Source organism: Schistocerca piceifrons, chromosome 5 (genome assembly GCF_021461385.2).
Source record: "Schistocerca piceifrons isolate TAMUIC-IGC-003096 chromosome 5, iqSchPice1.1, whole genome shotgun sequence".
NCBI classification, from domain to species: domain Eukaryota; kingdom Metazoa; phylum Arthropoda; class Insecta; order Orthoptera; family Acrididae; genus Schistocerca; species Schistocerca piceifrons.
In genome coordinates this window covers 291,442,285-291,514,373 of record NC_060142.1, presented here as the reverse complement: position 1 = coordinate 291,514,373, position 72,089 = coordinate 291,442,285, and the positions used below count along the sequence as shown (strand labels likewise).

The following is a 72,089-nucleotide window of genomic DNA, read 5'->3' as shown; positions in this document are numbered from 1 at the left end:
TTTGCATAGAGTTGTCAGTGCTAACAGACAAGCAACACTGCGTGAGATAACTGTAGAAATCAATGTAGGACGCACGGCGGACGTATTCGTTAGGACAGTCGGCGAAATTTGGCGTGAAAGAGCTGCGGCAGCAGACGTGCTAATAGCACGTGGCCTACAGCGCTTCTCTCGGGCTCGTGATCACATCGGTCGGACCTTAGTCGACTGGAAAATAGTGGTTTGATCAGATGAGTCCCGATTTCCGTTTTCAGGGGCTGATGGCAGGCTTAAAGCGTGGTATAGACCCCACGAAGCCGTAGATCCAAGACACTCTGCAAGCTGGTCATGGCTCCGTAATAGTTTGGGTTGTGTGATCCCCTGGTACAATTGTACCGATCATTGACTGAAAAATGATTATGTTCGGCTACTTAGACACCATTAGCAGCCATTCATAGTCTTCATGTTCCCAAGAAACGATGGAATTTTAATGGATGACAATGCGCCATATTACTGCGTGATAATAGTTCGCGATTGGTTTGAAGAATATTCTGGACAGTTGGAGCGGAATGAGTTGGCCACCCAGATCGCTCTCGAAGTGAACTCTGTTAAACATTTTTGGGACATAATCGAGAGGTCAGTTCGTGCACAAAATCCTGTATTGACAACACTTCCGCAATTATGGACTGCTATAGAGGTTACATAGCTCAATATTTCTGCAAGGGACTATCAAAGACTTGTTGCTTCCATGCCACGTCTATTTGCGGCACTACGGCGGGCAAAAGGAGATCAGACACGGTAGTAGGAAGTACATCTACATCTACATGATTACTCTGCAATTCACATTTAAGTGCTCGGCAGAGGGTTCATCGAACCACAATCATACTGTCTACCATTCCACTCCCGAACAGCGCGCGGGAAAAACGAACACCTACACCTTTCTGTTCGAGCTCTGATTTCTCTTATCTATGTAGGCTGGGCTCAACAAAATATTTTCGCATTCGGAAGAGAAAGTTGGTGACTGAAATTTCGTAAATAGATCTCGCCGCGACGAAAAACGTCTTTGCTTTAATGACTTCCATCCCAACTCGCGTATCATATCTGCCACACTCTCTCCCCTATTACGTGATAATACAAAACGAGCTGCCCTTTTTTGCACCCTTTCGATGTCCTCCGTCAATCCCACCTGGTAAGGATCCCACACCGCGCAGCAATATTCTAACAGAGGACGAACGAGTGTAGTGTAAGCTGTCTCTTTAGTGGACTTGTTGCATCTTCTAAGTGTCCTGCCAATGAAACGCAACCTTTGGCTCGCCTTCCCCACAATATTATCTATGTGGTCTTTCCAACTGAAGTTGTTCGTAATTTTAACACCCAGGTACTTAGTTGAATTGACAGCCTTGAGAATTGTACTATTTATCGAGTAATCGAGTTCCAATGGATTTCTTTTGGAGCTCATGTGGATCACCTCACACTTTTCGTTATTTAGCGTCAACTGCCAGCTGCCACACCATACAGCAGTCTTTTCTAAATCGCTTTGCAACTGATACTGGTCTTCGGATGACCTTACTAGACGGTAAATTACAGCATCATCTGCAAACAACCTAAGAGAACTGCTCAGATTGTCACCCAGGTCATTTATATAGATCAGGAACAGCAGAGGTCCCAGGACGCTTCCCTGGGGAACACCTGATATCACTTCAGTTTTACTCGATGATTTGCCGTCTATTACTACGAACTGCGACCTTCCTGACAGGAAATCACGAATTCAGTCGCACAACTGAGACGATACCCCATAGGCCAGCAGCTTGATTAGAAGTCGCTTGTGAGGAACGGTGTCAAAAGCTTTCCGAAAATCTAAAAATACGGAATTAACTTGAGATCCCCTGTCGATAGCGGCCATTACTTCGTGCGAATAAAGAGCTAGCTGCGTTGCACAAGAACGATGTTTTCTGAAACCATGCTGCTTTGCCTGACCGTGAGCGGCGTTGGCAGCGCGCATCAAAAAAATGGTTCAAATGGCTCTGAGCACTATGGGACTTAACAGCTGTGGTCATCAGTCCCCTAGAACTTAGAACTACTTAAACCTAACTACCTAAGGACATCACACACACCCATGCCCGAGGCAGGATTCGAACCTGCGACCGTAGCAATCGCGCGGTTCCGGACTGCGCGCCTAGAACCGCGAGACCACCGCGGCCGGCCAGCGCTTATCGATATATCCCCTCTCGTAGTATGTTTGCTTGACTGCTATTACTTCCCGGTCTTTGTCTGTCGTAGGGAGTTCGGATCGAGGGTTCGGGTTGCGAGTTCGTGTGACTTTTGCCCCGTCAGTGTAGGTGGTTAATGAAAAAGTGTGCAATAAATCATATATCTCACACCAGGCTCGGATTTTAGTTACCATGCATCATATTTCGCTTCAGATCCGTACACTAATCTTTAATCGCATAACAAGCACTTATTATGAACTCGAGCCAGACGTGTTTTCACAGATGCCACTAACGGAATTCAGTATGGCTATAGAGTACGGTTAGGTGGGGGAAACGACAGGCAGACAACTCGGCTTATCTGAGGCGGCTATCGCGGGCTGTTACCTCGGAGGGCGTTACGCAGGAGAAAGCGGGCAGCCACTGCGACGCCAGAAGACACGCCAACGCCGCAACATGAGGACCACGACATCGCTACTCACCGCCTTCTGCGTGGCCGTGCTGCTGGCCGCGGTACGCGCCGCTGTCAACATCGAGATCGTGACCGAGTCCCCGCGTAAGCAACCACGCTCTTATTCGTGCCGTCCTTACAGCTAAACGACGCTGTGTTCGCCTCCGTAGCTGATTGCCTTGAAGGGGACCTAGGTTCGCTTCTCCTCCAGGTCGGTTCTCCTCTCGGCGACGGGGTGTTGTGTTGTCCTTAACATTATTTCATCATCTTTGACGTACAAACCTCCAAAATATCAGACCAGCTGTGTGGCTTGATTGAAGAGTATTGATCAAACAGAACACAGCAAGTTGTTATCAGTGGAGAGACGTCTACAGACGGTAAAGTAGCCTCTGGCGTGCCACAGGGGAGTGTTATGGGACCATTGCTTTTCACAATATATGTATATAAATGACCTAGTGGATAGTGTCGGAAGTTCCATGCTGCTTTTCGCGGATGATGTTGTAGTATACAGAGAAGTTGCAGCATTAGAAAATTGCAGCGAAATGCATGAAGATCTGCAGCGAATAGGCACTTGGTGCAGGAAGTGGCAACTGACCCTTAACATAGACAAATGTAATGTATTGCGAATACATAGAAGGATTCTTTATTGTATGATTATATGATAGCGGAACAAGCACTGGTAGAAGTTACTTCTGTAAAATAACTGGGAGTATGCGTACGGAATGATTTGAAGTGGAATGATCATATAAAATTAATTGTTGGTAAGGCGGGTGCCAGGTTAAGATTTATTGGGAGAGTCCTTAGAAAATGTAGTCCATCAACAAAGGAGGTGGCTTACAAAACACTCGTTCGACCTATACTTGAATATTACTCATCAGTGTGGGATCCGTACCAGGTCGGGTTGACAGAGGAGATAGAGAAATCCTAAAAGAGCTGTGCGTTTCGTCACAGGGTTATTTGGAAGCGCGATAGCATTACGGAGATGTTTAGCAAACTCAAGTGCAGACTCTGCAAGAGAGGCGCTCTGCATCGCGGTGTAGCTTGCTTCCCAGGTTTCGAGAGGGTGCGTTTCTGGATGAGGTATCGAATATATTGCTTCCCCCTATTTATACCTCCCGAGGAGATCACGAATGTAAAATTAGAGAGATTGGAGCGCGCACGGAGGCTTTCCGGCAGTCGTTCTTCCCGCGAACCATACGCGACTGGAACAGGAAAGGGAGGTAATGACAGTGGCACGTAAAGTGCCCTCCGCCACACACCGTCGGGTGGCTTGTGGAGTATAAATGTAGATGTAGAAAATGACCTCAAATAAATACATGTGTGAGCCGTGCGTGGCTCGTGTTCCCGCCATCATGTATTTTACACCCTGGTTTTTACGTACTTCCACCTCACTACGTTAATTAAATTACTACTGTCACTGAGTTGCTGCTTTGCCTGACCGTGAGCGGCGTTAGCAACGCGTATCGATATATCCCCTCTCGCAGTATCTTTGATTGACTGCTATTACTTCCCGGTCGTTGCCTGTCGTAGGGAGTTGGGATCGCGAGTTCGTGTTGCGAGTTCGGGTCTGCCAGTCAGTTGGAACGCGTCTGGAGCGCAGTCCGGACCTGCCAGTTGGTGAGTTGCAATGCGGCACTAGTGCAGTCGGGTTGGACCAGCAGTGAGGTCTGCGTCGACACGGTTCGCCCGACCATTGCCACCACGGATCACTTGACCCGGGCTACGGTCTTGGTGGATCGTCGGTCGGTCGTCCTACTGGACGACGCGTTTTGGCTCGCCGATCGTTCATGAGTCGGCTGTGGGTGTGTGCATTCTGGCGTTAGGAACTTGCTTATTAATAATAGTGATGCTGTAACTGTTGGTGGGTAATATTTACTAACAAAATGCAACCTAACGCTAGATTGCGTACTTACGGCTGTCCTGTGTCGCCGTTTTTTTAGTATGACTTTAAAAGAAAGAGATCACCGATGCGTCGGTTCTCGATTGTTTTCAGGAGACGTACGGATTGCTTACGCGAATAATTGACCTTTCGAGCCGGATTGCCTTCACGCAATCAGAATCTTCGATGAAAATACCTAAGCGACCTATTTGAATACAAAAATGGAAATGAAAGCAAATTCTTGGAATTTCGAAAGAGAAAGATTAACAGATCGGAAGTTGAACACATTAGTGGTCTGCCAAATACAATCGAGACACCGCGGTAAAGAGCGAACCTGTAACAAAGCTCATATACAATTTGAACATCATTTTTGGTTAGTGAAGGAAAAGAACAAGAAGAAAATTACTGCATCGTAAATATTACTATATTTTGAACAAATTGGCTTTAAACTTCCACACATTGACAAATACACAATAAATGCATGACTTAGATCTTATATTTCTTTTGTAAATGGCGCCGTCCAATAATCGCTGCTTTGTCTGTCCGTTCCTTCTTAAAATTAAATGTCCTTGCGTGTGCGTAAGTACATTGTATCCACACCCGAGTCTGTCGTCGTTTCACATAGTTTTTACACAAAATAAAAATACAACTTGTAGCAATGCTGTGTAGTACGTCTTAACATGTCGTACGTCTTAAAATGTCGGCGACCAAATGTACAAGGCATAATGAAGTCTCTAGAATATTTCTTAACAAGAGATAGATTGTTCTTTGTTCTGTTTCGCAGCTTCTTGCTATCAAGCGCTGCGGCAATGATTTTAAATATCTGCGCCCAGCGGGTCATAGTTTATATTTAGAGTATTTACACGCTGGACGCGCGTCTTGGTATAGGCGCACATTATAAAAATATTTCGTCTCTTTACTATCGCGCTGTGATGCTTAGCATTTTTACGAACTACAGCACCTTGGCCGTCCTTTTCTTATCACAAATATCTCATATGCAAAGTAGCTGAAATCCAATAATATTGCATTGCTTCCCGCGTGAGGTGTGATGACTCCGCAAGGATCATCGCGACTCAATCGTAATCGTAATATTATTGCTTTCGTGAATCAAATTAGTATTACTTGCTAAAATTCTTTACAATAGATTTCATATATGACATTAGACAAAGGGGTTGACATAAAGTATAACAGGTAAATATATTCGTACGTCTGAAATTGATGCTAGCTTGTTCATAGGGTAATTGGATGACAATTGAGCTGTACTTTTACTAATGCATTATATAAGATAACAAAAGTTCATTTCTCGATAAGAGACAAGAATTATTTGACTTCGCAGGAAGTCTGGGTGCAGTGTGCACACTTGGAAAAATATATTACAAAGAATCGTCATTGTTGTTTTACAATGACATATTACAGGAACATTTTTTTTTATTTTTTTACCGTGGATTCGATGAAAATTTCTTGTAGTAAACACGTAGCACTTTACCGATATGTAGCTTTCATAACCTGCAAAAAACAGTTTCACTACACTTGGGTAGGTATGACTTGCACTGGGAGTGGTAGAACTTCGTGTATAAATGGTAGCACTGCACTTGAGTGAGGGAAATTGATTGCACCTTCACAGTGGAGGAAAGGTAGGGCATCACTTTCACTGTGGAGGTTGAAGTGGTTGTCTGGATGTGATGGTGCGTTGGAAATGGGTCTGCGATCAGGAACTGGAAGACTGGTTCTGCAACGTGTTGAGACGTTTGGTGGCGGTCTCTGTTTCACATGGCACATGTTCGAGCTCCCATTCATGTTTTCGCACATGACAAATACAGAGAAAATCTGTACTAGAATGTGCTTACTTACTAATAACTTAGTCTAAAAGAAAAGTGGATTAAGTAAGGATAACAATTGTTTATATACATAAGGTCTCATTCTCTTAGGAGTGCTTAGTTCTCGCTAGTTATTTATTTTTCTGGTTTTATTTAGATCGACACGTTTTCGTCATTACTTGGACTGGTCTATAATTTCGGTAGCAATTGTTAAAGCCGAGTTTAAGACTTTTCAGATTAGTGTCTTAGTGATTTTATAAGGTACATAAGTGCTTAACTCATGGTTTTATCAATTTGATATTGAAAGTATTTCAAACATATTTGGCGCCCGCCCTCGTTGTGCAAAGGGATTTGGATTGTTGAGCGCACAGCGTACTCTGTGTTACGTCCGTTTGTCGTAGTCACGTGATAGTAACTTGACGGCTTCACCACGCTAGCAGCAGTGTTCTGCGACAGGCAGAGCGTTTGGTGTATATTAGCCGTTTCGTGAGTTTTTACAGTTTTTCATCGACTCGGAATTACGGAAGCAGCCACACGTGGCGACTCCCCCAGCTGTGTCGAAGAATGTGTTCGTGGAAAGGCGTACAGTACCGGTTGCGGTAAGTACAACACTTATTCACTAGCACAATTCGGCTTTCTACAACGTGGTTTCGTGGTACAAGTACTTTTAACATTACTTCACACGCGGAATTTCACACTTGTCCGCCGGCCGCGGTGGTCTCGCGGTTCTAGGCGCGCAGTCCGGAACCGCGCGACTGCTACGGTCGCAGATTCCAATCCTGCCTCGGGCATGGATGTGTGTGGTGTCCTTAGGTTAGTTAGGTTTAAGTAGTTCTAAGTTCTAGGGGACTGATGACCACAGCTGTTCAGTCCCATAGTGCTCAGAGCCATCACATGTGTCCATAAAGTTATCACCCCTTAGTTCACACGTTATGATTATTTCGTGTCCACATGTATTTGGTCGTCATGTTAAAGTTCACACGTACCACTTTTATACGTGTCCGTTTATTGCTTGTCGATAGTCGGTTTACACTCAGCACCATATACGTGCCCATAAATTGATGACTGCATTATTACTACAAAGTACAGTTAACATTCGGTATACATATTATGTCTAAAAATTATTTACAAAGAAAAATTAGTAGAAACGTGTCTCTTATTCATAGTTTGTGCTTCCAAGGCACTTCAGGTTTACACCTACTTCGAAATCTTGTTATTCTTTTCTTTTTACAGTAATTACTCTTTTCTCAAGTTCAGATCTTTCATTTTCTCTCTGTTAATAATGCCGTTAATTTGGAGACATAGTGAATGTGGCTTCGTTTACGTGATGAACAGTTCAAGTTTCTATTCGGGAAATTATGAAGCTTGGTGTTCCCTATCGTACAGCTGCACACGTCCCTCTAGAGACTTGCGGTACACGGTTGTTAGAAGGGGGGCAAGTTCTTTCGCGTACTCTGTGTAGAATCGAATTGGTATCCCGTCAGGTCCAGTGGACTTTCCTCTATTGAGTGATTTCAGTAGCTTTTCTATTCCTTGGACACTTATTTCGATGTCAGCCATTTTTTTGTTCGTGCGAGGATTTAGAGAAGGAACTGCAGTGCGGTCTTCCTCTGTGAAACAGCTTTGGGAAAAGGTGTTTAGTATTTCAGCTTTACGCGTGTCATCCTCTGTTTCAATGCCATTATCATCCCAGTGTGTCTGGATATGCTGTTTCGAGCCACTTACTGATTTAACGTAAGACCAGAACTTCCTAGGATTTTCTGTAAAGTCGGTACATAGAATTTTACTTTCGAATTCACTGAAAGCTTCACGCATAGCCCTCCTTACGCTAACTTTGACATCGTTTAGCTTCTGTTTGTCTGAGAGGTTTTGGCTGCGTTTAAAATTGCAGTGGAGATCTCTTCGCTTTCGCAGTAGTTTCATAACTTTGTTGTTCAACGACGGTGGGTTTTTCCCGTCCCTCACAGTTTTAATCGTCACGTACCTGTCTGAAGTGCATTTTATGATTGCCTTGAACTTTTTCCATAATCACTCAACATTGTCAGTGTCAGACCAGAAATTTACGTTTTGATCTGTTAGGTAGTCTGAAATCTGCCTCCTGTTACTATTGCTAAACAGATAAACCTTCCTCCCTTTTTTTATATTCCTACTTACTTCCATATTCAGGGATGCTGCAACGGCCTTATGATCACTGATTCCTTGTTCTGCGCTTACAGCGTCGGAAAGTTCGGGTCTGCTTGTTATCAGTAGGTCCAAGATGTTATCTCCACGAGTCCGTTCTCTGTTTAATTGCTCGAGGTAATTTTCGGATAGTGCACTCAGTATAATGTCACTCGATGCTCTGTCCCTACCACCCATCCTAAATCTCTGAGTGTCCCAATCTATATCTGGTCAATTGATATCTCCACCGAAGACTATAACATGCCGAGGAAATTTATATGAAATGTATTCCAGAATTTCTCTCAGTTGTTCTGCCACTAATGCTGCTGAGTCGGGAGGTCGGTAAAAGGAGCCAATTATTAACTTAGCTCGGTTGTTGAGTATAACCTCCACCCATAATAATTTACAGGAACTATCCACTTCTATTTCACTACAGGATAAACTACTACTAATAGCGACAAACACGCCACCACCGGTAGCATGCAGTATATCCTTTCTAAACACCGTCTGTGCCTTTGTAAAAATTTCGGAAGAATTTATCTCTGGCTTCAGCCAGCTCTCCGTACCTGTAACGATTTCAGCTTCGGTGCTTTCTATCAGCGCTTGAAGTTCCGGTATATTACCAACGAAGCTTCGACAGTTTACAATTACAATGCCGACTGCTGCTAGGTACCCGCATGTCCTGACTTTGCCCTGCACCCTTTAAGGCTGTTGCCCTTTTTGTACTTGCCCGAGGCCATCTAACCTAAAAAACCGCCCAGTCCACGCCACACAACCCCGCTACCCGTGTAGCCGCCTGCTGTGTGTAGTGGACTCCTATCCAGCGGAAACCGAAACTCCACCACCCCATGGCGCAAGTCGAGGAATCTGCAGCCCACACGGTAGCAGAACCGTCTCAGCAACTGATTCAGACCCTCCACTCGGCTCTGCACCAAAGGTCCACTGACAGTCCTGTCGGCGATGCTGCAGATGGTGAGCTCTCCAACTAGTGAGACTGGCAGACTTCACCAAATCAGATAGCCGCTGGAATCCAGAGAGGATTTCCTCTGATCCATAGCGATACACATCATTGGTGCCGACATGAGCGACCACCTGCAGATGGGCGCACCCTGTACCCTTCATGGCATCCGGAAGGACCCTTTCCAGATCTGGAATGACTCCCCCCAGTATGCACACAGAGTGCACGTTGGTTTTCTTCCCCTCCCTTGCAGCCATATCCCTAAGGGGCCCCATTACGTGCCTGACATTGGAGCTCCCAACTACCAGTAAGCCCACCCTCTGCGACCACCCGGATCTTGCAGACTGAGGGGCAACCTCTAAAACAGGTCAAGCAGCCATGTCTGGCCGAAGATCAGTATCAGCCAGAGACAGAGCCTGAAACTGGTTCGTCAGACAAACTGGAGAGGCCTTCTGTTCAGCCCTCCAGAATGTCTTTCGTCCCCTGCCACACCTCGAGACGACCTCCCACTCTACAATGGGTGAGGCGTCAGCCTCAATGTGGGCAGTATCCCGGGCAGCCATAGCCGTAGTCCGATCGGTGGATGTGTGGGACGAGCTGGCCGTCCGGGAGAAACCCCCGTCCGGAGCCACACAGTGATGCCCTTTGTCAACAGCCTCAATCTGTGTGACCAAAGCCAACACTACCTGAAGCTTGGAGCGAAGGGATGCCAACTCAGCCTGCATCCGAACACAGCAGTCGCAGTCCCTATCCATGCTAAATACTGTTGTGCAAAGAACGTCTGAACTAATCTACAGAGAGCACAAACAATTCGACACAAAATTTAAACGGTTATTAAAATACAAGACTGCCTAGTAAATGCAGTAATGCTGCTACTTGCGCACTGCTGACACACTGCTCGGCGGCAGAAGGCTAATTGTTCTGTCAGTAACGTACAAAGACTATTTGAAAGAAATAAACAAATGACATACGACTATGCGACTTCACACGTCACAGATATTAAAATGCAAATCTGCCCCTGCTAATTACGAAACTACACAATGATTTGACGGATTTAAGTAAACAAGTGCGCTAAGAACACTCAAACAAATTTTCAGCTTGACTACCACACTTACATGAACGTTAAATAAGCCGCTTACTGCTACTTGCGCACTGCTGACACACTGCTCGGAGGCAGAAGGCTAACTAATTAATAATCAAGCATGTAATCAGTCTGTAAAATTCAGTTCTCTACTGGGTAGGGTAGGGAGGTAAGGCTATTGATTAGAGGAAAACACAATAGACTTTTACGGAGTGAAGAGATTTGAAAACACAATGTTCATCACATATGAAATGATGAGCCTAACATAAATTGTGCATTATCACCCTAGTTTTTCATGACAAGTAGTTAGCGTAATGAATATATACGGTTGTATCAGTATCGTCTGATCCAGCTCTCCAAGCATTTCTCTATGCATATCTAAAATTACTTACACGATGCATTAGCAGTGAACAGAGCCCGATAGCTATCTTCTGTTCTGAGATAAAAGAAAGAAACAGTCGTCGTATTTCGTGGACCTAAAATAGATGCTTCTGGTACTAAATTAGTTTACCTATAAATGATCTTTGTAAGTATTTCAGCCGCACTGTGCCGTAAAATTCTTATGAACACATACGGTTTTCTCCGTACTGTAATAAAAATAATTGAGTTGCGCACTTCTTTCCGGCTACCTGGTTCGTTAATGATTTACTTGATTCTTATACGCTAAGCTGCTGCCTTTGTCTGCTGCTTTTCACAGGTGGTCTCATAAAAATTGTTGTCAAACACTCCAAACATAACATTTACCTCATAAGAGTAAGTGACCTTAATCAAATTTTATTTACGAGCAATCTTTCTGGTCCGAATGATCATTTTAATTAATTTCATTCAAGAGGAGAGAACTTTGCAATACTTAAAACTAGTGGTAGTAGGTGACACTTAGCACGTCCCTTCCTTCCTTTTTCTTTTTATTTTTAACTATGGGACTTAACAGCTGAGGTCATCAGTCCCCTAGAACTTGGAACTACTTAAACCTAACCAACCGAAGGACATCACACACATCCATGCCCGAGGCAGGATTCGAACCTGCGACCGTAGCGGTCACGCGGTTCCAGACTGTAGCGCCTAGAACCGCTCGGCCACACCGGCCGGCAGCACGTCCCTACTATGTTATTTATTTGTCAGCTCTTTGGCTGTGGCCATTCATGGCTCAATTAACTTAAAACTAACTTACATCTAAGGCAAATCTTGCTCTCGTACAATAAATGTATTTTATTTCAGATGCTCACATAAATTACTTCTCTTGTGGAGGCAGGTCGACATGCTGTTAATCCTGTGCATTATTCTTATGTATGCGTATACTTCACACGTAGTTTTACACCTTATAATTATATACCTATATATTTATTTTTAGCAGCTTAACTTAGCAGATATCTTCAATGGCTGATTCGGTATTTGTTTAAATCTGCGTGATGAAACAATCCTTTTATTCGTCCAGCTACAAGGCCAGCTAATAGATAGCAACCAATGTGCGGTTTTTTTAGTATAATAAATAGTCCTTCATACAAGTGCTGCCTCTTGCGATTCTTATGATGAATCAAAGATGGTTTGAAGTGGGTCTTTAATAGCACTTGTTCATTTATACGATATGATAAGACTTTGCTAGTGTGTTTGTCATGCGCCCTTTTTCTTAGGTTGGCATGAGTGGTTAAAGATATGAGAGCTTGTCTTATCTCGTCGTCTAAGGCTACTTCAGGGTGTTGTAATTTTGTTCCGCAGCTTCCCCGTGAAGGCATAAAGAAACTGCTAATGGTTTTCCGACTTGGGTGGAGTTGAAATGTCAGTTATTTCTACTTGATTAGTATTTTGCGTCATACTAGGCTGAAAACTTGCGTTTGTATCCTATTCGAACTGTGCACCACTTGTTTGCGTGTCATTTTACATTGCGTTTGATGCTTTGTTCGCCTGTGTGTAAAAAATGATCGGGTTTCCTTGACTATTATGACTGGCGGTGTTAAAAAAAAGCATGCGGCGGATTGTCCTGATTATTGTTCCTGAAATGTTGGTTGAGTTGGTGAGAAAATGTCGCATTTTGAAGCTGTAAAGAATTCATTTGATGTGAGGGAGTGAAGTGACTTGGCTGATAGGACTGTTGTGGCCCGTTATAATTGTTCCACTTCTTTCCCTTGTGACGATTTCCATTATATTTGCTGTTGTCCGGATACTGGTAATTACCGTTTTGATTTATTGGTGAGTTACCATATTGTCGCTGTGTTTTGATAAATTGGGTTGTATATATTCTGGTTTGGATATTTACTATATGGTTTTCCACTGCGGCGGTTGAAATTATTATGATTGTTGTAAGGCTGAGCGTTTGGTTGTCCCGTGTTTTGTTGGTACGACATTCCGTTGACACAGTCTGCTACGTGCTGTTGCGAAGCGGGCGCTCCGTTATTGTAATTATTTCGCGCACTCGCACGCACATTCTCATAGATCATATCCAAATGGTCAAGAACGGAAAGAAAGGCTTCCTGGTCCTCTTCACTCATATTAACTAATGTTTCCCTTATTGATACAAGAAGTTTTGACTTTAAGATCATGATGACATCTTTGGTTGAAATGGACGTGTCCCAATACTGAATTTTACGTAGATATTTTTCGAAATAACGCCTCAAACCTCCTCCCTTGGTGTTGAAGGGTTCGGCGTTGCAGATCTTCTTTTGGAGTCTTTGTTGTATACCAGAACTTACTCAAAAAATGCCTTTCGAAATCTGCGTAGGTGTGAAATTTGTCTATTATTTCAGTACCCCAAATTGATCCTTCGTCGTGAACATACCTTAATATGAGCTGTATTCGCTGTCTGTCGTTCCATGATTCTGGAAAAGCACCTGTGAATGATTTTAGAAATACCATGGGCTATATATTTCGTTTTTCAGGTATAAAAGGCTGGAAAACTCTGTGTTTCATCACACTCTCTTCTCGCATTAGTTCAACGAATGTCAGTTGATCGGTATGACTATGGGATGTTGAAGCTTTATCACGCGTATTGTTTACAGTTGGTTCAAAAATGATTCAAATGGCTCTGAGCACTATGGTACTTAACTTCTGAGGTCATCAGTCCCCTAGAACTTAGAACTACTTAAACCTAACTAACCTAAGGACATCACACACATCCATGCCCGAGGCAGGATTCGAACCTGTAGCGCCTAGAACTGCTCGGTCACCCCGGCCGGCTGTGGTGCTTATTCCTGCGGTGATATCTTCGATCATTTTGTCAATATTGACATCGGATATTCGCTGAGCAAGGTTTTCTACTCGCTCGGCAATGTGGCTGACACCTTCTGTCAATAGACCTACTCTTTTTGAAACATCATTCTGATGTTTTAAAGGGTCACTCGCTGTTGATTTACACACATCGACTTGGGTCTGCAAATCTGTAAACTTTCTACCAATGTTGGTATCGGCGGAATCCACCATGGAAAGAACACTGTCTATTTTTGCATGTACGCTTGCGTTTAGCTCGCTTGCGTAAGCAGTGGTAATGGCTTTAATTTTTTCCTCCACGGTGTCATTCGAACTTTTGATTTGTGTTTGGATGTCGGTAATAACAGAATTTATATTGGTCACTCGCACTTGAGTGTCTTCTATCCTCAATTCTAAACTGTTGAACTTGCTGTCTACAGCTCTGTTCTGTTCCTGTAATCTGGTATCAACTTCCGCTATTTGGCTTCTAAGATTACCAATGTGAACTTCAATACTGTCACTTTTGTTTGTTAACTGACTGATCTGCATTTCAATATTGTCACTTTTTTTTGTTTACTGTCCCATGTGTGCTTCAAAACAGGTTTTCATATCAGCAAACAATTTTAGTACATTTGACAACGAGCATTCACGCGGTTGCGACGCGGACTGTGGCGTCGATACCTCTCGGGTCGCTTCGTCGTCTGTTGTTCCTTCACTGCGAGGTTCAAGTTTGTTTACACCTGCGCGCGGTATAAGTTGTATGGGATGCTCATCTGCCATCTTAAATTTAGCGTAGTTACATCACACGAGCCAGAAAAGATAATTTATAATTATGATTTTCACTTGTCAGGCGCGCCAATGATTTCGCGTCGTGATTTCTCAGGTGTTGCTTGCGCGTTATGAACAACTGAAACTCTAGCACACGAAGATGCCCATATAGCACCTGGAGAGATAAAATAAATGAAAAACACTTATACAGCACTGATACTGGTGTAGATAGCGGTCATTTTGATCAATTAAAATTTACAACAATGGAAATTTTGATGAACTATTTCTATTTTAAGCGAAATGATGTGAAAGAGACCTAACTGGAAAAAGGCAACGGAAATTTGGAATTTAGAGAGCGAAAGGAAAAAGAATAAAGCGTAGAGAACGAATTCTCATTAGCCGATTGAATACGTGGTACGCAAAGCTTCAAACTTAATGAAAAGTCGTACTCACTTTTCGTTGCAATTTACGGCTGTTGTGGTTTCGTACTGCGATTTTTTTTTTTACTGATTTTTCTGCGACTCACTTCCAAATAACCCCCAGTTGGTTGCGTGACAAGTAAAGAGAACAGATTAGTTTTAGTCAAGTTCCTGTTCGGGCGCCACATCTGTGGTTAGGAACTTGCTTATTAATAATAGTGATGCTGTAACTGTTGGTTGGTAATATTTACTGACAAAATGCAACTAACGCTAGATTGCGTACTTACGGCTATCCTGTGTGGCCGTTTTTTAGTACGACTTGAAAAGAGAGAGAGATTATTAATTGATCACCGATGCGTCGGTTCTTGATTGTGTTCAGGAGACGTACGGATTGATTACGCGAATAATTGATCTTTTGACCCGGATTGCCTTCACGCAATCATAATCTTCGATGAAAATACCTAAGGGGCCTATTTGAATATAAAAAAGGAAATGAGAGCAAATTAGTGGAATTTCGAAAGACAAAGATTAACAGATCGGAAGTTGAACACATTGGTCGTCTCCCAAATACAATCGGAACACCGCGGTAAAGAGCGAACCTGTAACAAAGCTCATATACAATTTGAACATCATTTTTGGTTAGTGAAACAAAAGAACAAGAAGAAAATTACTGCACTGCAAAATATTAATATAGTTTGCACAAATTGGCTTCAAACTTCTACTCATTGACAAATACACAATAAATGCATGACTTACATCGGATATTTCTTTTGTAAATGTCGCAGTCCAATAATCGCTGCTTTGTCTGTCCGTTCCTTCTTAAAATTAAATGTCCTTGCGTGTGCGTAAGTACATTGTATCCACACCCGAGTCCGTCGTCGTTCCACATAGTTTTTACACAAAATAAAAATACAACTTGTAGCAGTGCCATGTAGTACGTCTTAGCATGTCGGCGACCAAATGTACAGGTGATAATGAGGTCTCTAGAGCAGTTCTTAACAAAAGATAGATTGTTCTTTTTTCTGTTTCGCAGCTTCTTGCTATCAAGCGCTGCGGCAATGATTTTAAATATCTGTGTCCAGCGGGCCATAGTGTTTATTTAGAGAATTTAAACGCTGGACGCGCGTCTTGGTATAAGGGCACATTATGAAAATGTCCTGCTCTTTACTCTCACGCTGTGATGCTTAGTAATTTTTACGAGCTACAACTCGTTGGCTGTCCTTTTCTTTTATAACAAATATCTCATATGCAAAGTAGCTGAAATCGAATAATATTACAGCATCGTCCAGTCGGGTTGGAGCTGTGAGGTCTGCGTCGTCATGGCTCGCCCGACCATTGTCGCCACGCATCACTTGAACCGAGCCACGGTCTTGGTGGGTCGTCGGTCGGTCGTCCTACGGGACGACCCGTTTTGGGTCGCCGATCGTTCATGAGTCGGCTGTGTGTGTGTGTGTGTGTGTGTGTGTGTGTGTGTGTGTGTGTGTGTGCGTGCGTGCGTGTGTGCGTGTGTGTGCGCGCGCGCTCATCGACTCCCGATTTGTCTTCGTTTGTGCTGAGTTACTGTTGGGTATCGTTCTGGACTTCGTGCAACTGAGGTTGTGTGTGTAGTTGGCGTGATTGCCTTTGACAAGTTATTTTAAATGTTGTTGGCATACTGGCTCTGAGAGGTCGGTCGTCTCATTGGGCGACGTGTATTTGGTTTCTGAACGCTTCTGGTGTCCTTCATTACCATATTGTTGAACTTGGGTCTGTCCTTTCTTGGTGCAGGGATGTTGTTTAGCCAGTGGGCGTATTGCCTCTCCATGGTTGGGTTCGAGCCAGTATTTCTGCCGTCGTGTGTCTGGAAGTGAGTCGGTGACGCACCAGCAGTGCAGTCATGACGGAGCAGCAGTCGCGGACGGATCAGCAGGCAGTCCGTCGGTTCGTGCGGACCAGGGAGGACATCTCCGTGCGGTGCAGTCGCCTGGGTCTGCTGCCGGGCCCTGCGCAGTGTCGGGGCGCGTGTGGAGCTGTCCGATCGCTACGAGGTTCGTGGTTTACCGAACCAGGACGTCAAAGTTGAGTAGTAGTTTCAACTACCTAAGCCACGTCCATTCATGTCGTGGTGCTTAGTTTCGGTAGTTTGCTGTTGGGGAGGTTTCCCTGTGTTTCTACTGATGAAATTTAGCCGCCATGCGGTGCAATTAACTATTTTGGTCGACTATAATTTGAGTGCACCAGTGGAATTTTCTGTCTTGTGGCCGTTAGTGTTCCGGTTACCTACCCTGGGCACTGACGTAAAATTCAGGCAGTGTTCTTTTGAGTGAAGTTAACTATATTACCGTGTTTCAAATTCAAGTGTACCAGTGGAATTTTTCTGCCTAGAGGCCGTTAGTGTTCCGGTTACCTGCCCCGGTCACTGACGTAATTGCAGGCAGCGCCCTTTCCTCACCTGTTGTCGCTGTACAACATGGTGTGTAATTTTGACAGCTAATACGTACTCCATTGTGGATTATCACGGTTGTAACATTTTCTGTTTGAGTTCTCATGTACCGATTGGTGGCAAGCAAGTCGTTGTGTCGGTCGGTCCGTGGCTGTCCCCTGGTTGGGTTTCGACGGATCAAGTGTAGTTGGGCTCACCGCCCGTCTCGCCTAAGTGAACGAGGGCAGACTGACCTCCCTGGAGGCTTCTGAGTTGCCACCGGTGTTTAATTATCTGTTGTCAACTACTTTAAATTCAAAGCTTATAGTTATTGTTCATTTTCTTAAAAATTTTGCAAAATTAATTTTTAAATTTATCTGTTGTTGTTGTTGTTGTTGTTGTGGTCTTCAGTCCTGAGGCTGGTTTGATGCAGCTCTCCATGCTACTCTATCCTGTGCAAGCTTCTTCATCTCCCAGTACCTACTGCAGCCTACATACATCTGAATCTGCTTAGTGTATTCATCTCTTGGTCTCCCTCTACGATTTTTACCCTCCACGCTGCCATCCAATACTAAATTGATGATCCCTCGATGTCTCAGAACATGTCCTACCAACCGATCTCTTCTTCTAGTCAAGTTGTGCCACAAGCTCCTCTTCTCCCCAATTCTATCCAATACCTCTTCATTAGTTATGTGATCTACCCATTTAATCTTCAGCATTCTTCTGTAGCATAAATTTATCTATCAAGCTTAAACATTGCGGCCTTCTGCCTTTAAAGGAATATGGTAATATATTTTAAAATTTTGAAACTTAATTGTGGCCTTCAGCCATTGGTATTGCACCTTGCATATGTGTGTTCTATCTGCTTAGCCGTAAGCCTTTCCACGTAGCCGTGATAAGTCGTTTTTTATTTATTTTCTTTACCTCTTTAATTGCATTTTTATCTTGTTGATTTGCTAAGATTTCTTGTTTGGAGACCTTCAGCCGTGAAAGAGTTGCATTCGGTACAAGTCCGGCTATGTGCCGCTATGATTGTAAAGGTTATTAAATTACAATAAATGACAATTAGAAGGAGAAACTGACCTCAACCTTTGGTCCTTTCCACAATCCTATTACCTGTTCTGCCGAGCGGGTTTAGCGGGCGTCTCAATGGGCACTAGGTGGTCAAACTACCTCAGATGGGGCGTGTTGGCCATTAATGCCATACGGTTATTTCATTTGAACGGCTCTGCAATGTACCGTAACTCCAGCTATTCAAGCAAGCCCATTCTTTGTTCATCCCTAATATAAATATAGGTCGAAGTAGCTTACACAGGCCATACAAAACGTAGAGGGTGAATCTTAGTAATGTTTCAAAACCCGTCAAGCGACGCAGATGACGCTGACGCAAGTATATTAACATAAGAGACATGGGGGTGTTAATGTTGGGAAATACCCCAAAAGTGGATGACAAGTGTCGAAAATGTGACGTCACTAGATGCTGTATCTCGCCTTATGTGCAACATTTGGACTTGCCGACTCTGCCCTCGCCAGTACTGTCAGCAAGCAGATATCTACCAATGTCAGCACTGCTGCCCCATGTTCTGACCATGACCGAGGTGGAATCTTCCTACTCGTCGGTCAGGGGCCATAAGGTAGCGTAGTAAACCGCTGAAACTGGTAGCCAAATAAAATAAGCTTGGGTACTAGACAGCTGTAAGGTACACTACTGTCCATTAAAATTGCTACACCACGAAGATGACGTATTACAGCCGCGAAATTTACCCGACAGGAAGAAGATGCTGTGATATGCAAATGATTAGCTTTTCAGAGCATTCACACAAGGTTGGCGCCGGTGGCGACACCTACAACATGCTGACATGAGGAAAGTTTCCAACCGATTTCTCATACACAAACAACAGTTGAGCGGCATTGCCTGGTGAAACGTTGTTGTGATGCCTCGTGTAAGGAGGATAAATGCGTACCATCACGTTTCCCACTTTGTTAAAGGTCGTATTGTACCCTATCGCGTTTACGGTTTATCGTATCGCGACATTGCTGGTCGCGTTGGTCGAGATCCAATGACTGTTAGCAGAATATGGAATCGGTGGGTACAGGAGGGCAATACGGAACGCCGTGCTGGATCCAAACGGCCTCGTATCACTAGCAGTCGAGATGACAGGCACCTTATCCGCATGGCTGTAACAGATCGTACAGCCACATCTCGATCCCTGAGTCAACAGATGAGGACGTTTGCAAGACAACAACCATCTGCACGAACAGTTCCACGGCGTTTGCAGCAGCATGGACTATCAGCTCGGAGACCGTGGCTGCGGTTACCCTTGACGCTGCATCACAGACAGGAGCGCCTTCGATGGTGTACTCTACGACGAACCTGGGTGCACGAATGGCAAAACGTGATTTTTTCGGATGAATCCAGGTTCTGTTTACAGCATCATGATCCTCTCATCCGTGTTTGGCGACAACGCGGTGAACGCACAATGGAAGCGTGTATTCGTCATCGCCATACTGGCGTATCACTGGGCGTCATGGTATGGGGTGCCATTGGTTTCACGTCTCGGTCACCTGTTGTTCGCATTGACGACACTTTGGACAATGGACGTTACATTTCAGATGTGTTACGACCCGTGGCTCTATCCTTCATTCGATGCTTGCGAAACCCTACATTTCAGCAGGATAATGCACGACCCCATGTTGCAGGTCCTGTACGGGCCTTTCTGGATACAGAAAATGTTCGACTGCTGCCCTGGCCAGCACGTTCTCCAGATCTCTCACCAACTGAAAACGTCTGATCAATGGTGGCCAAGTTACTGGCTCGTCACAATACGCCAGTCACTACTCTTGTTGAACTGTGGTTTCGTGTTGAAGTTGCATGGGCAGCTGTACCTGTACACGCCATCCAGGCTCTGTTTGCCCAGGCGTATCAAGGCCGTTATTACGGCCAGAGGTGGTTGTTCTGAGTACTGATTTCTCAGGATCTATGCACCCAAATTGCGTGAGAATATAATGACATGTCCGTTCTAGTATAATATATTTGTCCAATGAATACCCGTTTATCATCTGCATTTCTTCTTGGTGTAGAAATTTTAGTGGCCAGTAGGGTATGACGGGCCAAACCGTCGCTGGAATTATCCAGAGTCTTCCTCAAACCAATCGCTAACGATTGTGACTCGGCCCATGGCGCAATTCATCCATAAAAATTCGGTCATTGTAGCCGAACAGAACCATTTCCAGTTAATGATAGGTTCAGCTCGACCAGAGGACCCAGTCCATTCCATGCAGACACAGCCCACACCATTATGGATCACCACTGGCTTGAGCAGTGTCTTATTGCTAGCTTGGGTCTGTGGTTTTTGGGGGTCTTCACCACACTCGAACCTTATCACCAGCTCTTACCAACTGAAAGCAGGACTCATCTAAGCAGGTCACGGTTTTCCAGTCGTCTAGGGTCCAACTGATTCCGTCACCAGCCCTGGAGAGGCGCTGCAGGCGATGCTGTGCTGTTAGCAAAGGCACTTGCATTAGTCATCTGCTGCCGTTGCCCAATAACACCACATTTCGCCTACGGTCCTAACGGATACGTTCTCCGTACGTCCCAGATTGATTTCTGCGGTAATTTCACGTAGTATTGCTTCTCTATTACTAATGACAACTCTACGCAAACGCCACTCCTTTCCTTGCCACCATTCACCAGACGTTTTCAATTGGTGAGAGATCTGGAGAATGTGCTGGCCAGGGCAGCAGTCGAATATTTCCTGTATCCAGAAAGACCCGTACACGACCTGCAACATGCGGTCGTGCATTATCCTGGTGAAATGTAGGGTTTCACAGGGATCGAATGAAGGGTAGAGCCACGGGTCGTAACACATCTGAAATGTAACGTCCACTGTTCAAAGCGCCGTCAGTGCGAACAAGAGGTGACCGAGACGTGTAACCAATGGCACCCCATACCATCACGCCCGGTGGTACGCCAGTATGGCCATGACGAATACACGCTTCCAATGTGCGCTCACCGCGTTGTCGCCAAACACGGATGAGACCATCATGATGCTGTAAACAGAACCTGGATTCATCCGAAAAAATGACGTTTTGCCATTCGTGCACCCAGGTTCGTCGTTGAGTACACAATCGCAGGCGCTTCTGTATGTGATGCAGCGTCAAGGGTAACCGCAGCCATGGTCTCCGAGCTGATAGTCCATGCTGCTGCAAACGTCGTGGAACTGTTCGTGCAGATGGTTGTTGTCTTGCTAATGCCCCCATCTGTTGACTCAGGGATCGAGACGTGGCTGCACTATCCGTTACAGCCATGCCGTTAAGATGCCTCTCATTTCGACTGCTAGTGATACGAGGCCGTTGAGATCCAGCACGACGTTCCGTATTACCCTCCTGAACCCACCGATTCCATATTCTGCTAACAGTCATTGGATCTCGACCAACGCGACCAACAATGTCGCGGTAGGATAAACCGCAATCGCAATAGGCAACAATCCGACCTTTATCAAAGTCGGAAACGTGATGGTACGCATTCCTTCTCCTTACACGAGGCATCACTACAACGTTTCACCAGGCAACGCCGGTCAATTGCTGTTTGTGTATGAGAAATCGGTTGGAAACTTTCCTCATGTCAGCTCGTTGTAGGTGTCGCCACCGGCGCCAACCTTGTGTGAATGCTCTGAAAAACTAATCATTTGCATATCACAGCATCTTCTTCCTGTCGGTAATATTTCGCGTCTGTAGCACGTTGTCTTCGTGGTGTGGCAATTTTAATGACCAGTTGAGTAAATCCCATTGAAGATTTGTGGGACTTAATCTATGAGTCAGTTCGAGCACAAGACTACACCGCCAACAGTTTCAGGCATAAGGACGGCTGCAGAGGCAGAGTGATTAAGTATTTGTGCAGGAAACTTCCAATGACTTTTGAGTCCATGACAAATCGAGTCGCTGCACTACGCCGGGCAAAATGTGGCCTGACAGTGTGTTAGGAGGTATCCCATCACTTTTGCCGCGTTAGTGTAGGTGGTTAATGAAAAAGTGTGCATCGTAGAACTCACGCCAGCCTCGTAGTTTAGCTGCCACAGGCGTCAGGCCCGTACACGGCCCTTTAGTCGCCTAATAAGCACTTATTACGATATCTAGCCAGAAGTGTTTTCTCTGCTGCCGATAACCCTTAAAGTCGTAAGCGGAGGTTGTGTGACTGAAGAGTGCAGTGATCGGGGGAAGCTCGGCTTATCTGAGGCGGCTGCCCTTCGTGCTATCTCGGCCTACTGCCACGGAGGGCGTTACGCAGGAAGAAGCGGGCAGCCACTGCGACGCCAGAAGACACGCCAACGCCGCACCATGAGGACCACGACAGCGCTGCTCGCCGCCTTCTGCGCAGCCGTGCTGCTGGCCACGGTTCACGCCGACGTCAGCATCCAGGTCGTCACCGAGTGTCCGCGTAAGCAACCACGCTCTTATTCGTGCCATCCGTAACATGAAACGACGTTACGTTCGCCTCCGTAACTGGATGCAGGGCACCTGGGATCCATTGCTGTCGGCGTTTGAGATTTTCTCCTCTGAGACTGGGTGTTGTGTCGTCCTTATCATTCTTTCATCATCACTGAAGCTCAAGTCGCCTAAATTTCCTCAAATAAAAAGGCTGGCACTATGTGGCCATTAATACTATACGGTTATCTCATATGAACGGCGCTGCGATGTACCATAACTCCAGCTTTTTGAGCAAACCTATACTCGTTCATCACTAATCTAAATACAGGGTGAAGTAACTTAGACAACTTAAAAACTTTGTGTTCTGCCTTACGGCAGGTCTTGTCATGGGGAAAGCCCATTCAGAGATGTCCACCGCATGAGCGTCTAGGGAAGTGATTCCAGCGGTGGTTTCCCGTTGCCTTCCACTGATGATGATGAAATAATAATGAGGGCAACACAACACAGAGTCCCTGAGCGGAGAAAATCTCCGACCCAGCCGGGAATCGAACGCGGGCCCCTTGGCGTGACAGACCGCCGCGCAGACCACTCAGCTATCGGGACGGACTACTTAGACAACCACACACAACAAAAGAAGATTCTCTCTTTTTTTTTTTTTTGAGTCATTAGTCTTCTGACAGGTTTGATGCGGCCCGCCACAAATTCCTCTCCTGTGCTAACCTCTTCATCTCAGAGTAGTTCTTGCAACCTACGGCCTCAATTATTTTCTGATGTATTCAATCTGTATCTTCCTCTACAGTTTTTTACCTATAAAGTTCCCTCTAGTACCATGGAAGTCATTTCGTGATTTCTTAACAGATGTCGTATTAATCTGTCCCTTCTCTTTGTCAGTTTTTTCCTCATTGTCCTTTCCTCTCCGATTCTGTACAGAACCTCCTCATTCCCCACCTTATCATCTACCTAATTTTCAGCATTCGTTTGTAGCTCTACATCTCAAATGCTTGGATTCCCTTCCGTTCCGGTTTTCCCACAGTCTATTTTCACTACCATACAGTGCTGTGCTCCAAACGTACATTCACAGAAATTTCTTCCTGGAAGTAACGGTTGATACTAGTGGACCTCTCTTGGCCTGGACTGCCCTCTTTCCCAGTGCTAGTCTGCTTTTGATGTCCTCCTTGCTCCGTCCGTCATTGGTTATTTTGCTGCCTACGTAGCTGACTTCCTTAACTTCATATACTTCATGAACATCGATCGTAATCTTAATTTTCTCACCGTTCTCATTTCTGTTACTTCTCATTATTTTCGTCTTTCTTCAGTTTATTCTCAATCCACATTCTGTACTAATTAGACTGTTCATTCCATTCTGCAGATCACGTAATTCTTCTTCACTTTCATCAGCGAAACGTATAATTGATATCCTTTCACCTTGAATTTTTATTCCACTACTGAACCTTTCTCTGACTACTATCACTGCTTTTCGATGAGCACATTGGATAGTTGAATAGTGTGTGTGTGTGTGGGGGGGATACTAAATCCCGGTCTTAAACCCTTTTTAATCCGGGCATTTCATTCTTGGTCGTCCAGTTTTATTATTTTCTCTTGGCTGTTGTACATATCGTACATTACCCGTCTCCCCCTGCAGCTTACAACTACTTTTCTCAGAATTTCGAACATCTTGCACCGTTTTACGTTGTCGAACGCTTTTTCCAGGTCGACAAATCCTATGAACGTGTCTTGATTGTTCTTCAGACTTTCTTCCATTATCAACTGCAACGTCAGAATTGTCTCTCTGGTGCCTTTACTTTTCCTAAAGCCAAACTGATCGTCGTCTAACATATCCTCAGTTTTCTTTTCCATTCTTCTGTATATTATTCTTGTCAGCATCTTGGATGCATGAGCTGTTAAGCTAATTGTGCAATATTTCTCTCACTTGTCAGCTCTTGCAATCTTCGGAATTGTGTGGATGATATTTTTCCGAAACTTATATGGAATGTCGCCAGACTCATACACTTTACACACCAACGTGTAGGTAATTCTTATTAACGTTTAAAAATCCGTGAAGCGACGTAGATGACGCTGGCTCAAATACTTTAATATAAGACACATGGGGTCGCAAATGTCTGGAAATACTCCAAAAGTGGGTGACAAATGTCGAAAATGTGATGTTACTAGAGGGTTTGCCTCGTTATACTTGCAGAATTCTTGCTTGTCCATTCTACCCTCGCTATCAGGGGGCAGTACTACACATTCATTCTTGCATTATCCATTGTGATACGGTAATGCTGGCATATAGCAACAAAGTAGAAATCATTTCATACGTCACATCTTGTCCGATAATTGACTTCGACTTCAGAACACAGCACGTGTGAGGACTGTGTTACATTTCCTGAATATATTTTTTTGCCTTCAGTGTTTACTTAAGTACAGAGTCCCTGTTTCACGCATTGGACGAGTCACGGTTGCAAACCTTATGTTAGAACGTAAAACCCGCTGTGAGAAACGTTCTGCGAAAATGCTGCAAGTAGCACCATAACCCTGATAATCATCTGCAAGCTCATTAAATGTAAATGGAATTTATTGTAGTCTTGTATTACCACTAGCCGGCCGAAGTGGCCGTGTGGTTCTGGGCGCTGCAGTCTGGAACCGCGAGACCGCTACGGTCGCAGGTTCGAGTCCTGCATCGGGCATGGGTGTGTGTGATGTCCTTAGGTTAGTTAGGTTTAAGTAGTTCTAAGTTCTAGGGGACTAATGACCTCAGAAGTTGAGTCCCATAGTGCTCAGAGCCATCTGATCCATTTGTGTTACCACTGCCGCGAGCACTCCTGTATCACATTGGATAATGCAAAATCGTAAACGGATCAATCTAGCGGAGCACTACCCTCTAGTGGCGAGATTAGGTGCAATAACTTTCTCCTCCGAATGCGAAAATATTTTGTTGACACCGACCTACATAGGGAGGAACGATCACTAAGATAAAACAAGGGAAATCAGCTCATACGGAAAGATATAAGTGTTCATTCTCTCCACGCGCTATACGAGATTGGAATAATAGAGAATTGTGAAGGTGGTTCGATGAACCCTCTGCCAGAGTATCCATCTAGATGTAGATGTAGATGTAGACAAGCCCAAATGCTGCTGGTTCGAAGAGGTGCGTTATCTGGTGACGTCACATGTTAAACATTTGTCATCCGCATCTGGGATATTTTTCTACATTTTCGTCCCCGTGTGTCTTATACTAAATCACTTGTCTCAGCGTCATATACGTCGCTTCGGAGGTTTTAAACGTTAATAAGAATAAACCTGTATTCAGAAATCAGGCAGCACTCTTGGTTTCCAGACTGAAATGGGAAACTCCTCATAGCATCCCATTCAGATCTTGTGGTAAGATGGCCCAGTGGATAGCTTGTCAAAAACTGAAACAGATGAGGCATGAAAACAGGAAGAAGGTGTGCTGAACTGTGAAAAAAGAAGAAAAATAGAAATAGTGAACAGTCCAATTTTAAGATGAGAAACATAATCACAGTGATATTGTACGAAGAGTATTCTCTAAGAAAAGTTTTGGTCAGTAATTAAGTGTCGTGCCTTGTGAGACACTATCGTAATTACTTCCAGGGCGTGACAGCATTCCGAAGAGTACTGTTTCCGTCTATCGCTTGCGTCTTTGTCCTGCAGTCTTCGCAAGGTCGGCGTGGTTACAATCGGCTTTGGCATGGTTAGTTTGAAGGGGTGGCCGGATGCCCTTGCTGCCGCCACCCCGTATCCCTTGGGATGAAATTAGTCCACCCCCGGCTGTCTGCATCTAGTGTGAATCATGAAACAGTGCGAACGTGTTGGAAATGTTTGAGCGTCGTGTAACGGAGGCGGGACGTGGGGACCAGCGCGCTACTCACCTAGTGGGATGTCGAAAACCGCCTAAAAACCGCAGTCAGGCTGGCCGGCACACCGGCCCTCGTCGGTAGTCAGCCAGGCGGATTCGAACCGGGGCCGGCGCGCCTACCCGAGGCCAGGAAGCAGCGCATTAACGCTCTCGGCTAACCTGGCGGGTCTTGTAACGGGCCGCGCGATATTAGCCGAGCGGTCTCAGGCGCTGCAGTCATGGACTGTGCGGCTGGTCCCGGCGGAGGTTCGAGTCCTCCCTGTGTGAGTTTGTCCTTAGGATAATTTAGGTTAAGTAGTGTGTAAGCTTAGGGACTGATGACCTTAGCAGTTAAATCCCATAAGATTTCACACACTTTTGATTTCTTGTAATGGTACTGTATATCGGGGCTGCCACGCTGACTAGATCTGCGTTCACTTTGCCCTTTTATAGGAGTCGTGTGTTTGTTATTATTATCGTCCTGTCAGATGATCAAAACATCGATTATTCTTTGAAGTGGTCCCTAGATACAACATTGCACCCTGAATTTCACCTGGATTTATCGCACACAGTCTTGTGTTACAAGACTTTTGCCGTCTTCCGGATTCGTCGACTGACGTTTTTAATTTTCATCTACCTCTGTAAGTCCAGAGGCAATAATTCTGGTGAGCGCACACGCCATTTTGTGTTTCCTGAACGACCTATTCAACTGTCTCCCAATGTTCTGTTGCGAAGATCTGTATTTATGTGCATCTTCATATTTTCGCTCACTCCGAAGACGGCAGGACGGTATTCAGTCGAAATATTAGAAGAAGAAGTCGAATTTATGAGGCTGCCAGCCAGAAATTTTATGGAACCATTTGTAATTATCTTCAATGCCAAAAAAAAAGTGAAGCACTCAGAACTGGAAACCTCACGATTTGCAAGAATATGTGATGCTGTTACAGTGATCACAATATCGAGTAAAATTTTCAAAAATGTTCAAATGTGTGTGAAATCTTATGGGACTGAACTGCCAAGGTCATCAGTCCCTAAGCTTACACACTACTTAACCTGAATTATCATAAGGACAAAAACACACACATCCACGCACGAGGGAGGACTCGAACCTCCGCCGGGACCAGCCGCACAGTCCATGACTGCAGCGCCTTAGACCGCTGGGCTAATCCTGCGCGGTGTCAAATTTTCAAAGAACTTGTCAGCATGAACTGCCTTACCAGAATGAGACTGCACTCCCGCTGTCCTGGATGCATGCACTGACTCGGTTGGGAACGACGTCATGAAACTGTCGTATTCTCTCCTGAGGCAAGCTGGCAGTGTTGACATTCGAGCTGGTCCTATGCGTCCAGAATGAGATTTTCACTCTGCAGCGGAGTGTGCGCTCATATGAAACATCCTGGCAGATTAAAACTGTGTGCCGGACCGAGACTCGAACTCGGGACCTTTGCCTTTCGCGGGAAAGTGCTCTACCAGCTTCTTGGTCCTATGCGTGTTTTCTCGGGGTTATGTCTGACCACGAGAGTTCCGCAACATGAAGCAGACAGTTCGTAGAGACACATCACATATCATGTACGGATGGGCATTACCCATTTCAAAAGTGGAGGTCACATCGCAGGTAACACGTGAGGATGCAGGATGTCCGTGACGTACCCTGAGTCACTACCAGCCGTGAAATCAAACCCAACAGCATCCCGCGTGGGGTAGTCGTGCGGTCTGAGGCGCCTTGCCTCGGTTTCCGCGGCTCCTCCCGTCGGAGGTCCGAGTCCTCCCTCGGAGACGGGTGTGTGTGTTGTCCTTAGCGTAACTTACATTAAGTTAGATTAAATAGTGTGTAAGCACAGGGACCAATGACGTCAGTAGTTTGCTCCCGTAGGAATTTACCACAAATTTCCCAACTGCTTACCGCACCATTTCGCCAGGAGTTACATGGGTCAGGAGTAATACCATTGCGCCTCTCCTAAACGTTGAAACAGCGGAACCTCCGACGATATTCATCCGGGGTAGTGCAGAATCGCGATTCATAGTTGAACACAATGCGACGCCATTCTTCAGCAGGCCATGCTTCCCGGTCAGTCTATGTTGTCGTACTAATGGCAGCATACGCATGGGATGGTAATTCTTTGTGCTATTAGTCTCTGACCAGTGTTGCGGAATGACCCAGAATGTTGCAAGGTGTCCATTACTTGTTCTCGGATGGCAGGCGTGGATGTGTGTGGTCGGTGTGCAATACTACCTTCTCCCCTTCTGGTGATAAAATGCGGTAGACGGGAACCTCGACTATGAGTGTGCCTGCCTTGACGTTGCCATGCAGTTCAACATTGGATCACTGTACCATCCGAAAGCCTCACAAACTCGATATTGCACGATTCGATGACCCTGCTAAGTGGAGACCCGCAATGGGGCGCCTTTCAAACTCTGCCAGCTGCCGACAATACTGTCCCACACGAGTACGTGGCGTCTCCGTGTCCTTCGCAGCTGTCACTCAAGCCTCTTATATGCCCTATCAGGCCTGGTAACAACATTAAACACGAAGAACATCAATGCACTCTCTTAACAAAATGGAACACCTACAGCTGTCCTTATGATGTCATTTACCACGCGGCTAGTAGTTGCGGTGCTTCCGTGCACTATTTTCAGGTCTTAGCTGATGTTGAGGAGGTTAACACCATCTGTATACACGATGCATCAATGGCCAACATCTTAATTGGTTTTCGCAAACTATCTGTAACCACAATTTTGTGTCTTCAACCGTCGATTTGATGGTATTAGCCCCCTCAGTGTGAGTTAAGACCTGAAGATGGACCACTGAAGCACCGAAACTGGTAACCGTGTGGCAAATGACGTCATAAGGACGGCTGTAGCTGTTCCATTTAATTATATAAGTGAACGACCAAAGTCCATCTGTAATATGCCACATCTTATTACGGATATGTTCCACCAAATAAATAATACGTATCTTGTGTGACCTGTGGTGCTGCTTCTTGATGCTGCCGTAGGTTCATCTTGATGTTACTGCATCGCCACGTGGGAGTCTTGCAATGGTGTGAATAAGTTTCAGTACTTCTTGTTCACAAAGAATTTTATTTCGCACGCTAGATGTTTGGCGGCGAACTACATGCATAAAACTCATCTGAAGTCTGACTTAAGACTGCCTTCTGGCGGATTACAAATCGCTGCTATTTATATGATTTCAAACAATTACTGGTGCTGTTACATATTGAATTTTGCATATTTAACAATTAAAGTTTTTTTATACATCTTCCCTAATTTCATAGAAAATTACATGGCATAACCTTGAATAATTTCAAGCAAAGACAGGAAAGAATATATTTCTATAAAGACCATAACTTACATGTTTTATCATTACAACAATATATTTCACTAATTTGCATACATTATTTTATTAACAAAAAGGAGAGTTATCCTAGCATTTTCAGGTGAACAGAGAGATTAGTTTTATTGAACGAAAGGCCTAGATTTTATTAATTAAATTTTGTAAGAGTAAAATTTTACATTTTCTGTATGGTCGTAATTACAGTTTCATTAACTGACACCATTTAGAACATGACCTTGTTTGATCCTGATTGAAAAATCATCATGTCATATTTTTATTCATCATCATCATATTTTTATTAGGGATACAAATTACTTCTGATCTAACAAAACACAAAAATAGGTGTCTCTCGATGACGTGAAATATTGGAGCTTTAATCGTTAGTTACGCCATAAGTACAGTAGCAATTTTATTCCTACTATGTGCCTGTAGTTTGTATTGTGTGTAAATTGTGATCGGACATTAGTTTTTAACCCAACGTGTTTGCTCCATTCTATACACTAGCGAGGCCCAGCGTAAACAATGTCAGAACAACAGTTTAAATAAGTATAAATTACTAACATTACATATATGCCCTCTTTGGGAGAATGGAGATGAGACAGGAATGGGAAACAGGATTCCAATAGGGGTTGTGGTATTGCACCTCAAACCTCCAATCCAAGGATGGACATACTAGAACTAAATGAACTCTGGTGGCCATGTTACACGTCAGATTGCCCCTCTATTCGCTTGCGGTCTCTTTTTGTGGGGTCTCTGAGCACTATGGGACTTAACATCTATGGTCATCAGTCCCCTAGAACTTAGAACTACTTAAACCTAACTAACCTAAGGACATCACACAACACCCAGTCATCACGAGGCAGAGAAAATGCCTGACCCCGCCGGGAATCGAACCCGGGAACCCGGGCGTGGGAAGCGAGAACGCTACCGCACGACCACGAGCTGCGGACAGGTCTCTTTTTGTGTAGTCCATGTCCTCTCTCTTTCTCTCTCCTTCCTCTTTTTCCTTGTGGACTAAACGCAGAACGATTAAGATGCGCATGAAGTAAAAAAAAATGTCATACTCCCTTTTCGGTGAAACCAACAGCAGAAGAAACCGTAAGACTAAAGAACTAATGGAATGTTACAAACAGATCCACGGGACGGGTGCGATTATGCCCTTAAATGTGAAGTACACAGATGACAAATTTCTGTTGATCATAATGAGCGAAAGTTTTCCGTCCTAACAAACGATCCTTTTATTGTCATGGCGATAAAGCCCGATTTCTGATTGCACCACACTATGCACCACATGATGGACCCGACTCTATGCCGTAAGAGTACATCTTAGACCTTTGGCCTACGAACTGTCCAATCAGCGAAACATTCGCTTTTTTCATTTAGCCGATAACTTCGTTAGCCGGCTTTGTGACTTACCAGTTATCAGCTTCATATAAAAAAGTGTCGAATACGTCGGAGGGGCACCTTATCGCTTCACATGGGTCGCGATTTATTACGCGGTCAGTATCCATAGAGAGCATCTTTGCTTCTTCAAATGTGAGTTCATAGTGAGTTCATAGTGAAAACGTTTCTCGCGGAGCTCTAATATGAACGCAACATTAACGGATTTCGATAATTACAGTCCTGTGTTCGTAATTTCCGATGTCTCAAAAAATCTATCACAAAAAATTGTAATTCGATAAAAAATTTGGCTCGGAGAAAAACTTCTGCATCGTTCTCCTACCTCCATCTTTTCCTCTTTCCCACTTCTACCACTAGCTTACCAATCTACTGGCGCGGTGTTTTTGCTCTTTTCGATAGTTTTGCCAAGCGTCGCGTCATTTACTCATTTGAAAACAGTCTTTTTCAAAACTGCACCCCGCTAATAATCTTTAAACGAGTCAAACCTGTATAACCTACCAAACAGCAGCGCTGATTTAAATTTAACGACGCAACGGATTTTTATTACTTCCGTCTCCATTTAGAGAAATTCCTGGAGATACCTAAAGCACACCATTATTTCAGCCCCCATCGCCGTAAACAGTCTGAGAAGGTTATGTTTCAGAAAAAAATCGCTTTCAGCTATATATGAACTTTTACAGTTACGCGACCAGTTTCGTGATGTCAAATCACATATTGAGGTGTACACACGCCTAATACGTATAAGAGGGGTACTCAACCTTCTCAAGGTAAAATACCATTACCGGCAACAGCAGGGCGTCATAGTTCATACTGACCAGGTCAAAAACTGATATTTCGAGTAGCCTTGCGGTTCTAGGCGCTACAGTCTGGAGCCAGGCGACCGCTACGGTCGCAGGTTCGAATCCTGCCTCGCGCATGGATGTGTGTGATGTCCTTAGGTTAATTAGGTTTAATTAGTTCTAAGTTCTAGGCGACTGATGGCCTCAGAAGTTAAGTCGCATACTGCTCAGAGCAATTTGAACCATCTGAAAAACCGATATTTCATTTCTGAAACATGGTTACTTCAGCTGCGGTTGCTCTCAACAGGAAACCACTTGGAGCCTGAGAAAGGAATCGTTTCTCGTAACTTGGTACTCTGGACATAGTGGCAAATCTTTGTGATCGTCAGGCAAAGTAATAATAAGTCACATCAGGTCCATCTGTGGTTGCCGTTATGTAAGTACTGGTGACTGAAATTCAATACATAGCCTCCTTCAAAAGACGAATATTTCCTACTATTGATGGTTCAAATGGCCCTGAGCACTATGGGACTCAATGTATGAGGTCATTAGTCCCCTAGAACTTAGAACTTGTTAAACCTAACTAAGCTAAGGACATCAAACACATCCATGCCCGAGGCAGAATTCGAACCTGCGACCGTAGCGGTCTCGCGGTTCCACACTGCAGCGCCTAGAACCGCACGGCCACTCCGGCCGGCCCTACTATAGTGTTCACCATTTCACTTATCGCTTATATAAGCGATACGTCTATGAAATATGAGTGCTGAGATTGTCGACATGCCTAATGATGGTTCGAATAGTCTTCTTTTTTCGGGGGCCTAAACGAATTTTAAGTAACTTATGGAGGCCGACCTTACGATAGTTCATCCCTATTGGTCCTTAACATCACGAAAACATACAAAGCAGAAAAAATGCAAACACTACACGTACTGCATTCACACCAATGAAGATGGAAAATGTTGTTTGGTTAGTGGCGAAGATAACGGATATTTTTCCACCTTCGAGTGCATTGGAATACGTTTTGAGCATGGTGATCCCACCCCTGTCTACAGTGGCTTATGCAACACACACACACACACGCAAACACACACACACACACACACACACACACACACACATACATACATACATACATACACACACAAATTAACCATCACGCAGGGATTATTCGAATGAGACGGAAAATTGTAGATGTGGTGTATAAGTACAGACAAACAAATGGCTACAATTTCAAAAAAAATAGATTATTTCTTCAAGAAAAAGAGCTTCATGAATTGAACAAGTCAATAACGCGTTGGTCCACCTGTGGCCCTTGGGCAAGGAATTATTCGGCATGGCGTTGACTGGTAGTGCTGCTGGATATCCTCCTGCCAAAGTCTGAACAACTGGCGCGTCAGAGCGTCGAAGTCTCGAGATGGCTAGAGGGCCCCTGCCCATAGTGATTGAAACATTCTCAATTGGGGAGAGATCCGGCGACTTTGCTGGTCAAGGTAGAGTTTGGCAAGCACGAACAAAATCAGTAGAAACTGCCGCTGTGTGTGCGAGGGCATTTTCTTGCTGAAATATAAGCCCAGGATGACTTGTCATGAAGTGCAACAAAACAGGCCGTAGAATAATATCGTCGACTTATCCCTATGCTGCATCCAGAAACTCTGTCAATCAAAGCCAAGCCGAATAAAAGCTTGCTCAAGGGCCAGAGGCAGACCAAAACGTTATTGTGAATTTTAAAATTTTCCCGGCGAATTGACTGTTCAAACAAATTTCGGGCTTGCAGCCGGTCGTCGTTCAATACTTCGCACGATATTTCAACTGGGCACCTGCCAGTCATCTTCAGGTGAGCCGTCGCAGCCCAGTTGAAATATCGTGCGAAGTATTGAACGACGACCGGCTGCAAGCCCGAAATTTGTTTGAACAAAACGTTATTGACTGCCTTAATTCGTGAAACTCTTTCTCTGGAATAAATCATCCAATTTTTTTGAAATTGGAATCATATTTTGTCTGTTGATCGCATCTACTAATTTCCTGTCTATTCAGATAATTCCTTTTTTGATCTTACATGTACCACGTATTGGTTTTCAAGGTGGTGGCTGAATAAACGGAACGATAACAGAACTGAATCCACGTATCGGGCTTCTGACAAAGTTTAAAGCATTCTGGGCGTCTACACTGGGATTATGCACTCTACTTTGTCATCTGTGTTAGCTACTACACGACGTATAAGTTCCGAATGAACAGTAAATCGAGGGAAAATATGGAACCAAGAAATATGTAAAAATCTGAATGGTACAGATGAAGAAGCAAATAAATAGGTTAGGAACTAGAGAATAGATATCCAAAACTATGTATTTAACATAAAGAACAATTTGAAAGTCATCCTCCGCAGCTGGATAACTGTGCCTGGAATTGAGTAGCAGTAACTTTAGTCAAAATTTATTCCCATCCATAAATTAGATAACTTTTTCAGAGATATTTTATGTTCATTTGTAAACGTAGTTCATATTGATGCAATTAGTACGTGGTTTTCGAATTCAGTGAAGTGCCTTTTCACATATTACAATTTCAAATAACTGCTGACAGTGGTGTATTTATGTCTGCTGTAGGTTTCATACAGTTCAGAAACAAATATTGCAATACACGCAGAATATCACAATTTGTTTACTGCAATGGATTTTTCAACATTGTGTTCATCACGTAACTTTTTTGGTATTTGTTTATTTATTTTGCTTATTGAACATAGTTGACAACGTATTGAACTAGTCAACGTACATATAGATAAAGATCTTCATTTTTTGGAATGTAATTTGTTTTTAGAAATAATAATAAATTATTTAAAAAAGTCAGTGTGCACGACTGCCATGCTAAGAACCCCACTACCGCCAAGTATTTTTGCCTCATGGTAGGACTGGAACCTCCACCACCTGGCTTGACATAATACAGCACATGCCTTACACGATGAACTACCTGAAAATGCGGAGGTAACGGAGATTTCTTCTCTCGACAACTGTGAATGATTTGTATGAAGCTTCCTGCTGTACATAATGGTTACCGGATTCTATTATACATCGATTTTGAAAGGTGAAAGAGTCCTTCTTGACCGTGATTTGTGTATGTAATGGATTTCGCAAACAGTAGCGATTACACAACTCAGAGAACTGTACTGACATATGAACAATAGCTATTATAAGAAGGAGATGAAGTACCTGGACTTTTCATCTCACGTTGTCAAAAATAAATAAATAAATAAATAACATGGTTCAAATGTCTCTAAGCACTTAACATCTCAGGTCATCAGTCCCCTAGACTTAGAACTACTTAAACCTAACTAACCTAAGGACATCACACACATCCATACCCGAGGCAGGATTCGAACCTGCGACCGTAGCAGCAGCGCGGTTCCGCACTGAAGCGCCTAGAATCGCTCGTTCACAGCGCCAGCACGTTGTTAAAAAACACCAACTAACTATTCGAATGCAAATAGTGGGAGTATACATAAAAGTGGAGTGAGCGAAAGAGTGTAAAATGAGGTAGCTGCACGTTTTCATATCTGATATCAGTGAAACCATAACTGAACGTAATAAGCGTACATTAAGTGCCTCACAAAAAGCGTCGCGCATGGTTCTAAATTAAACCGCTATTATCTTTTTTATGGACGTATAACCCCAGAAGATTTAAAGGCTCGGAATTTTTATGAGTTGCCTATCTTAACCATTATGGACACCTCAAAGGGCGTCCTTGATCTTTACGGTCAAATTTATACTGATAATTTAGGAACACAAATTGACTTTTCTGTGATGTGGACCTAATGGCCCCAAATTTAGATATAGTTTTATTATTCATGTAGACAACTTATACCTAAAAGTAACAAAGATTTGTTCAACCAGTCTCACAGTCTCAGTGCTGAGAAGCCAATTTACGACGTTGAACTCTTTGTTCAAAATCATTCTGGAAACTACTTAGCCGGCCGTTGTAGCCGAGCGGTTCTAAGTGCTTCAGTCCGGAATCGCGCGACCGCTACGGTCAGAGGTTAGAATCCTGCCTCGGGCATGGATGTGTGTGATGTTCTTAGGTTAGTTAGGTTTAAGTAGTTCTAAGTTCTAGGGGACTGATGATTCAGATGTTAAGTCCTATAGTGCTCAGAGTCATTTGAACCATTTGGAAACTGCTTCCGGCTGGGGCTATAGCGCTCTCCAACATTCTTTCTTCCGGCAGTGCTACTTCAGCAAGGTATGCAGAAGGTGTGTTACATCTACATCTACATGGATACTCTGCAAATTGCATTTAAGTGCCTGGCAAAGTGTACATCGAACCAGCTTCACAATTCGCTATTATTCCAATCTCGTATAGCGCGCGGAAAGAACGAACACCTATATTTTTCTGTACGGGCTCTGATTTCCCTTATTTTATCATGGTGATCGTTTCTCCATATGTAGGTCGGTGTCAACAAAATGTTCTCACATTCGGAGGAGAAATTTGGTGATTGGAATTTCGTGAAAAGATCACGCCGCAATGAAAAACACCTTTGTTTTAAAGTTGTCCAGCCTAAATCCTGCATCATTTCAGTGGCACTCTCTCCCCAATTTCGCGATAATACAAAACTTGCTGCCATTCTTTGAAATTTTTCGATGTACTGCGTCAATCCTGTCTGTAAGGATACCACAGCGCGCAGCAGTATTCCAAAAGAGGACGGACAAGTGTAGTATAGGCAGTCTTCTCAGTAGATGTGTTACATTTTTTAAGTGTCCTGCCAATAAAACACAGTCTTTTGTTAGCCTTCCCCGCAACATTATCTATGCGTTCCTCCCAATTTAAGTGGTTCGGAACTGTAATTCCTAGGTATTTAGTTTGGAAAGTATGAGAGAGAGGTGTAGCAGTCAATCTCATGTTTAACTTTTCAGTTACGATTATGTAAACGTGAAGTGACAGACATTCTGTCCTCACTTGCAGTTTCCTCAACGGTTTTTGTCGGTCGTCTCTCAAAATGTCATTAACTACAACGCTGTAGTCTGTTGCAGTCAATGGCCTTTTCTTTTTTGGGCTGTGCTCTGTGCTTACCCGATCTTCACGGAAACGAGAAGACCACTGTGATACTGTGCTACGATCTAGTAGACTATTCCCGCACGCCTCTCTCAAAGCATTGTGAATTTCCGTTGGGTTCTTTCCACATTGGGATTCGACTTAGATGTACGAACGGTGGTCACAGCATTTAACTCGAGCTGACTCGGTTTCAGTCCCCTTTTTAGAACTGAATTACCCACGACACAGCCACGTGAACCAGCAAACACAAATACGACTGTCACGTCTAAAGACTAGCTCACAATTGACATGAATTTCAACTTTATCACACGACCGTAACCTTCGCTCTTGAGTGGTCTGCAATGACTTTCAAAATGATCCTGGCATTTAATCGACGTGATTGTGTCGGGCAGCACAGCACTAATACTTTATTCGAACATTACAGGATTGGTTTTCCTAATTATCTTCACTAAAATTTTTACACATTTAGAGGAAGCTGTTATTCATCAAACCAATGCTATTCTTTCTATACAAGTCATCCTGAATACTACGGCAGCCACTCAAAGACAACATTTTCGACGTTTTCCATTACACTACACCGTCATCATAAACAGTCGCAGCACTGCACTCCTTGCCCACTATGGTAAATTTCTTCCAGCTGGGCTAATACCTCATGCGAAATTTTTCTTTCGTCAGTCATTGGGCTTTGCGGGAAGAACATCCACCCTCAACACGTTTTAATAAATGTGAAAATATCAAGATTGTTAAGTACATCTCCAGTTTATTCTGTACGCTATCTGTTTCGGCCATATAATACGCCATCATCAGGCCCTCTATACTAGAAACTGACTGAATTTTCCATTCACAAAGTTATATATGCCTTATATGAAAATAACCACTAGCAAGCGACAACTCGAACACTTACATACGTGTTACTACAAAGAATAATGCTCCATCTTCTGTAACTAGTCAAGAACTGTGAAGAGAGAGAAGTTCCACCATGTACACATTACAGATGAGTGTGTACTGTTTTTTAAGGTAGCGCCACCAACGTTCATGTGCTAGACAGTTCTTTGTTTAAACAATTTTAGAAACATATGCCTCATAAGCAATGTTCATTCATAATTTTGTACAACCTTCAATACACTCTAAGAAAAAGAAAAAGAAAAAAAAATGAAAAAAACCTGCGTACCAAGAAGGAATTATCCAAACGAGACAAAAATCGGCAGATGTGACGTGCATGTACAGACAAGCAAATGATTGCAATTCCAGAAAAACTGAATGATTTATTAAAGACAAAAAGCTTCACAAATTAACAAATGAGTAACGCAGTGGTCCATCTCTGGCCCATATGCAAGCAATTATTCGGCCTGGAAATGATGTGATCCTGAGGGATATTGTACCAAACTCTGCCCAATTGACGCGTCAAATCGTCCAAGATCCGAGATGGTTGCAGGGCACTGCCCATAGTGCGTTCTCAAGTGGGTAGAGATCCGGCGACCTTTCAGGCCAAGTTATGGTTTGGCAAGCAAGAAGACAAGCAGTAGAAACTCTCGCCGTATGTGGAGGGCGTTATCTTGTTGAAATGTAAGCCCAGGATGGCTTGCCATGAGGGGCAACAAAGCCGGGCGTAAAATATCATCGACGTACCGCCGTGCTGTAAAGGTGCCACAGATAATAACCAAAAGACTCCTGCTCAGAAAAGAAATGGCTCCCTAGACCATCAGTCCTGGCTGTCTGGCCGTAAGCCGGCAACAGTGTGGTATCCTATCGCTCTCAGGGGGTTTCTTCAGAGACTCAGTTCAAAGCGGGACTCACCTCTGAAGACAATTCTATTCCAGGCAGTGAGATTCTAGGCCGAAGACGTGTCTTGAGACTCTCCGGATGGCGCTTTTCTTCTATACAGGGTGTTACAAAAAGGTACGGCCAAACTTTCAGGAAACATTCCTCACACACAAATAAAGAAAAGATGTTATGTGTACATGTGTCCGGAAACGCTTAATTTCCATGTTAGAGCTCATTTTAGTTTCGTCAGTATGTACTATACTTCCTCGATTCACCGCCAGTTGGCCCAATTGAAGGACGGTAATGTTGACTTTGGTGCTTGTGTTGACATGCGACTCATTGCTCTACAGTACTAGCATCAAGCACATCAGTACGTAGCATCAACAGGTTAGTGTTCATCACGAACGTGGTTTTGCAGTCGGTGCAATGTTTAGAAATGCGGAGTTGGCAGATGCCCATTTGATGTATGGATTAGCACGGGGCAATAGCCGTGGCGCGGTACGTTTGTATCGAGACAGATTTCCAGAACGACGGTGTCCCGACAGGAAGACGTTCGAAGCAATTGATCGGCGTCTTAGAGAGCACGGAACATTCCAGCCTATGACTCGCGACTGGGAAAGATATAGAATGACGAGGACACCTGCAATGGACGAGGCAATTCTTCGTGCAGTTGACGATAACCCTAATGTCAGCGTCAGAGAAGTTGCTGCTGTACAAGGTAACGTTGAACACGTCACTGTATGGAGAGTGCTACGGGAGAACCAGTTGTTTCCGTACCATGTACAGCGTGTGCAGGCACTATCAGCAGCTGATTGGCCTCCACGGGTACACTTCTGCGAATGGTTCATCCAACAGTGTGTCAATCCTCATTTCAGTGCAGATGTTCTCTTTACGGATGAGGCTTCATTCCAACGTGATCAAATTGTAAATTTTCACAATCAACATGTGTGGGCTGACGAGAATCCGGACGCAATTGTGCAATCACGTTTTCTGTGAACGTTTGGGCAGGCATTGTTGGTGATGTCTTGATTGGGCCCCATGTTCTTCCACCTACGCTCAATGGAGCACGTTATCATGATTTCACACGGGATACTCTACCTGTGCTGCTAGAACATGTGCCTTTACAAGTACGCCACAACATGTGGTTCATGCACGATGGAGCTCCTGCACATTTCAGTCGAAGTGTTCGTACGCTTCTCAACAACAGATTCGGTGAGCGATGGATTGGTAGAGGCGGACCAATTCCATGGCCGCCACGCTCTCCTGACCTCAACCCTCTTGACTTTCATTTATGGGGGCATTTGAAAGCTCTTGTCTACACAACCCCGGTACCAAATGTAGAGACTCTTCGTGCTCGTATTGTGGACTGCGATACAATACGCCATTCTCCAGGGCTGCATCAGGGATTCCATGCGACGGAGGGTTGATGCATGTATTCTCGCTAACGGAGGACATTTTGAACATTTCCTGTAACAAAGTGTTTGCAGTCACGCTGGTACGTTCTGTTGCTGTGTGTTTCCATTCCATGATTGATGTGATTTGAAGAGAAGTAATAAAATGAGCTCTAACATGGAAAGTAAGCGTTTCCGGACACATGTCCACATAACATATTTTCTTTCTTTGTGTGTGAGGAATGTTTCCTGAAAGTTTGGCCGTACCTTTTTGTAACACCCTGTAGATTCCCATTTCAGTCTCCCGAACGTCTCTGTCACGTTCAGGAGTGGGCTGTTCCGTCCCGTTACGATGTTAGCGGCGCGCTTCTGTATTCGTTCCATGTCTGCCGTCATGACTAGTTGACAAGGTCAATAAAACGCTGGGGCAATAACTCTTGAATTGGTTGCACCGGCATTTTTATTCTCTTCTGCTTTCACAGGTGCTCTGTACTTTTCCAGAATCAACAAACCTGCCGACCATTCGTATTACCTAATGCACGTTTCATGTGTTCGTCCCGTTTCGTATACACTGAGGTGTTAAGTCATGGGATAGCGATATGTACACAAACAGATGGCGGTAGTATCGCATATACTACGTACAAAAGGGCACTTTATTGTCGGTTCTGTCATTCGTACCCAGGTGATTCATGTGAAGAGGTTTCCGAGGTGATACGGCCGCACGACGTGAGTTAACAGAATTTGAACACGGGATAGCGGTTGGGAATGGCCGAATCGGACATTAAATTTTGGACATCTGAAGGGAATTCAATATGCCGAGATCCACAGTGTCAAGAGAGTGCCGAGAATACCAAATTTCAGGCATTAACTCTCACTATGGATAACGTATCGGCCGACGGCATTCACTTAACGACCCAGAGTAACTGCGTTTGCGCAGAGTCGTCAGTGCCAAGAAACAAGCAACACCACATGAGATGACGGCAGAAATGAATGTGGGACTTACGGAGAACGAAGGTGCCAAATTAAACGCCCTTCACCCGTCTTTTGTCGGGCAACCACTTTCATCGTTTTACTACGCCATCTTCAGGCCCCTGACCGACGTATAGGAATAATCCTCGCTTGTGATCGAAACAGCGCCCAGAAATACCAGGAAGGAGGTATACGGCTCGTGTTGTTTGTAGTTCAACCATGTGTAGACGGCCTATACCGCGGTTCGATCGGCGTCCGCATTGTTACTGTGTGCCAGGAAGAGTTGTCAAAAAGGGAAGTGTCCAGGGGTCTCGGAGTGAGCAAAGCGATGTTGTTCGGACGTGGAGGAGATACAGAGAAACAAGAACTGTCGATTGCATGCCTTGCTCTGGCTGCCCAAGGGCTACTACTGCAGTGCATGACCGATACCTATTGATTATGGCTGGGCGGAACCCTGAGAGCAACGCCACCATGTCGAATAATGCTTTTCGTGCAGCCACAGGACGTCGTGTTACAACTTAAACAGTGCGCAATAGGCTGCCTGATGCGCAAATTCACTCCCGACACCCATGGCGGGGTCCATCTTTGCAACCACGTCACCGTGCAGCGCGGTACAGATGGGCCCAACAACATGCCGAATGGCCCACTCGGGATTGGCATTACGTTCTCTTCACCAATGAGTGTCGCACATACCTTCAACCAGACAATCGTCGGAGACGTGTTTGGAGGCAACCCGGTCAGGCTGAACGCCTTAGACACGCTGTCCAGCGAGTGCAGCAAGGTGGAGGTAGCCTGATGTTTTGGGGTGGCATTATGTGGTGCCGACGTACGCCGCTGGTGGTCATGGTAGGCGACGTAACGGGTGTACGATTCGTGAATGCCATCCTCCGACCGATACTGCAAACTTATCGGCAGCATATTGGCGAGGCATTCGTCTTCATGGACGACAATTCGCGCCCCCATTGTGTACATCTTGAGAATGAATTCCTTCAGGATGACGACATCTATCGACTACAGTGGCCAGCATGTTCTCCAGAAACGAACCCTACCGAACATGCCTGGGATAGACTGAAAAGGGCTGTTTATGGACGATGTAACACACCAACCACTCTGAGGAATCTACGCCGAATCACCATTGAGGAGTGGGACAATCTGGATCAACAGTGTCGTGATGAACTTGTGGATGTATCAATGCAAGAGGACGTGCTACTGGATATTAGAGATTGCGGTGTGTACAGCAGACTGGACCACCACCTCTGAAGATCTCGCTGTATGGTGGTCCAACATACAGTGTGTGATTTTCATGAGCAATATAAAGGGCGGAAATGATGTTTAGGTTGATCTCTATTCCAGTTTCCTGTACAGGTTCCGGAACTCTCGGAAGAGGTGATGCAAAACTTCTTTTGATGTGTGTGTTAAGAAGAACAGTGAAAGAAGATGAATAGCAGTACTCGACCAGCTATTGAGCAGCGCTGCTGCATGGCAGAAGCAGTAAGCGCAGGCCGCTCTATCGAACGGGCACGTAAAATTCCCGTATGTTTCAGAATGAAATTTTCACTCTGCAGCGGAGTGTGTCCTGATATGAAATTTCCTGGCAGATTAAAACTGTCTGCCGAACAGAGATTCGAACTCTGGACCTTTGCCTTTCGCAGTCAAGTGTTCTACCGTGTGAGCTACCCAAGCACAACTCAGGACCCCTCCTGACAGCTGTATTTCCGCCAGTACCTCGTCTCCTGTCTTCCAAGCTGTGAGGATGGGTCGTGAGTGGTGCTCAGTCTGTAGAGCACCAGCCCGCGAAAGGCGAAGGTCCCGAGTTCGAGTCCGGCACAGGAAGTTTCCGGTATATTGTTGTGTGTCCCAGGTTGAAATGAAGTTAGGAGTGACCTCTCGTGGCAGTGATGGGGCTATAGGCTGGTCATCTACAGAGCAGGCGTTATATGACGGGAAAAGCAGCAACGTAAGCAGTCGTTGCAACTCTAGAGAACAGAGAAGCTCCACCGGAATCTGTACGTTTATACCTATCTTCCATCTATATATTTTGTAAATTAAAGCATGCGCATCCCTATGTCAACAGAAAGCGTCGACTGGTTTCCCGTTACAAACAAAATGATTTTTAAAGCAGAATTTTAAGTGTCCATTTGGTAGAGAGAGCCCAGAATAGTGCAGTTCCATATTTGCTTTATCGGTATGTATTAAAAGCGACAGCAAAACACGAAGAATTCAATCACAACTGGCAGCACCCAAGCACTGCAAGGCACGTGTTGACTGCTACTGCCAAGAATGCTGGAATGCTGTTTATTCTTCGTGTTTCACGTCCCTGTTAACGAACATCTATAAAAATAGTGTCGCACTAGAATAATCTGGTACCGCTCTATCGAATGGGCACGTAAAATTCCGCTTTAAAAATCATTTTGTTTATAACGGGAAACAAACCGACCCTTTCCGTTAACATTTGGCTTCGCATGAAAGACGTGATGAGCACTATTTCTTTGGGTTGACACCAACTCTACAACGCAAAAATGAATTTACGGAAATCTGCTGAAACATCCGAACAAATGCGTCTGACTACTCTTGCGAGTTATTTATTGCCGTTGCGCAATACAAGGTGTCTGGCCATTTACTTTAGTGCTAACCTTGCGAAGCCGAGGTTCGTCGCCATTTTTTTTAAAGAAATTCCAGTCCTGCGAGAAATATAACCTATTTTTCTAATTTTTACTCTCAGGTTGGATTACATTATTCTAATTTAGAAGATGTGGATTCGTCTTATAGTTACGTCCGTTTGTTGCAGATCATCCAGGACAGTGCTTCGACTCCAACACGGGCAACTTCTATAAGAGTGGCGAGAAATGGCTTGTCCCAGGACAATGTGTGGAGTACAGCTGCTCATTCCCGCACATTAATCGTGTAGGGTAAGTCCTGCAGCACTTCGTACTTAAATTTTTGTGTGCTTACTAAGTTTAGTCACTTACTGTGACTAGAGGCTTCCAGCCGCCTCCCATCTCTTTCTCTCTTTTTTCTCTCTCTCTCCCTCCCTCTGTGTGTGTGTGTGTGTGTGTGTGTGTGCGCGCGCGCGCGTATGTCTGTGTGTGTCAGAGGGAGGGGGGGGGAGGAAAGGGGTTAAATGGGAAACAATCGAAGGTCCGTGGTCGATTGTTTATGGTCAGAAGACATTTTATCGCCACTGGCAACATAGAGAAGGGAATGAGGTGAAACTAAAATACGCTGTTTGGTCACAAGTATCCGGACGCCTCTATGTAATGCGGAATTAACCACTAGATGTCAGATGAGGCGGGGGGTATTGTGTTTTCGGTAGAGAGGCAGTAACAGTAGAGTGGATCAATCTGGAGATGTCAGTAACTTCGAACGTTGACTATTCATATAAAAAGTACATCAGTGACGGTTCAATCCCCCTAAAGCTGCCCAAGTCGGCTGATGTGAGTGTGAAATGGAAACGCGAAAGAACAATCGTGGCTAAACGGAGATCAGGGGGATATAATTATTTAACGTAGAGGAAGGTGTCAGCGATCATAAGGTTGTGACAGCATCTATGACGACAGGTCGTATAAGGAATGTTAAGAAAGGTAGGAAAATATATTTGCTCAGGAAGTGTGACAGGATACAAATTTCAGAATACCTCAGCAGTCAGCATCAAATATTCGGTGATGAGGACGAAGATGAGAAGAACAAACGGAATAAATTCAAAGGCATCGTTCAATATGCCTTAGACAAGTATGTTCCGAGTAAGGTTTTAACGAATGGGAAAGATCCACCATGGTTAGATAGCCATGTTAGAAAAGCGCTACGTAAACAAAGAGCACTTCATCTCTGATTCAAGAGAGGAAAAAACCTAGCTGACAAACAAAAGCTGAAGGAAGCGAAAGTGAGTGTAAGGAGAGCAATGAGAGAAGCGTTCAATGATTTTGAAAGTAAGATGTTGCCAACCGACGTGAGTAAAAATCCTAAGAGATTTTGGTCGTATGTAAAATCAATAAGTGGGTCAAAATCATCTATTCATTCTCTCGGCCATACTGGCAGCGAAACGGAAGATAACAGAGAGAAGGCCTAAATACTGAATTCGGTGTTCCGAAGTTGTTTCACAGCGGATGGTGGTAGCACTGTCCTTCCTTTCAATCCCGGAATTGAAAAGCAGCTACAATGGCTTAGTAGTGGAAAGCCGTCAGATCCAGATGAGATACCTAAAAGATTCTATAAAGATTATGCGAAAGAACTTGCTCCCCTCCTAGCAGCATTTTATTGTAGATCGCCTGAGCAACGAAAGGTACCTAACGACTGGAAAAAAGAGGTCATTCCCGATTTTAAGAAAGGCAGTAAGACATATCCACTCAATTATAGGCCTATATCGTTGACGTCAATTTGTTGTAGAATTGTGGAACGTGTTTTATGCCAAGAGTAATGACTTTTTTGGAAAATGAACATCTCTTTAAAAATCAACATGGATTTGGCAAACAGAGAACCTGCGAAATTCAGCTCATTCTGTTCCTCCTTGAGATCCACAGCACAGTGGACAACGGCGCTCAGGTTGATACCGTGTTCCTTTATTTCAGTAAGGCATTTGGCACCGTCCCGCATTGCCTTCTAATGAAAAAAATACGAGCTTACGGAGTGTCGCAGCAGATCTGCGATTGGATCCAAGACTTTCTTGCCGATAGGACTCAAAACGTCGCTCAGGACCATTTCTGTTTAAAATGAATATAAATGATCTAGTAGAACGCGTCGGAGGCTCTTTAAGGCTATTCGCAGATGTTACAGTTGTCTATGCCAAAGTAGCAACGCCAGAAGATAGTAAGGATTCGCAGAGCGACCTGAAGAGAATTGATGATTGGTGCAGGCTGTGGCAGTTGACCCTGCACGTAAATAAATGTAACATTTTGCGAATACATAGGAAAAGATATCTACTACTGTACAGTTGCACTATTGATGACAATCAGCTGGAGACAGCGTCTGCCGTAAACTATATAGAGCGACCTTAAGTGGAATGACCATATAAAGCAGATAATGGGAAAAGCAGACACCAGACTCAGATTCATCGGAAGAACCTTAAGGAAATGTAACCCATCCACGAAAGAAGTGGCTTATAAGGAGCTTGTTCACCCGATTCTTGAGTATTGTTCATCTATCTGGGATCCCTATCAGGTAGGGCTGATAAAGGAGATAGAGAAAATCCAACAAAGAGTAGCGCGTTTCGTCACGGGATCGTTTAGCTGGGGAGAGAGCATTACGGAGATGCTAAGCAAACTCCGCTGGCAGACGTTTCAAGAGAAGCGTTGTGCATCACGGAGAGATTGACTGTTGAAATTTCGGGACAGCAAATTTCAGGAGGAATCGGATAACATACACTACTGGCCATTAAAATTGCTACACTACGAAGATGACGTGCTACAGACGCGAAATTTAACCGACAGGAAGAAGATGCTGTGATATGCAAATGATTAGCTTTTTAGGACATTCACACAAGGTTGGCGCCGGTGGCTGACATGAGGAAAGTTTCCAACCGATTTCTCATACACAAACAGCAGTTGACCAGCGTTGCCTGGTGAAACGTTGTTGTGATGCCTCGTGTAAGGAGGAGAAATGCGTACCATCACGTTTCCGACTTTGATAAAGGTTGGATTGTAGCCTATCGCGATTGCGGTTTATCCTATCGCGACATTGCTGCTCGCGTTGGTCGAGATCCAATGACTGTTAGCAGAATATGGAATCGGTGGGTTCAGGAGGGTAATACGGAACGCCGTGCTGGATCCCAACGGCCACGTATTACTAGCAGTCGAGATGACAGGCATCTTATCCGCATGGCTGTAACGGATCGTGCAGCCACGTCTCGATCCCTGAGTCAACAGATGGGGACGTTTGCAAGACAACAACCATCTGCACGAACAGTTCCACGACGTTTGCAGCAGCATGGACTATCAGCTCGGAGACCATGGCTGTGGTCACCGTTGACGCTGCATCACAGACAGGAGCGCCTGCGATGGTGTACTCAACGACGAACCCGGGTGCACGAATGGCAAAACGTCAGTTTTTCGGATGAATTCAGGTTCAGTTTACAGCATCATGATGTTCGCATCCGTGTTTGACGACATCGCGGTGAACGCACATTGGAAGCGTGTATTCGTCATCGCCATATTGGCGTATCACCCGGCGTGATGGTACGGGGTGCCATTGGTTACACGTCTCGGTCACCTCTTGTTCGCATTGACGGCACTTTGAACAGTGGACGTTACATTTCAGATGAGTTACGACCCGTGGCTCTGCCCTTCATTCGATCCCTGCGAAACTCTACACTTCAGCAGAATAATGCACGACCGCATGTTGCAGGTCCTGTACGGGCCTTTCTGGATACAGAAAAAGTTCAATTGCTGCTCTGGCCAGCATATTCTCCAGTCTCTCACCAACTGAAAATGTCTGGTCAAATGTGGCCGAGCAACTGGCTCTTCACAATGCGCCAGTCACTACTCTTGATGAACTTTGGTATCGTGTTGAAGCTGCATGGACAGCTGTACCTGTACACGCCATCCAAGCTCTGTTTGACTCAATGCCCAGTCGTATCAAGGCCGTTATTACGGCCAGAGGTGGTTGTTCTCTGTACTAATTTCTCAGGAGCTATGCACCCAAATTGCTTGTAAATGTAATCACATGTCAGATCTGGTATAATATATTTGTCCAATGAATACCCGTTTATCATATGCATTTCTTCTTGGTGTAGCACTTTTAATGGCCAGTAGTGTATTACTTGATCCCACATACATCTCGCGTATTGACCACGAGGAGAAAATTCGAGAAATTAGAGCCAATACAGAGGCTTACCGACAAATATTCTTTCCACGCACTATTCGGGAGTGGAACAGGGTTGGAGGGACCAGGTAGTGTTACCGAAATTACCCTCCTCCACACACCATTAGGTGGCTTGCGGAGTATGATGTAGATGTAATGTACTGGCGGACAGGAATCGTCAAGCACTAAGGAAGGTGGTTTAAGAAATCGGACAAGCGGAAGGAATCACTCGTGAGTTCCAAAGGGCTACCAGCAGTCCAACTAGCATAGTGGCTGAGGGTAGGGAACTGTAAAGACTGGACCACAACGGTCGAGCGGTTTCTCATAAGCCACGTATTTCCGTTGTCAGTCCTAAACGACGCTTGAGGTGGTGTAAAGAGCCACACTACTGGACAGTGGATGTCTGGAAATGATGGTTCAAATGGCTCTGAGCACTATGGGACTTAATTTCTAAGGTCATCTGTCCCCTAGAACTTAGAACTACTTAAACCTAACTAACCTAAGGACATCACACACATCCATGCACGAGGCAGGATTCGAACCTGCGACCGTAGCGGTCGCGTGGTTCCAGACTGCAGCGGCTAGAACCGTTCGGCCACTCCGGCCGGCTACTGGAAATGATTGGAGTCACGCTATACCCTGTGCCAATCCGGTGGAAGAGATTACATTAGGCCAATGCATGGAGGACTTTAGGCACCAGCGTGTGTTGTGCCAAAAGTAAACTACAGGGGAGGTGGTGTTACGGTGTGAGGGCCTTTTTCTTGGTTAGGATGTGGTCTCCTTTCAGCGCTGAAGAAAACGCCAAATGTGGAAGAATATAAACGCATTTTATAGCCTTGTGTACAGTAGAGGGATAGTTCAGAGACAACACGCCCTGTCATAAAGTAGCACCTGTGAGGCAATGGTTTGTGGACAAGAACTTGCGTGCAACGGGCTGGTGTGCCACGAGTCCCACTTTCAACACAATGGAAACCTTTGGGATGAGTCAGAACCTCTATCCCCGGCGTCCAACACCAGTACCTTCTCTGGTTTCGGCTTTTGAGAAAGAGTGGCTGCTCTTCTTCCACAGAAACGCAGAAGCGGCATTGAAACTGTACCCTGCAGAGTTCATGCTGTCATGAAGGCGAAGGGGGGGGGGGGGGCGGAGGGGGGGGGGGACTCAGCCAAGTTTAATGAACACTAACTGTGGTCCGGAAACTTGTGAGCAGATAATGTAAATGGTCAGTGCTGATTTATGGGTTAGTAAAGAAACGAAACTTATTCCGCAAAAGCGACGATGTGTTACCCGAGAACTAATCCTGGTCCCTAATGTTGCAGGTGCGGTACGGTGGGCACATCACCTCCGTGTGAGGTGGTGAGGGACACGTCCAAGCCGTACCCAGAGTGCTGCCCCACCGTCAAGTGTCCATAGAGGCAGTCTCAGATTCGTCGTCCACATTTAATTACTGTATTCTGCTTCAATAAACCAACTGCATGTACCAGCCACGAAAAGCAACCAACTATTGTTGTCAGTGTACCTTGAGCTTTCTTCGACCTGTTCTCCATTCAGTACATTGTCAAGCTCTCTTTGTTCTTGAACTGCGTGTTCTGCACATCTTACGCTTGACACAGCACCGGTGGTTGTAATATATAGAAAATAACAGAGGTTCTTGTGATCTACTGTTTTACATCAGGGAAATTCTGCACCGAGTAATTGAATATCCACACAAGCCAATAAAATTTCTGCAGTTACAATAACATCTTTTACAATGTGGTATGATGGGTATGAGACGCTTAAAGTAGTAAATGAGTTTTGCTGTTTGGGGATCAAAATAACTGATGATGGTCGAAGTAGAGAGGATATAAAATGTAGACTGGCAATGGCAAGGAAAGCGTTTCTGAAGAAGAGTACTTTGTTAACATCAAGTATAGATTTAAGTGTCAGGAAGTCGTTTCTGAAAGTATTTGTATGGAGTGTAGCCATGCATGAAAGTGAAACATGGACGATAAATAGTTTAGACAAGAAAAGAATAGAAGCTTTCGAAGTGTGGTGCTACAGAAGAATGCTGAAGATTAGATGGGTAGATCACATAACTAATGAGGAGGTATTGAATAGAATTGGAGAGAAGAGAAATTTGTGGCACAGCTTGACTAGAAGAAGGGATCGGTTGGTAGGACATATTCTGAGGTATCAAGGGATCACCAGTTTAGTATTGGAGGGCAGCGTGGAGGGTAAAATTCGTAGAGGGAGACAAAGAGATGAATACACTAAACAGATTCAGAAGGATGTAGGTTGCAGTAGTTACTGGGAGATGAAGAAGCGTGCACAGGATTGAGTAGCATGGAGAGCTGCATCAAACCAGTCTCTGGACTGAAGACCACAACAACAACAACAACAACAGGATGGATATCTGCTGTCATGAGCGTCAATGCTTTTCGGTAACAGCAGCATCGTTGCACAAGGAAAAAGTTACCGTCTGAAGTGCACTGCCCGACACAAAAAGTGAGGCAACCATAAGACATGTCAGACATCAATGTAAAGGCTTCGGCACACGGACTGTGCATCCGAACGTTGAACGTTGAGCGTGCCGATTTTCTGACGTCTCAGCGTGGAATAGCATGTTCGGAAGTCTTTCCGAACGTGCAGAGGAATATCTAGCATGTCACATATTCTGAGCGTGCGTCTGAGCGTTGACCATTGAGATGGCACAACGCTACCTACGTCACATGCATGCCATCTCCCTTCAGCACAGAGTGCCATATTGGCATTCAGTTCAAGCCTATCCGTATATATACTGTTTCTGAACACCAGCAAATTGAAATTTACTCGAAAACCCGTTGTTAACTTTGTGATTCGTTGCAAGAAAATAATTAGAAACATCATATTCGTGGCAAAAGAATTATTGTAACTTGCGTATTATGACAGTATGCCATTTGAAGGCAACGACACACTAAGGATTCACCAAAACCGCATTTCTCTTGGTACAATTTAATTTCAATTAGTGACATAGCTACGATTAAATCTTTTAGCAAGTCGTGAGATGCTAGGATTCGTCAGTAATGATTTGTCGTCGGTTTAGCGTAGCCAGCACGGTAGGTCAGCGTGTTCGGTCAGTGGGTTAACTACCCTCCCCAATAAAAGAACTGAGTGAACGGTGTCATCGGATGTCCGTCCCGAACAAATTCAACCAACAAAGTAGATTAAGAAATAGCAAGCTTAGTGAGTAACGTCAAGTATTCACAACGAGAAGCGTGATACGGTGGTGGTTCGCTTCTCGCCACGTCATAATTTTTTCCCCTAATAATCGCGTTTTTAATACGTTCTGATGCTTCATTATTAGTTTAATATGTGTATATACTATAATATTTGATATATAATATTTGATGTTATTTAATTATAAGTTCACCTTCTTTTGAGGAGTGACTTTGTTCAATTGGCATAATCTACAAAACAGCTTGAGCTACTTCTATAAAATTATTTTGCTCCTTTACCTTTTAACTTTCGTAATTAAAATGTTGCAAAGATTCTGCTACTGGGTAGGAACAGCGATCAGGTAAGAATGACCTTAGGGTTTTACTAAAATTCGGGAATGATGAAATAATGTGGAGAACTACTGCAAATTTATATCACATTGTCTGTAATGGAACTTCTATTAGCCTATGTGCTTATTGATTGGACGTGGTACTTTCCTTTTTGTCTTAAAACATGTACATCGATACTGAATTTTTATTAGTGTATATAACATATCGAACAACGTGACTAGCATCTGGACTATGGAGGAAATGTGGGTTTTAATAGAACTAACGTGTGAATTTTACGCAGGCCCGTTTAGTAAACGGTGTGACGAACTAGACACATCCCACAACTGCCGCTGGAGTGCGTTGAGATCGCGTATACCACACCGGGGCCCACGTTCCGTATGCACATGTCGTATCGTTTCTGAGCGTTCAGCAGCACGTTGAACTCAGCACGCTCAACGTTGACGTTCGACAGCACGGTCCGTGTGCCAACGGCTTAACTTCCTGCACGTACTAGCTGTTGGCAAGTATAAACTATGTGATCAAAAGTACCCGGAGACCCCCAAAATCATACGTTTTTCATATCAGGTGCATTGTGCTACCACCTACTGCCAGGTACTGCATATCGGCGACTTCAGGAGTCATTAGACACCGTGAGAGAGCAGAATGGGGCGCTCCGCGGAGTTCACGGCTCCGAACGTGGTCATATGATTGGGTGTCACTTGTGTCATACGTCTGTATTCGATATTTCCAAACTCCTTAGCATCCCTAGGTCCACTTTTTCCGATGTGACAGTGAAGCGGAAACGTGAAGGGACACGTACAGTACAAAAGCGTACAGGCCGACCTCGGCTGTTAACTGACAGAGAGCGCCGTCAGTGGCAGAGGGTCATAATGTGTAATAGGCAGACATCTATCCAGACCATCACACAGGAATTTCAAACTGCATCAGGATCCACTGCAAGTTCTATGACAGTTAGGCGGGAGGTGTGAAAACTTGGATTTCATGGTCGAGCGGCATGTAAATGCCAAACGACGCCTCGCTTGAAGTAATGAGCGTAAACATTAGATGACTGAACAGTGAAAACACGTTGTGTGGGTTGACGAATCACGGTACACAATGTGGCGATCCGATGGCAGGGTGTGGGTGTGGCGAATGCCCGGTGAACGTCATCTGCCAGCGTGTGTAGTGCCAACAGAACAATTCGAAGGCGGTGGTATTATGGTGTGGTCGTATTTTTGAACAAGGGGGATTGCAACTCTTGTTGTGCGTGGCACTACGACGGCACAGGCCTACATTGATGTTTCAGACACCTTCTTGCTGCGCACTGTTGAAGAGCATTTCAGGGATGGCTATTGCATCTTTCAACACGATCGAGCACCTGTTCATAATGCACGGCCTGTAGCGGAGTGGATACACGACAGTAACATCCCTGTAATGGACTGGACTGCACATAGTCCTGACCTGAATCGTATAGAACAACTTTGGGATGTTTTGGAACACCGACTTCGAGCAGGCCTCACCGACTGACATCGATACCTCTCCTCAGTGCAGCACTCCGTGAAAAAGTGCTGCCATTCCCCAAGAAACCTTCCAGCATCTGATTGAACGTGTGCCTGCGAGAGCGGAAGGTGTCATTAAGGCTAAGGGTGGGCCAACACTATATTGAATTCCAGCATTACCGATGGAGGGCGCCACGAACTTGCAAGCCATTTCCAGCCAGGTGTCCGGATACCTTTGATCGCATGTTGTTGTTGTTGTTGTTGTTTGTCTTCAGTCCTGAGACTGGTTTGATGCAGCTCTCCATGCTACTCTATCCTGTGCAAGCTTCTTCATCTCCCAGTACTAACTGCAACCTACATCCTTCTGAATCTGTTTAGTGTACTCATCTCTTGGTCTTCCTCTACGATTTTTACCCTTCACGCAGCCCTCAAATACCAAATTTGTGATCCTTGATGCCTCAGAACATGTCCGTCCAACCGGTCCCTTCTTCTTGTCAAGTTGTGCCACAAACTCCTCTTCTCCCCAATTCTATTCAATGCCTCCGCATAGTGTACAAATAATCTGTTGCAATTCTTTGTGTTTTATGTTGTTACCAGGTCTGGTAGGATAAGAGGCGTGAACGGCGGCAGACTGTAGAGTGACCACGGAGATGCCGTGAGACCATTATCAGCAAGTGACGGAGTTTGAAATACGTCTCGATGTCGATGTCCATTTGCCCGGCTGGTCGAATCTTTCAAAATCCAGATCTGCAAGTGCAGGTATACTCTTCATCCAGGTTACAGCCGATCACGCGTGACCGACACATAGGAGGGTTGCCAAATTCTGCACTAAGCACACAATAACACCGTTACATTTGCGCCTGACACTCGAGAACAAGGACTGGACTACCTTTGTCTTCTTAAATGTATCGCGTTCTGCACTATTCAGGAGGGCAGCGACCTTGGTATACGTCCCATTCTTTCAGTGTATTGCAGTATTACTCTTGGCGTCATAGTGTGAGAAGCTATCACGTATGACCTCAGCCCATGGCTGGTAGCGACTGAGAAAACTCTGACGGCACAACAGTAAGTCATGGGCATCCTGCGGTCTCCTAATTTCTTATAATTAAATTTTCCCGAGACATTTAAGTCTCATATGTATCTACGATCATGTTGGAAGCTGAAGAAGTGAATTAAAACTTCTGACACGACCGAACTCGAAACCATGTCTCCTTGTTTAAGAGGCAGAATTGCTGACCAATACACCACCGCAGCATTATGGTTAACATTGCTGCACGAACTACCTAAGTCAAATGCCCTCTCCAACACAAACTTCACATCTTCAGCCTATTCCCCCCCCCCTCCCCCCTAAATTGTCACTATTGCCAGCATATCAGTATAGTAGTGTCATTTTTCAGCAAGACAATGCTCGTCCACCCATGCCTCGTGCCTCTGTGAACTATCTGCGTGATGTTGAAGTACTGGTTCAAATGGCTCTGAGCACTATGGGACTTGACATCTTAGGTCATCAGGCTCCTAGAACTTAGAACTACTTAAACCTAAAGACATCACACACATCCATGCCCGAGGCAGGATTCGAACCTGCGACCGTAGCAGTCCCGCGGTTCCCGACTGCAGCGCCTAGAACCGCACGGCCACCGCGGCCGGCCGATGTTGAAGTACTCTCATGGCCACAAATGTCTCTAGATCTCTCCTCAACTGAACATGTGTGGAACCAACTTGGACGTCAGCTCCTTCCCAGTGGCAGTATCCAGTATATGAAGCACCAGTTTCAATAGTTCTGGGCCAGCTTACTTCAGGAGAGCGTATAACGGCTTTTCGACAGCCTTCCAAATCTAATCAGTGCATGCATCCAGGACAGAGCTGTGTAACGTATTAGTGATGAATGGGTTCATACTGTCAGGTGTATAAATTTGACTCTATTTTGCAGTCACCGAAGTAACATCACGTACCCCTCAACGCGTGAAGTCTCATTTCTTTTCCTCCGCCTCTCCTGGGTGCTTCACTTTTTCGTAAAGTAGTGTCTATGAACATTAAAATGACAAGTCACCATTGTTACATACCATGAATAAAAAGTTTCCTATTTGCGACACTAATGATGAACATTTACTTAATACATGACAACATGTAAAACACGTAGCGATAAGGACACCTCACTATCAACTGATATGGGGGGGGGGGGGGGGTGTTGTCTGGGAAGTGAAGTGGCAGGGGACAGGAATAATCTTTTATTTAACAGGAACATCAGGTTTAATTGATAATTGTTTTATGATTACAAATTAAGGTATCAGCCCCGAGGCATTAGTAAAATCCAAAAGAACGCAAAAACGAACGATTGCGTTGACTGCAAAGTAGCACAGCCCCAAAATGGCAGTAATAACTTTTAAGAAGATTTCCTTTTGGTACAAGTAAAATAGTATTCCAGCAACCTCAACTGCGACTTATCTGCTTAAATACTGATGAGTATTCATCGTTAAATTAAACTGAGGAGTACAACGCAGCAGCAAAATGACGCTATAAATTTAAATAAAATTCTCCTTTAAAATAGGTTAAATAGCGCTTCAGCAACCTCTGCAGCAACTTATCATCTTAAATACTAGTGAGTAGTGACCGTTAAACTAAACTGTGGAATGCAACACAGCAGAAAAATCACGATAATAACTTTTAATAAAATTTTCCTATTGAGAAGTCACCGTGAAATTACAGTCTAATACAACGCAGGAACAGAATGACACAATAACTTTTAATAAAATTCTCCTTAAGGTACGTTAAATAGTACTTCAGTAACCTCAGCAGTGACTCTGATTAAATATTAATGAATAGTCACCGTTAAATTAGATTGTGGACTACAACACACCAGCCAAACGATAATAATAACTTTTAATAAAATTTACCTTATGGCAGATTAAACAGTACTTCGACAACCTCAGCAGTGACTTACAATGAGTAGTCAACATTAAATTAACAAAGGCAGACACAGCTTGAATTGGCAATAATAATTTTAAACGTTTTTGTTTAAGTGAGTTTCCATTAAATGCGAAATCAGCTGTTTTTAGGAATAATGAATCAGTGTCACTGCTGAGTAACTAAAGCTAAACCGCTCAATACGACACGGCACCAAAATGCAAATAACATATTTTTAATAAGGCAAAGGTCCCGAGTTCGAGTCTCGGTCGGGCACACAGTTTTAATCTGCCAGGAAGTTTCATATTTTTAATAATTTTTTTCAAACTTCAGTAAATATAAATCAAGAAATCCTCGGAAAAAACCTTATGGGCTACAGTTACATACTGCCAAATGTTGACTAGATAATACTGTATCTACTTAGTATCAGAATTAAGATGAGCCATACATAAATACAGACCAACAGCCCCTGACTGGTTTATATTCTCTCATTACATCCGGCAGAGGGCGAATTCCCTGGCGGCTGAACCAGCACCTTGCAAAACAAGAACAGTCCTAAGTTCGTTTAACACTGGCCACTAAAGCAACAGATAAATCTGCCATTAGATACAAGGAAAATATTCAATCTTAAACATTAAGAAAACGAAACTTTTGGCGAGCTTATGGATGCTTATAGTGCTCTGTGAAGAAGAAACAGAACTTGATAGTGCAAATACAGTGATATTCTTTTGCGATGTTGAAATTCATCCACTGACAAGACACTATGAGCGTTCGTCGTGGCAAAGCGTTCAACGTCAACAGTCACTTCGAGCCACACAGGAAGCATTGGAACCTACCGGACAATGGAAATTTGTGCTGGGCCGGAACTCGAACGCGGACTTGGAACTTATCGCGAGTGGTCGACTTACCATTTGGCTATCCGAGCACGAGTCACAGCTAACCCAAACTTCCGTACGTCGTAGGTCAAGTGTCTACAACCCTACTCGTACATCCATTATGTATATTCCCGTACAGGGGAGACATCAAATCTCAAACGATTCAAATTCGCTTGCCCAGTGTCGGCGGGTAAATACGATATTGCAGTGCCTGTGTTATTCCCAATTACGATGCGAAGTTTCTTCGGACATGCATGTATGCATGCATGTTATTCCGAATTAGATGCGAAGTTCCCTCGGACGTGCATGTACGATGGAACTTCTTCTTCTTCTTTTGCTGGTGCGTTGTCCCGCGGTTTCGCAGGGTCGCCACGGTTAGGAACGAATTTGGCAAGGTTAGTTTTAAGGGGTGGCCGGATTCCCTTCCTGCCGCCACCCCATAACCCCTAGGACAGAATTAGTGTACCCCAGCAGTCTGCGTCTAGTGTAATCCATGGAATAGTGCGAACGTGTTCAGATGTCTGCGAGTCGTGTAACTGAGGTGGAATGTGGGGACCAGCCCGGTATTCACCCAGCGGGGTATGGAAAACCGCCTAAGAACCACATCCAGGCTGGCCGACACACCGGCCGCTGTCGGTAATCCGCCGGGCGGATTCGATCCGGGGCCGGCGCGCCTACCCAAGTCCAGGAAGCAGCGCATTAGCACTCTCGGCTAACCTGGCGGGTGTGCATCTCCGAACATTCCACTGCAATTCGGAATAACATATGCACTGCAATGTCGTACGTTACTCCAAACATTCCATATACACAGTCGCCACGCCGCCCTTGCTTCCTCGTTCGCGCCCCACGAGGAAACAGGGCCAACTAGCTGTAGTACCTTCATCCTAGCTCTCTTGCGGCGACCCACTTTTCAAAAACCCTCGCCCAGCCACCTTTCGGTTGACCAGAGAGATACCCTTTTTTTGTTGAGAGATCAGTCGTCTGATTTGATGCGGCCCGTCACTAGTTCCTCTCCCGTGGCAACCTCTTCATCTCAGCGGAGCAATTGCAAACTACGTTGTCAATTATTTGCTGGTTGTAGTACAATCTCTGTCTTCCTCTACAGTTTTTAACCTCTACAGTTCCCTCTTGTACTATGGAAGCTATTCCCTGATGTCTTAACAGATATCCTACTATCCTGTTCCTTCTTCTTGTCAGTGTTTTACATGTATTCCCTATCTAGCTGATTCTGCGGATAAACTCCTCATTTCTTACCTTATAAGTCCACCCCTGCCACTTCTTTAGCAACACATCTCAAATGCTTCAGTTATCTTATGTTCCGGTTTTCCCACATTCCATAGCTCACTACCACACAATACTGTGCTCAAAACGTACATCCAAACAAATTTCTTCCTTAGTTTAAGAACTATGTTTCATATCAGCAGACTTCTCTTGATGAGGAATGTCCTTTTTGCCAGTGCTAGTCTGCTTTTTACGTCCTACTTGCTCCGTTCGTCAAAGGTTATTGTGCTGCCTAGGTAGCAAAATTCCTTAACTTCGTCTACTTTGTGATCACGCCAATTATGATGTTAATCGTCTCGTTGTTATCAGTTCTACTACTTCTCATTACTTTCGTCTTTCTTCGGTTTATTCTCAATCCATATTCTGTAATTATGAGACTGTACATTCCATTCAACAAATCCTGTAATTCTTCTTCGCTTTCACTGAGGATAGTAATGTCATTAGCGAACCATACCATTGATATCCTTTCACACTGAATTTTAATACCACACAACAATTTTTCGCTTATTTCTCTCATTGCTTCTTTGACGTACAGACTGAACAGCAGGGATGAAGGACTACACCTTCGCCTTAGACCCTTTTTAATCTGAGCTTCATTATTGATCTTTTAGTGTTATTGTTCTTCCAGTGTTATTGTTCCCTTCTTGTTTTTGCACATATTGTGTATTAACCGTCTTTCCCTACAACTTACCTCTATTTTTCTCTGAACTTTGAATGTGTTGCACCATTTGACATTGTCGAACGTTTTTTCCAGGTCTACAAATCCAATGAACGTGTCACGATTTTTCTTCAGTCTTTCTTCCATTACTAACCTCAAAGTCAGAACTGTCTCTCTGCTGCCTTTACCTTCCCTGACGTCAAACTGCTCGTCATGTAATAGATCCTCAAAATTCTTTTCCATTCTTCTGTATGTTGTTCTCGGTAGCAACTTGGATGGATGAGCTGTTAAGCTGATTGTACGACAGTTATCGCACTTGACGGCTCTTGCAATCTTCGGAATTGTGTGGATGACGTTTTTTGGAAAGTCTGATATTATATCGCCAGTCTCATATGTTCTACACATCAACGTGAGTACTCGTTGTTGCCACTTCCCTCCAAAGATTTTAGAATTTCTGATTGAGTGTTATCCATCCCTTCTGCGTTATTTGAGTATAACTCTTCCAAAGCTCTTTTAAATTCTCATTCTAATACTGGATCCCCAATCTCTTCGGTATCGACTTCTGTTTCTTCTTTTATCACGTATCAGAGAAGTCTTCACCCTTCCAGTGTACTTTTTCCACCTATCCGCTCTCTCCTCTGCATTTAATAGTGGAATTCCCGTTGGACTCTTTTAATGTTACCGTCCTTTCTTTTAGTTTCGCCAAAGGCTGTTTTGACGTCTCTGTAAGCTGAGTCAGTTCTTCCGACAGTCATTTTGTTTGCGATTGCTTCACATTATTCATGCAGCTATTTCTCCTTAGCTTCCCTACACTTCCTGTTTATTTCGTTCCTAAGTGATTCGTATTTCTGTGTTCCTGAATTTTTCTGAAAATTTTTGTATTTCCTTCTTTCGTCGATCAGCTGAAGTATTTCATCTGTTATCCATGGTTTGTTTGCAGTTGCTTTTCTTCTACATCTACATCTACATCCATACTCGGCAAGCCACCTGACGGTGTGTGGCGGAGGGTTCCCTGAGTACCTCTATCGGTTCTCCCTTGTATTCCAGTCTCGTATTGTTCGTGGAAAGATGAATTGTCGGTATGCTTCTGTGTGGGCTCTAATCTCCCTGATTTTATCCTCATAGTCTCTTTGCGAGATATATGTAGGAGGGAGCAATATACTGCTTGACTCTTCGGTGAAGGTATGTTCTCGAAACTTTAACAAAAGCCCGTACCGAGCTACTGAGCGTCTCTCCTGCAGAGTCTTCCACTGGCGTTTATCTATCATCTCCGCAACACTTTCGCGATCACTAAATAATCCTGTAACGAAGCGCGCTGCTCTCCGTTGGATCTTCTCTATCTCTTCTATCAACACTATCTGGTACGGATCCCACACTGTTGAGCAGTATTCAAGCAGTGGGCGAACAAGTGTACTGTAACCTACTGCCTTTGTTTTCGGGTTGCATTTCCTTAGGATTCTTCCAATGAATCTCAGTCTGGCACCTGCTTTGCCGATGATCAACTTTATATGATCATTCCATTTTAAATCACTCCTAATGCGTACTCCCAGATAATTTATGGAATTAACTGCTTCCAGTTGCTGACCAGCTATTTTGTAGCTAAATGATAAGGGAACTATCTTTCTATGTATTCGCAGCACATTACACTTGTCTACATTGAGGTTCAATTGCCATTCCCTGCACCATGCGTCAATTCGCTGCAGATCTTCGTGCATTTCAGTACAATTTTCCATTGTTACAACCTCTCGATACACCACAGCATCATCTGCAAAAAGCCTCAGTGAACTTCCGATGTCATCCACAAGGTCATTTATGTATATTGTGAATAGCAACGGTCCTATGACGCTCCCCTGCGGCACACCTGAAATCACTCTTACTTCGAAAGACTTCCCTCCATTGAGAATGACATGCTGCGATCTGTTATCTAGGAACTATTCAATCCAATCACACAATTGGTCTGATAGTCCATATGCTCTTACTTTGTTCATTAAACGACTTTGGGGAACTATATCGAACGCCTTGCGGAACTACCTATGGATTTATTTCTAACTTTCGTGTTGCCTTTCTTGTACCTATGGTTTTATTTCTAACTTCTGTGACTGCCATTAATCTTCAGCAGAACTCCCTACTGAGCTATTCATTATCGCAGTAGCAATAGCTTCAGAGAACTTCAAGCGTGTCTCTTCATTTCTTAGAACTACCGTATCCCACTTTTTGCGCACTGATTCTTTCTGACTGGTCTCTTAAGCTCCACGCTACACCTCGTAACTACTAAATTGTGATATGACTCTGTATCTGTTCCTGGTACGCATTACAATCCAATACTTGATTTCGGATTACCTGTCTGACCATGATGTAATCTAGCTGAAATCTTCCCGAATCTGCCGGCCTTTTCAAGTATACCTCCTGCTCTTGTGATTCTCGAGCAGAGTATCCGCTATTAATAGCTGAAATTTATTCTGTAACTCAGTTAGCCTTTCCACTCTCTCGTTCCTACTAACAACCCCATATTCTGGCGTAATCCTTTCTTCTACTTCTTCCCCTACAACTGCAGTCCATCCTCCCTTGAGTATTAGATTTCTCTTTCCCTTTACGTAATGAATTGCCTGTTCAATATCCTCATATACTCTATCTCTTAATCTACACAACTCATTTCTGTGAAAGACACCATGAGTGTTTTCGATTACTTCATCGTTAATAGAATTGGGAGGGGTGATGGGGGGGGGGGGGTCGATTCACAAAATTATTCCCAAGAAATAAAAACGTGGGAACTTAATCTAATCAATTATTTTGATAAAAAACAAACACGGATGTACAAAATTCTACTTTCTAGAGAAACCTTTCCAACCTAACATCACTTTGCACGTTTTCGACGGTCACAAAATACAAAAATCAGCAACAAATCAGTGGTTCGGAAGCAAGGAACAGGAAATTAGTTTATTTGTGTATCTAGACAGCATTCACCAAACAGAAATAGTGAAACCAATCAGGAATCCAATTATTAAAAGCCAATACTACCTGGAGACCTTACAGGGGGAATGTCACAACAAAATCTGTGTTTCAGGGTATAATACAATATATGCATAACCAGGAAGTGTACCTATTACATAAGTTGTAAGGTCATCAAAATCCGCAGTTTCTTTATCTACTCGTAGTGATGAAGTATTTCAGCAAGCCCCTGAACATGTTCTAATTGCCGTAAGTATACACGCTACTGAACATGCTCTTCTTCAGAGTGCTAAAAATGTATGTTTTGAATCTTTCCATGTAAATGTTATCGATTATTGTTGTACTGCTGAGGAATCTTTAACTATACACAAATTCTTACTCGAATTGCAATTCGGCGAAGATTGGGATGAAATTCATGATTTCATAAGAACTTTATATAAGGTACTTCATAGATCAAATGAAAAAAAAACTGTAGAAATTGTAGGAGCCAAATTCATTTAAATCAACATTTACAAGAACAACAGCTGCAGCAACGATCAAACAGGATAGTGTAATAAAAATAACAAATTTTCAATGATTGGACTTCAAGAACATCATCTGTCGTCATTAACGCCCATCTTCGAGCATCCTGGGATCTTTATAAATGCTTAAAACCAAATTCAGCTACAATGTTTTCCAACAGTTCTCCTTTATACATTCTATGCAGCGCATGTAACTTTTGGCCCACGGAAATTTCCAACTTATTTCTTTTTGACGTTATTTTACACGCGCAACGAACAGCGACAATGCCGTACTGTAGAATTCACTGTTAACTGACACCTTGCCAAGTATGGAGGTTAGTTGAAATTAAACTCGATGATTCTCGTCGTAGATTGTTGCTCCTATTACTTCCGGGGTATCAAATACTGTATACTTACCGTACGATAAAAAGAAAAAGAAAGCATGCAGGTGAACGGAGATCCGGATTAATGGGGTCATGATAAACGAGGTTCCACTGTATTTACACCTGCAAATTGCTCATCGTGGACGGCAGACGAGCACGAAGCAGCTTGCGAAGGATATACCAAGTTGGGTGTGACACATTTTTCTCTGACGCCTGTAATTGTAAGCGACGAGGACAGAATACGTCTGGCGGCATTCCTCGCATCGCTTGCACTAATTAGAGCGCCGCACGGGCTCATCAGGGTCGCATAACAAAGAGCTGCCCTCAGCAGTCAGCACTGGGCGCAGACACCTGCCCACTTGCAGACCAGTCTGGGACCCCCACAGCCAGCTGGTGAGGCAGTCTGCTGCTTAGCCCTGCGCACGCCCAGATAACGCCAAAGTGTCTCGCCGCGCTTGACGGCTCTCTATATCTCATTAGTAATGCATTCCAGGAAACATCTGATAAAAGCCCGGCGCTTGATGAGGAAATGGGCAGGTAAAACGAAAGCGAGACATGTTGCGAGAACGAAATAAAAATTACTGTGGTGTAATCTCGTATCCGTATCTAGGTAAGTGAAAACGAAAGAAGGGCACACCTATGCTAATTCGACTACCTGCCTCAAGTAGCATCTCAGCTCGTTAACATCCATCATCGTAATAACACAGCTATTCGAGTCCACTGTTAGACGCCTGTCGTTTCTAAGCATTTCCAAGTGCTCGTGTCTTGACCTTCCTCGGCTCCTTTGTTTTCCGCGGTCCACTTCCTAGATTTTTAGTCGATCACGTCTTTCAGCGTTTCAATGCATTCGGCTGTCGCCATTTGGACATGGCAGTGCGTACTGTGATAGTGTTCTTGAAGGCGTTCCATAGAGCTTCGCATTATCGGCTTATGAACAGAATGTGAGTGTACGGAATATCAGACCAGCTTTATAATTTGACTGAAGAGTTCCTAGCAAATAGAAAACCGCGTGTCTTAAAATTTGAATTCTTTCATCGGAAAAGTCTGTAATTTGTGGAATAACACAGTAAATAATGAAATTTTCCGTAATAACCAAGCGGCAAAATACTCTCCCCTTTGCGTACTATCATTTGCCAAAATATCATTTCAGTATCAAACTGTTTATGAAATATGAGGGCAGTTGTTATTTTATTCTGGCTTTATCGCTGGCGCGCGCGATCGCAAATGAGTGATCAACATCCCATCAATTTTTTCGAGATTGGTGACAGGCTGTGCCTCCAACCAAGTCTAAAAAAAATTCATTATGTTAACTATATTTCATACACAGCAACATCTTATGTAATATGCACCGAATGCAAAATCATAGTGATCCCTATTTTTCATTGCAAACTTTTTCAGATTTCGCGTAGTGACTTACTTAAATGCAAATATCACAATAACTGTCATTAACGAAATTGTGGGCACGTCTTCATGAAGCTTACCTTTAAAGCTATATGTAACGCAAAAATGAATTTCTTTTGCCGAATAGTTTCTGTAAAATCGATTGAGAAATACTTCAGGGCGTGTACCTCGATTCTATCGTCGCCACGAAGACGGTCATCAAGTCTTAGAAATACACTGAAGAGTCAAGAGAACTGGTACACGTGCCTAATATCGTGTAAGACCCGCGAGCACGCAGATGTGCCGCAACACGACATGGCATGGACTTAACTCTTGTCTGAAGTAGTGCTGGAGGGCACTGACACCATGAATCCTGCAGGGCTGCCCTTGAATCCGTAAGAGTATGTTGGGATGGAAACCTCTTTTGAACAGTACATTGCTAGGTACCCCAGATATCCTCAATAATGTTCATGTCTGGGGAGTCTGAGGGTAAGCGGAAGTGTTTAAACTCAGAATTCTTCGAGCAACTCTGTAGCAATTTTGGAAATGTGAACTGTCGCATTGTCCTGCTGGAATTGCCCAAGTCCGTCGGAATGCAGGTGATAAGACAGGATGCTTATGGACTTTTCAGCTGTCACAGCCGTATCTAGACGTATCAGGTGTCCCATATCACTCCAACTGCACACGCCCCAAACCATTACAGAGCCCCCACCAGCTTGAACAGTCCCCTGCTGACATGCAGGGTCTATGGATTTATGAGGTTTTCTCCATACTCGCACACGTCCATCCGCTCGACACAATTTGAAACGAGACTTGTGCGACAAGGCAACATGTTTCCAGTCATCACCAGTCAATGTCAGTGTTGACTGGCCCAGGCGAGGCGTAAAGCTTTGTGTCGTGCCGTCATCAAGGGTCCACGAACGTCCTTCGGCTCCGAAAGCCCATATCAATGATGTTTCGTTGAATGGCTCGCACACTGACACTTGTTGATGGCCCAGTACTGAAGTCTGCAGCACCGGCCGCGGTGGCTGAGCGGTTCTAGGCGCTTCAGTCCGGATCTGCGCGACTGCTACGGTCGCAGGTTCGAATCCTGCCTCGGGCATGGATGTGTGTGATGTCCTTAGGTTAGTTAGGTTTAAGTAATTCTAAGTTCTAGGGGACCTATGTCCTCAGATGTTAAGTCCCATAGTGCTGAGAGCCATCTGAACCATTTTTTGAAGTCTGCAGCAGTTTGCGGAAGTGTTGCATTCTGTCACGTTGAACGATTCTGTTCAGTTGCTGTTGGCGATCTATTACCGTATTCCTAATATTCTCGGTACACTTGATATGGTCGTACGGGAAAATCTCCACTTCATCGCTACCTCGGAGACGATGCGTCCCATCGCTCGTGCGCCGACTATAACACCACGTTCAAACTCACTTAAATCTTGATAACTCGCCATTGTAGCAATAGTAACCAATCTAACAACTGCGCCAGACACATGTTCTCATATATAGGCGTTGCCAACCGCAGCGCCGTATTGTGCCTGTTTACATATCTCTGTACCTGAATGCCCATGCCTATACCAATTTCTTTGCCGCTTCAGTATATGGGATGTTTCAATAACCTCCTCCCTGGAAATCGTCCCGCATACAGTCACCTTGCAGTTCGACTCCTGCATAAATGAGATTCGTAGAATAAATATCTTTATTTTCGTCTATGATCACAGAATTTTATGCCCTCAAACTACCAGTTTCGGTCAGCAATGAGAATCTTCAGATCTGGAGCACACCAAGGAGAGAAACGCTAATATAAATAGTGGATTGTCTATAGCTTAAATCAAATTCCATGATGAAAATTTTTGACATACATGTGAAAATTACACACTTTAATTATTTTGATGCATACCTGTTTTAAAAAGATGTTTTAATATAATGGAGCCATAGTGGCATCGTCAAAAGCTAAACACAAAATCAGCTCAGTATCGTTGCACATAAATGGAATGTCGTATATACTAGAGTCATTTGGGTAACAGAACTACTGTTCAAAACTAGCTGCCGAACAGTAGCCACAAAGTGTTTGTGTCGCAAGCTTGCCAGATGTCGCTACTGTTGGCGTACATGCATTATTCAATCTAATAATCGTGCAGTATGATATAAAAAAGAGAATACAATCTGTCTTAGTCAGCGTCAAGCTTATCAGTTGTATAAGTCGTAAGAGTAACATTTTGTTCTCTTTATTGTTATTTCATACCCCGTCGTCCCATGTAATGGGAGGAGGCGGAGGAGGGATCGTTTTAAAAACAGTGACGAAAATGTGGACAAAAACGCTTGAGAAACGCTTGAACATGAAAACAATTGCAAAAAACACCGGGAAAACACTGAACATGACAGAAGATATTGACCATTAAAAACGAAGCAACGTTTACTTTTACTATAATTAGAAAAGGGCCTGCCCTGGGGCAGTCAACTGTAGAGGAAAAGAAAGGGAGGAGTAAACACGACAGAAGTTAGATTGTTAAAAAGAGAAGCAGTTAAGTGATAATAATTCTGATACGCTCTAGTGGCGAATTCTACATAAAAACATAGTGACATACGTAAGAACAAGCTTACGGAGTTCAGAGAACAATATAAAACTGATAAAACAAATTTGGAAAGTGTACCCTGCGACACGCCTTTCCAAGAAAAGAATGATAAAACACCGTGCCAGCCCATTAACAAGATTGACTAATTAATAAAGTATATTACATAGAAAGAGAAATGACGAGGAAACACAACAGTAATACCCTTAACGTAAGAAATCGAAGTAAATGTGTAAAGCACTCTATTCTAGGTAAAGGGGAAATATATATAACAAGCGTTCGATAATTGAAGTAGACTATTGTGAAGCAAAACAAAGCAAAACAAGTATTGGGTATAAAATCGTTCTGTCTCCTGACTACTTTCGTTGGCTTTGTTCTTTTTTTTATACATAAATTTAAAAATTTTCTAATAAGTAGAGACCACTACATTTCTGCAGCTTGTCGAGAATACGCATATTATTCCCAATGTTCCCTATACAATGTCCAGTTTCTGATGAAGGCAACCATAAAGTAGTTTGCAGCGCGGCAGTTGACGCTCCTTAAACGTTACGTTAATAAAGCGACCGGTTTGGCCGAGTTAACATTTATCCCAGTTACTACAATCAATCCCGCATGCTCCAGAACAATAAAATTCGTCACACTCTATTTTCAGTGTACGTTTTACTCGCAATTTTAGAGTGTTGTTAACTTGAAAGCCACATTTAACACTAGATTTCCTGAAACATTTCTCTATTTGTGATCATAAAGAGAAATTAAGAAATTTATTCTACACTTTTTGGATCTCTATTCGATTCGCGACCAGGTCGCAGCTTGTGAAATGAAATGCATGTCAGGTAACTCGGATAGAGTGTAATCAGTCATCAAGAAGCTGCAAATATCAGTAACAATTTTCATGTAAACACAATTTAACACAACCAGTAATAATGTGATCGTTTATCCAGGGACATGGACGCTCGTAGCAGTAATGAAAACTTACATTTCTCCACAGTAAAATGTAATTAAGTTGTGTTTCAAATTCCAGCGTCAACAGGCTACGTATGAAATGGTCAAAGCAGCTGTGAACTTTGGCCTGTGGGAAGCCCAGCATCAAAATTACAAGCAATCATCTGATGACATCAAAGTTTTATGTGGGATTCCCAAATGAAGTGTGATACGTCCTCTGCTATTCTTAACCTACACAAACGATTTAAGAAACAATCTGAGCAATTCTCTTAGATTGTTTATAGATAATGTTGCTGTTTACCGGCTAGTAAATTCATCAAAAGATCAAAAGGAATAAAAAATGATTTACACAAGATACCTGTACAGTGCGAAAAGTGGCAGTTGACCGTGAACAATAAAAAGTGTCAGATTCTTCACATGAGTACTAAAAAAGTCCGTTAAATTTTGGTAGCACAATAAGTTACGCAAATTTAAAGATTGTCAATTCAACTAAATACCTTACTTTGGCAATACTTAAATTGTATGCACAACACAAAAAATATGCGGGAAAGCGGAACCAAAGACTGCGTTTTATTGGCAGAACACTTAGTAGGTACCAGAAATCTATTAAGGAGACTGCTTACACTAAGCCTTTCCATCCTCTCCTGGAGTGTTGCTGCGTACCATGGTACATGTACCGAATAGGATTAATGGAGGACGACGAAGAAGTTCAAAGAAGGGCAACTCGTTCTGTTTTATCGCAAAGTGAGTGGACGTGCTTAATGTATACGATTGACGAGTTGGCAACAACTTCAAAGACAAATTGACCCATTTGTGTTAGGATATGAGAAGTAGAATAGATAAATATACTGTTCTGCAGCTGGAATGCAAGAAATCTCTGTGAGGAGGACGAGGACCTAAAACTACATGTCGTTAAATGAAATTAAAAGAGGAAAGATCTAATTATCGTTCGGCAACTGGTCTGAAGCCCTTCAGCCGTTAATGACGTAAACAGAGTTAGAGTAATTAATGAAGAGGAATCTGTGTCACAAAGTAGAGATAATATGATCAATGTCTAAACTGATGACATGTGAGGATATGATCAACTATTTGACAAACTTGTGTAATCGTAGACATATTAAAATATCAAAGTAACTGGCTAAATACGAGGGCTATTCGGGAAGTAAGGAACGATAGGTAGCGAAATGGAAACCACAGTGAAAATCAAAACTGTTTTATTTGCAACGGTTAACTACAACTTCCAGCTGCTTATCTTGATAGTAGACGATCCAACTTAGATGTTTGTCGTAGTACTTGGAACAACAGAACGCTGTAGAGGAAAATTTCCGCAACCAAAACACGATTCGACAGAACTCTCGCAGGGAGATTCGCGGGTACCTCCAAATTTATGCTTCACCAAATAAGATGGAAAACTCGCATTAACTAATGAAGAGAATTCCCAGGAAACTGGCACGTTATTTCTCTGATCTCTTTAACTGCCCCGACGAAACAAGCTTCCCAACACAGAACTGTACCTCCACTCAGCCAACAGCACTCCCACTGACACATGAAGAGAGCCACAAACATATACTTAAATTAAAAAATAACAAGACATCCAGTGAAGACGGCATCTTTCCAGAGCTACCAAAGAAGCTCGGACTAAAGTCTTTAAAGGAACTTACACAAATAATCACAACCATCTGGCAAACAGAAAAACTTCCTGAGGGCTGAAATGTGCACTTATCCACCAGCTGCACAAGAAAGGAGATAGGGCGAATGTGAACAACTACAAAGGAATCTCCCTGCTAGAAGTCACCTACAAAATTGTCTTAGCGTGCGTACTCTAGAGAACGCAAGAACAGTTGGAAAACAAGACTGGTGAATACCAGGCAGCTTTCCTTCCCGCTGTTTCACGTGCAGAAGAAATCTTCAGTCTGAAAACAATTCTAAAATACACGCCCATCGGTAATGCTCCTATCAGTTGCACTTTCATAGATTTCAAGAAGCATGCGATGCTGTTAACTGACAATTCTTATTCAACATCCTAGAGGAACAGGGTCTCGACCCAAAAACTCTGCGACTAAATCAATTAGACACTGGCTGGCACAACTTCGAAAGCTAAATACATGGACGAAATCTGTGACCCTGATTAAAACTGAAGTACACCAAGGCGACGGATTATCCGAACTATTGTTTAGCCTAGTCCTGGACGAAGTAATGAGGAAGTGAAAAAAAGAACGGAAAATCTAAGGACACGTCAAGAAAATCCCGGGCCAAGACAAAAGAGAGAGATAGAGAAAGAGAGAGAGAGAGAGAGAGAGAGAGAAATACTGAAAGAATGTGCAGAAAAATTTGACCTGCAAATCTCTTTCCAAAGTCTGAATTCTTCTGCTCAAAATTAAGCATACAAGAATTAGACAAAAAATATGGCAAGATAAACAGAGGTACACATTTAAAATATCTAGCTGAAATCCTCGAACTTTCAGAAGGAGAAAAGATCTCACGGAAGACTCGACTACAAAAAATGCACAGAGCTTACGGTGGAACACAAAACATATGTGATAATAAATGCTTGTCAGTTCTATCAAAGAGCAGACACAACGACACAGTAATCAAACCTGAAATACTGTATGTAAGTGAGACACTAACACATACGAAAAGCGATGTGGAAAACATAGCGAAGTAGCATGGAGATCATCGGTCCAAAGTTGACAGAAGAGGGATTCAGATTACACTTTAGGAAAACCACAGCCGTTGGTTGCCAGACCTAGCGGCAGATGTTAGAAAAAAAAGAGATTAAAGTTCTGTGATCACATCAGCAGGCTATCATCAACAAGACTCATCAACATAATTCTGACATACATACAAGGGTTCAAATCAACGATACCAAGCATCACACAAGTCAAACTTGACCTAGAAAAAGTTCAAATCTATCCAATAGAAATTCAAGACAGGAACATATGCATAGACAAGATATACACTACGTGATCAAAAGTATTCGGACCTGCCCCCCCCCCAAAACATACGTTTTTCATGTTAGGTGCATTGTGCTGTCACCTACTGCTAGTACTGCATATCAGCGACCTCAGTAGTCATTTGATATCGTGAGAGAGCAGAATGGGGTGCTCCCCGAATCTCATGGAGATGTTTTCACTCGTAAACATCCCTAGGTCCACCGTTTCCGATGTGATAGTGAAGTGGAAACGTGAAGGGACATGTACAGCACAAAAGCATAGAGACAAACCTCGCCTGTTGACTGACAGAGACCGCCGACAGTTGAAGAGGATCGTAATGCGTAATAGACAGGGCAGACATCCATCCAGACCATCACACAGGAATTCCAGACTCCATCAGGATCCACTGCAAGTACTACGACAGTTGCGCGGGAGGTGAGAAAACTTGGATTTCATGCTCGAGCGGCTGCTCATAAGCCACACATCACTCCTGTAAATGCCAAACGACGCCTCGCTTGGTATAAGGAGCGTAAACGTTGGACGATTGAACGGTGAAAAAACGTTGTGCGGAGTGACGAATCACGGTACACAATGTGGCGATCCGATGGCAGGGTGTGGGTATGGCGAATACCCGGTGAACGTCATCTTCAAAAATGGTTCAGGTGGCTCTGAGCCCTGTGGGACTTAACATCTGAGGTCATCAATCCCCTTGAACTTAGAACTACTTAAATCTAACTAACCTAAGGACATCACACACATCCATGCCCAAGGCAGGATTCGAACCTGCGACCGTAGCGGTGAACGTCATCTGCCAGCGCGTGTGGTGCCAACAGTAAAATTGAGAGCCGGTGGTGTTACAGTGTGGTCGTGTTTCTCATGGAGGGGGCTTGCACCCCTTGTTGTTTTGCGTGGCACTATGACAGCACAAGCCTACATTGATGTTTTAAGCACCGTCTTGCTTCGCACTGTTGAAGAGCAATTCGGGGATGGCGATTGCATCTTTCAATACGATCGACTTTTTACACCATTCGTTGAATGAATTATAATGCAGGGCCCGTGTGGGAGCGGTTACACGACAGTAACATCCCTGTAATGGACTGCCCTGCACAGAGTCCTGACTTGAATCCTATAGAACACCTTTAGGATGTTTTGGAACACCGACTTGCCGACTTGGTGGCAGGCCTCACCGACCGACATCCACACCTCTCCTCAGTGCAGCAGTCCGTGAAGAATGGGTTGCCATTCACCAAGAAACCTTGGGGCACCTGACTGAACGTATGTCTGTTAGAGTGGAAGCTGTCATCAAAGCTAAGGGTGGGCCAACACCATACTGAATTCCAGCATTACCAATGGAGGGCGCCACGAACTTGTAAGTCATTTTCAGCCAGGTGTCCGGATACTTTTGATCACATAGTGCACAAGTTGAATGTTAGGTCAGACAATGAAGTCGCAAAGTGGACTGAAGATCGAAAGAGACTCCACGCAGAAAAAATTAGAGAATCGAGAAATATCAGAAAGAATGCTCACATGAGACAGAATGATTTGTGTGATCGTACTGGGTCTTGAAATATGTAATAATAATAATAATATATCAGTTTTAAAAGTTAGTTACTTTTGTCAAGACCTTTGTATAACAACTTTTACTTGTATCTCTTGAGTGTACTATTTTTCTGTTCAGA

At 43.9% G+C, this 72,089-nt stretch overlaps 1 protein-coding gene across 1 annotated transcript; it reads left to right on the top strand.

Annotated features, from left to right (window-relative positions):
* The first annotated feature begins 22,520 nt into the window (after nucleotides 1-22,520).
* LOC124798528 (venom toxin OcyC11) lies at nucleotides 22,521-49,539 on the top strand. Its single transcript, XM_047261975.1, has 3 exons — nucleotides 22,521-22,734; nucleotides 44,041-44,161; nucleotides 49,362-49,539. The coding sequence occupies exons 1-3, from the start codon at nucleotides 22,635-22,637 to the stop codon at nucleotides 49,453-49,455; spliced, it is 315 nt and encodes a 104-aa protein (XP_047117931.1). The 5' UTR covers nucleotides 22,521-22,634; the 3' UTR covers nucleotides 49,456-49,539.
* The last annotated feature ends 22,550 nt before the right edge of the window (nucleotides 49,540-72,089 follow it).

Coding starts and splice junctions, on each gene's coding strand:
- LOC124798528 (XM_047261975.1), top strand. CDS start 22,635: ATGAGGACCACGACAGCGCTGCTCGCCGCCTTCTGCGCAGCCGTGCTG. Junction 22,735..44,040: donor GGTCGTCACCGAGTGTCCGC/GTAAGCAACCAC, acceptor CGTTTGTTGCAG/ATCATCCAGGACAGTGCTTC. Junction 44,162..49,361: donor CCGCACATTAATCGTGTAGG/GTAAGTCCTGCA, acceptor CTAATGTTGCAG/GTGCGGTACGGTGGGCACAT.